The sequence below is a fragment of the Siniperca chuatsi genome, linkage group LG14 (genome assembly GCF_020085105.1).
Source record: "Siniperca chuatsi isolate FFG_IHB_CAS linkage group LG14, ASM2008510v1, whole genome shotgun sequence".
NCBI classification, from domain to species: domain Eukaryota; kingdom Metazoa; phylum Chordata; class Actinopteri; order Centrarchiformes; family Sinipercidae; genus Siniperca; species Siniperca chuatsi.
The window spans coordinates 28927771-28996871 of NC_058055.1; the positions used below are offsets into that span (position 1 = coordinate 28927771).

Sequence of the window (69101 nt, forward strand, 5' to 3'; positions counted from 1 at the left end):
AGTTCGCTTCACTGCTCAGGGCAGAGGGGAGGGAACAAGCAGCAGCCGCCACCGCTGAATGTGATAGGCTAAAGACACCTGTCAGTCACGGCAAACATTCACCCCACAAACACCCATTTGTAAGCCTGAACTCCTCGTCAGGGGATTAGAGACGACCCCTTCAGACTGACGGGGGAAGACGCTCAGAGCTTCAGGCCTCGCCCACCTGTGACGAACTGTAAAAGACTCAAGAAGCGTTCGGGACTGCTGCTGCAGCGCTGATCTGACCCCTTACTCATTCATGTGTCTGTGTTAGCTCATGTGTAACTGTTAGCTAACGCTCGCTAAACTGTTACTGTTGTCGCTGAACTGCTAGAAGTGCAGACGGTCTGCCCCACGCAGCTTTAAGTGATGAGATAAATATAACACATTAGTCAGATCTGACTGAGCCACTTCCAGGAAACTGTTGTTAATTCACAATATCACGCGTGTGTGTGTGTGTGTGTGTAGATAACAGGGATAACCATGTGTCATCCAGAGGCCCACCTGCCTTGTGTCCCCGCCCCCCCGTCTCCACCTTGTCTGCACCGTCGTCCCGGATGGTGAGTCTGTCCCAAACTCCTTTAAACATTTGTGAGCTGTTCACACTGCTGTTCTCTAACTGTGTGTGTGTGTGTGTGTGTGTGTGTCGGTGTACGTCGGTGTGTGTGTGTGTGTGTGTGTGTGTGTGTAGCCAGGAGAGTCCTCCTCCTCTAGAAGAGACCACTCCCCTCACAGCGGTGGACGACTACCAGGAAAACGTGAGTAAACAGCTGCTGTAACGTTCAAACCTTCTCCGAGCTCGTCTGTGATGTAACTCCTCGTTCAGGACGCCATGTTGACCCTGGTGACAGGACAGGACCTGGTCTGTAGCAGACAGCAGGACAGAGACTAAAGAGAGACTAAAGCCTCCTCAGGGGGGCGCCGGAGAGCTGAAGGGGAGGCAGCGATACTGCAGGAGGTGGATCTGAGTCAGAAACCTCCTCAGAGTCGTGACTCCGTCAGGTCTGAACTCTCAGACAGGAAACTCACATCGAGTCGTAGAAAAGGTTTCAGTCGTAGTCATTGTGACACAGCTGAGAAAGACTTCCTGATGGGAGCAGAAACGTCTTGATTCTGAAAACAGCGTCCAGACGACTACGACTGAAACCTTTTCTATGATAGAAAACACTCCTGGACGAATGAGGGACGACACCGTCTCACGTCGAGTCGTTCACTCGCACGTCCAGAGGACGTCATCGTCTCTGACGTCCGTCCAGAATAAACCTCATAAACCAGCTGAGACGCCAGAGAAGAAAGCGGCTGCAGAACCTGCCTGAGAATCCTGCTGTTTCTAAGTTTCCTTCAGTCTCACAGTGATCCAGAGACAGCTGTCTGTCCGTCCACGGGTCCACTGCAGACAGGAGCTGCTGACTGCTGGTTCGGCTGCTTTAATTCAGTTTGGTTTTATTTATACAGCACCAGCTCATAACAGAAGTTATCTCATTGCACTTTTCCTACAGAGCAGGTCTAGACCGAAGTCTTTTTAATTATTTACAGAGACCCAACAAATCCCACCGTTCAGGTCATGTGACTCTGACAGTGTTCTTGATTGGTCACTCTGTTGTTGTGTTCAGTTCCTCCGGGGCCGCCGCAGATCTTTCGTGGCACGAAACCGGGCAGAGATTCAGGATCCAACCAGTCCCCCATCAGAGGTAACCCTGAACCCAAGATGTTTCTCTTTTTAAAGAACAACTTAGGTTTTTTATGCTTTAACCCTTTAAGTCATGTTTAGTTTCCCTTTCTGCTGATCATTTTCCTCCATCGGTTTATAGATTGATTTATTTCCTTTGGTTTCACTTCATTTCTATGAAAAATAACCTACAGAGAAATAATTATAGTCAACATTGACATTATTTCTTCACCAAAGATTTTAAAAAAGCTTTGGTAACTTACACTTTTGGTGCATTCAGGGACCCTCTGATATCTGAGTTTCAGTCATTTTTTCCTTTTGATGCATAAATAAAGGATCAGCCACTGTAAAACAAAGGAGGAAGACGAACAGTTTGAAAGTTCATTTTCTTTTATTAGTCATCTTTATTTTTATTTTATCTGTTTTCTTCAGCTTCCCTAAAAAACACACAACCATAATATAATAAACAAACACATTTAAATTTAATTAAATGAAGTGTGACGGATTAGTCATCTATAACGAGTACCAATTTATTAATCTGAAGACTGATCACATTTAATTTTCTCTTCTTCACAGGACCTCACCGCAACACAGTGGACAGGGTGAGTTGTTTAAATAAACTTTATTTAACAGCAGCAGACAGAGCGAGTGACACTGAACTCATCAGATCATACAGAGCAGTTCTCAGCTGGATCCATACTGAAAATGATCCGATCTGTTTTTCCAGTAGTTCCTTCAGAAATTACATGCAAACTCGTTATATGAGCAACATAGAAAATTGAAAACAAAAGGAGACCACGAACAGTTAAAACTTCCTTGCAGCTTCTTTTGTTTTGATTTTATCTCTGTTTCTTGCAGCCGGCCACACAAGCGTGGAGGTAAGTGCACAAACACTCACACTGACACAGCGTCACTATTAGAGTTAGAGCGATAAATCGTCCAGGCCGTTACAGAGTCGGTCCACCAGAGAGCGCTGACAAGTTGATTTTCACACTGTATATCTGGCTCAGTATGTATCTTGGTCAAAATAAGAAAACAACAAACAAACATTTTATGTTTATGTTAAAAAATAAATACTAGCTGTTGTATTATTTTCACACTATATTAGTATCAACCTCAGAAATCCAGTATCAGTTGGGCTCAGACTCTGACACTGTGGGACCCCGACCCCCTTTCAAGAAACACTATACTTTTACCACCTTAACTATGTCTTAAACCTTGTGGATGCAGAATCTGCTCTCTCCTCGAAACGCCTCCAGTCTCTGTTTGTGGTGCAGGTCACGTTATCGTTAGCTAGCGCTTCTTTACAAATCGCACACTGAGACTGCAGACTGTTCGTCATATTTGGGGAAAAATAAGGGGGTACCACAAGGTTCTGTGCTGGGTTCTTTACTTTTGCACTTTACATAAACAATATTATTACTCCAACACAGACTTATAATATCAATGTTTATGCAGACGACACTGTCTTCTATGCATTTGGCTCCTCTTCAACTATATGATATTAAATATAGTCAGCTGTGCTTCATCTTTACCTCTGCGACTTCTGAGCGACACAGAGCGAGTTAGATGAACTCTAGAGTTCGAGACCTCGAGTGTAATATCAAGCAAGCGTGCAGGAGAAACTACGGTGGCTGCGAGACTCACGGAAAACGCTAAAGGCCCTGCTCTAGAGCCGGTGTTTGGTTTGTCCGTTCTGGGCTCCTGTAGAAACATGGCGGTGCAACATGGCGGCCTCCGTGGAAGGGGACCCGCTCCCTCTGTAGATATAAAGGCTGATTCTAAGGTAACGAAAACACAACGATTCTTATTTTCAGGCGAATAAACACTGATGAAAACATAGATTATAGATATTATATTCAATTTCTGCCGACAGCTGCTCCTAAAATGTTGCACACTGGAAGCTTTAAACACAGACTTGATAAGAATCTGAACCTATCCTTTAATTATCAATATGTGTGTTTTTGTGTGTTCAGGCCTCAGGCGGACGTCCCCGAACCTCCCACCTGGCCCAAACCTCCTATTCTTCTTCCGTCCTCCACCTCCATCAACAGGAGCAACTCCTCAGTCAAACCTCCCCCCAACAGGTCAGCACTCACAAATCATCAAATCATCTCAAATGATTCAGTTTTTCAGAAATATCTGACTTTTCATCCAATCAAATAATATATATTTATATTCATTCGTTTCCAGTGTTGTATATAATACATTTACTCGCGTACTGCACATCAGTTTTTTCATGCCACTTTCTACTTTTTACGACCGCTTTACTTTACAAATTCAGTTTTTACACACAAAATATACAAAATCTGATGTTTTGTTATAAATTAAACTCTTCCAACAGTTTATACAATACAGATGAAACCATTAATCCATTAATCAATTAGTCGATTGACAGAAAATTAATTGGCAGCTGTTTTATTAACTGTTATTAAAACTAATTTTCCTTTTCATGATTCGAGCTTCACACGTGATGATTTAGTTTAATAATATTATTAAACGACACGGTGAAGGCGTCGCTTTGGGCTCTGGGTCGTCGTGACGGCGTTTCTCACTTTTCCAAACCGATCGATCGATCGATCGATCGATGGATCGACGGAGAAAAGAATGGGCAGATGGATCCAGAATGAAAAGCATCATCAGCTGCAGTCCGATACAAACCGGTTCAACATGAGCTCCAGCTCCACCAGCTGCAGCAGCAACATCCTGCTTTACATTAATGCACGAGGAATAATAACCTGATGATAGAATATATAACAGCACAGCAGCCACAGGGACGCTGCACTGCTTTAATGCTTTAAGGGCTTTTTCCTGATCACACTCTCACACTTTCACTGCAGCAGAGGGTTTCAGAGCTTCCTGCAGCGCGGTCATCTTTTCATCATCATCGTTTAGATTTTTCTATTGTTTTGACACTATTCTTCATGATGAAACAGTTGTAAGATGATCAAACAGCTTATTGAAGTTATTTGATAATAATCAGATTTTTGTATGTGGTTTGGTTTTACAGGACTGATGTGAGGAGAGAGGTAAGTTGCTATTCTGTTTTACTGTGATGGTGAATTTGTCCAGAATGAGCTCTGATCCTTTTCTCCTCTTCTCCTCCGTCAGCAAACACACGATGAAGGTGAGATTTCTTTTCCTGTTTTTATTTTTCTCTCCCCTCTTTTCCACAAAATGGCCGACAAAAGGATATCCCAAAGTGTCAGCGTGAATCTTTAATTTCCTCTTCTCTCTTCCAGCTCCTAAACACAACACCTTCCCCCTCCACAATAAAAGTCTGCCCCCCCGCCCTGGACTCCCCGGGCCCCCCTCACGCCACGGAGACAGGTAAGAAAGAATAAGAGGAGTCTTCGTTGTAAACAAACACCGTATTGTGCTGATGTTCTGCATGCGTCCTGTCCTCGCGGTAACAGAGGCTCAAAACCTCCACAGGGTCAACCACTGCCAAATATATATAAATAAATATATATATAAAATGAATAATGTGTTTCTTTTGTTTGATTTTGAGCAGCCTGCCGCCCAGTGTTCCCTCTGCAGGATCTCTGCCTCACAAACTGCACTCTGGTAAGAAGACAGCGGCACAAACACAGCGTTAAAACAGCTTGGCATTTTAGGAAATATGATACATTTCAGGCTGAAAGTAAAGAGAGACTGCAGCCTCCTCAGGGGGGCGCCGGAGAGCTGAAGGGGAGGCAGCGATACTGCAGGAGGTGGATCTGAGTCAGAGACCTCCTCCTCCTCAGAGTCCTAACTCCGTCAGGTCTGAACTCTCAGACAGGAAACTGACGTCGAGTCGTTCAGCGCGACAGAGGCTCTCGCTCTCCTCATGGCTTTAATGCTTTCTGTCGTCTGATTGGCTCCCAAACAGGCCTAAACACACACACACACACACACACACACACACACACACACACACACACACACACACACACACACACAAGCCAGATGCAGAGTGCTTTCTTCTGTTAATGCACGGTTCCCTCTCACTGTCCCACTTTTAAATGTTGCACACTGCACCTTTAAGAGATTATACCACCACACAGGTCCCAGTGAGGACCCGGGGCCCCGGGGTCCCGGGGTCCCAGCGAGGACCCGGGGCCCCAGAGGACCCGGCAGTCTGCTGCCGGCCCTGTGAAAACACTAGAGGGCGCTCTTTGCTTAATTTGCAAATATAACAAACAAGACTCAAGTCATGAAATCAGTTTTTATTTACAACTGCTGAAGTTGTTACTATGGCAACATCACAGGTTTGTTTACATCATGTTTGGAAAGGTTCAGTCTTTTCAGCTGACACGGTGTGTGTGTGTGTGTGTGTGTGTGTGTGTGTGTGTGTGTGTGTGTGTGTGTGTGTGTGTGTGTGTGTGTGTCTGTGTGTGTGTGTGTGTGTGTGTGTGTGTGTGCAGCGCTGGCCGAACAGAGAGGCAGCGTGGTCGGGTCCGACAGACAGTCGTTTCGTCCTGCCCCCCCGACAGCAGCAAGCACACAGGTAACACAGCACACAGCCATGTTTGTCTTTCTATACTTGTGAGGACCCTCGTTGACGTAACACATTTCCTGAACCTTCAGACAGTCTGACAGTGCCGCGTTTCTTAGAAACCTTCAGAGACACAATCCGCCGCACGGCGTTCAGATTCCTCCCGCTGCTTCCCTCCCAGCGTCTGTACGTGGCCTCGTCCGCTTCCAGGCTCCATTTTAAGACTTGACTCAGAAGCTTTAAGGCCTTCAGACCACCTGTCTGAGCTGAAGCTGTCCAGGTGTGAGCCTTCTCCTCTGAAAACACGTGTGGTGCCTTTCCTGTGTTTCTGTGTGAGATTCATGTTTTTCTTTGCGTTTTGTCCCGATAAAGCAGCCGGTAACTGCTCTGTAAATAAACGTTATCATCATTCTTATTACAAACACTGCGGCAGTTCTTCCGTGTGAACAGCAGGTGGTGCTGTGGAGTCAGGTAGAATCAGAATCAGAAAGACTTTATTGATCCCCGAAGGGAAACTGTTTGTTACAGCAGCTCGCCTTTACGTCAGTGCACACAGGAGGAAGTACTAGCAAACAATATAATACACTATAAAACAGGTCAGACAATAAATTAAGTATCATGTCGGTATAAGTATAAGTAAGTAAAGACTAACATGGGAAAACTAATATTGCACAGGAGTATTAACACAGAATATTGCACAATATTTCAAGTATTGCAGAGATGTTAATGATCAATGTCCAGTTTAGTGACTTCGGGTCATACAGACTGACACTTAGAGGGAGGAGTTAAAGAGTCTGATGGCCACAGGCAGGAATGACTTCCTGTGGCGCTCTGTGGTGCATTGTGGGGGGATGAGTCTTCCGCTGAAGGCGCTCCTTTGCTTGACCAGCACGTCATGGAGCGGGTGGGAGACGCTGTCCAAGATGGCGTGTAGTTTACCCAGCATCCTCCTCTCTGACACCACCGCCAGAGAGTCCAGCTCCACCCCCACAATGCCACCGGCCTTACGGATCAGTTTGTTGAGTCTGTTGGCGTCCGCTGCCCTCAGCCTGCTGCCCTCAGCCTGCTGCCCTCAGCCTGCTGCCCTCAGCCTGCTGCCCCAGCATGCTGCCCTCAGCCTGCTGCCCCAGCATGCAACAGCATACAGGACAGCACCGGCCACCACAGACTCATAAAACATCCTCAGCATCGTCCGGCAGATGATGAAGGACCTCAGCCTCCTCAGGAAACAGAGGCGGCTCTGGCCCTTCCTGTAAACAGCCTGAGGTACAGGTGTAACGTGTGTGTGTGTGTGTGTGTGTGTGTGTGTGTGTGCAGGAGCTGGACCCTCGCTGGTATGTGGGCCGGGTGACCAGGGGTCAGGCGGAGGGATGTCTCAAACAAGTCTGCAAGGTAACACAAACGAAACACTTTGTTCCTTTATTTAACTTTTACTTTTCAGGCAAGAAATCTGAATATATTTTATTTGGCTGACTGTTTAGAGCAAGATCCTTTTCGCCGTTTAAAGTATAACCTTAAAAAATGGCAGCACTTGATAAACATATTTTTAGATTCAGAGGAGATCCTCGTCTCTGACGTCCGTCCAGAATAAACCTCCAGAAACCAGCTGAGACGCCAGAGAAGAAACCTGCAGAACCTGCCTGAGAATCCTGCTGTTTCTAAGTTTCAACCTCTGATCTAAATCGTCATATGTTCTACGCGACAGGAAACGAGTTCCTGCAGCTGTTGAATAAATGCAGAGCAGTAAAAAGTAGAAAACCTTCCTCTGAAACGTCGTGGAGCAGACGTATACAGCCTTTAGTGCCTGAATGAATGGACTCAGCTGCTGTCCACCGCCGTTAAAATGGTTGAAATGATCAGGAGCCTTTGTTCGGTGACGCCCACCCCTCATGTCTGTCTCTGTGTCTGTGTTGAGGACGGGGCGTACCTGGTGAGGGACAGCACCCGGCAGCTGGCCAACCAGCCCTTCACCCTGATGGTCTTCTACCAGGACAAAGTCTACAACATCCAGATCAGAGAGCAGAACCAGAACTTCCTGCTGGGAACTGGACTCAAAGTCCAGGAGGTAAAGACGAAGCTGCTGTGGAAAACTGTGGTGACTTTGTATTTGAAGAGAAAAGTTGGGGGTTTGACCGCTCCCTATGGCCCTCCCCTGAGCAGCGACTGTCCAATCACAGTTTAGCAGCAGTCGCTATAGTAACAGCAGGTGTGTCAGTGCGTGTACGTGCAGAGAGATGCTCAGAAACACAAGTCTCAGAAATGGATTCAACTGCGTGTTTGTCTGCTAACGTTAGCATAGCCTGCTAACTACAGTGGTAACGTGGTGTTGCTTCCAATGCCAAGAGTTAGCATAGCATTAGCTAACCGCATTAGTTTGTGCGGTCGCGTTAAAAAAACGAACACGTCCTCTGTGAGGAAGCCGGTCCCGGGTGCTAGCACAGTTTAGGCTAACGTTAGCGTCTCTGTCCGGACCTTTATTGGATTTAACACTTCTGCAACCGCAGCCAGCGTTATCTGAGAGGAACGTTCCCCAAACCCCCGGGTCGGTCCTCGAACGTGCCGCTGAAACAAACCGAAGATACGAACAGCGTGTTAGCTAGCAGCCAAACAGTGCTTTGTCAGGATGAAACAAGTCTGATCGGATAGTTTTCCTCATCGTGCCTCGTTATTTATGCTTATTATTGTTATTTACGCTCGGAAAGTTGGTGCATCGATGAAAGCTAAATGTGACAAAGTGCGACGGAAACAGACGTAGCGAACAAATCACGACGGACACGAAGCGCGTGACGTCCACTGAAGAGACGGAAAATGGCGGCAGACGAAAGTTTCCATCGTCTGAGCTTCTAACGGCGGCGTCTCGCTGCGTCCTCTTCTTCTGCGGCGCTTTATTGACATTTTCTTTTTCTGTGTGCGTGTGTGTGTGTGTGTGTGTGTGTGTGTGTGTGTGTGTGTGTGTGTGTGTGTGTGTGCGCAGTCTTTCCCGTCAGTGAGTGACATCATCTGCCATTACTCCCAGTCTCCTCTGCTCCTCATCGACGCCAAAAACCGCGACTCCAGCCAGCAGAACCAGTGTCTGCTCTCCGACCCGGCTGGATACTACATGACCAGACAGAACTGGTCCTGACCGGATGGACCGGACCGGACGAGTCAAACTAAACCCAGCAGGCAGGATTGAGAACCTCAGACCTGTTAACTGAAGACTTGTTCTGTGAAGGTGAAAAATGTCAGATTTTTGCATATGTCGCTTCATTTGCTGATTTTTGACCTTTTGTTTCTAGCTTGGCGCCGGCGCTCTGTTCTTGAGTTCGAAGGGTCGGAGACGAGAAACCTTCAGAGCTCCAAAACGTTTCTGAGTGCAGAAGGTTTTAAATTTGGATTTCTGTATGACGCTAGTTCCTGTACATGATGTTGGATAAACGCTGTGTGTCTGTATGTTCCACATTCAAACTATGTTGGTGTTTATGGCAAACGCTGTTCAGCCGAGCTGATTGTATTTAAAGCCTCCAGAGTTTCACTTCCTGCTGAACTTCTGTTCAGTCTGGGACATTTTTAATTCACTGTAAACGTGTCGGATTCAACTGGTTTGTGGCTCAGCTGTCCTCATTAAAACGCCTTGAAAACATCAGCGGGGTCCTGGTTTCTCTGAAGGAGCAGAAAGAAAGTATTTGAATCGGGACAGGTGTGTTGCTTCATTTCCTCTCAGACAGGTAATCACAGAGCTTCTGGCAGTACTTTAATATTTTTGGGAAATGTGTCAGCGTCGCTACTTCAGTATGAACGTTTCATTGATTCAGTCAAAAATGACTTATAATTGCTAACAGATGATTCTCTCTGCCACTACGAACAGTCTGCAGCCGCGCTAGCAGCTCTGTACTGAGACACAGCGCTGCTTTGAGCTAAATGCTAACACCTGCATGCTAACATGCTGATGTTTAGCAGGTATAATGTTCACCATGTTCACCTTCTTAGTTTAGCGTGTTAGCATGCTAACATTAGCTAGTCAGCAGTAAACACAGAGTGCAGCTGAGGCTGATGGGAGCGTCAGCAGCTCTGCAGGTGTTTGGTCAGAAACCAAAGTGTCGGACGCGTTAACATGTCGACCTGATGGTGGCGCTAGATGGAAAGTCAGAGGATCAGCAGAGTTATTACAGTTCATCCTGAGGGGAGCATGAACGATGAAGCACGTTTCATCCAACAAGTCTGTTTTTCTCCCAAGTAAAATCACAGTTAACGTGAATTACAGATGCACCTTGCTAACGAGGCTAGCTAGCTGATATCTTTTGGTCACAGGTTGCAAAAAACCAAGATGGCGATGGCCAAAGTGCCAAACTCGAGGCTTCAAAACGGAAGTCCACAAACCAGTGGGTGACGTCACGATGACTCAGCCACTTCTTTTGTACAGTCTATGGGACCATGAACATCTGGACAAAATGTTGTGCAAATCCCTTTAACAGCTGTTTGGTTCAGTCTGGACCAAAGTGACGGACGGACGGACGGACGGACGTCGTCCTCCCTACAGCCGTGTCGCTGGCGGGCTGAAACACGTACAGTCTGTCCTGACGGTGGCAACGGAGGGAAGGTCCCGTTGTTTCCTGATTTAACAGGTTCATCCCTTCGGCGGCCATTTTGGGACTCGGCTCAGGCTCAGCTGGACCACGCTGAGCCTTTAACATTAGCATGTTAACTACTGATGCTAACATATTAAAGCTTCGTATGTTGGCACGCTAACGTAAGCATTTTAACATGCTAACATTCAGTGTGTGCTTTACCTGTCGGTGGCGCTGTAATAAAAGGAAGAGGATCGCCAAAGTAATTTAGAGTAGTTTGAAACCCCCGACAGGAAGTCGAGGTGCGGCGGCGGAGCTGGAGGATAAGCGCTGTCTGTTTCACCGTCGAGGCTCAGCGTGAGTTCCTGGTTAATCCCTTCAGCTCATGTGATTAACTAAACACAACAGAGTCACTCGCGTGTTGGGGGCTCTGACGTGGGGGTTTGTGAAGACACCTGTTGATGCGGTTATTAATGTGATGTTACCTGCTGAATGCATTTAAATCCTTCAATCCCCCTCAACTGATCACCTTCAGCTGGACTCTGTTTGTCAGTTAAAGATATTCTGTTACACTGTGAACCCCCTTATAATCCCAGTCATCAGTCAGTTATAGTTCAGACTGTGTGTTGTTTTGTCTGCGTCGTCCTCGAAGGCACCGCGGGGCGAAGATTACTGCTGCCACCGCCAACTGTCATCACACACACACACTCACACACACACTCACTCACACACACACACACACACACACACACACACACACACACACACACACACACACACACACACACACACACACACACACACACACACACACACACACACACACACACACACACTCACAGGTGTGAATCACCTGAGGTTGGGAGAGAACAGATAACAAGTCTGTCGGCTTCAGTCCAGACTCACTGAGATGGAGATGTTGTTCTTCTGAGGGTTTTTGGGTTAAAGGTCAGACTCTGGCTCAGGTGTGTTTCCTTCCTGCACCGAGATGCAGAAGTCTCACCTGTAAAGCTGAACACAGGTGTCCCTCGCAGCGCTGCAGGAAGCACTCAGACCCTCTGCTGCAGTGAAAGCATTAAAGCAGTGCAGCGTCCCTGTGGCTGCTGTGCTGTTATATATTCTATCATCAGGTTATTATTCCTCGTGCATTAATGTAAAGCAGGATGTTGCTGCTGCAGCTGGTGGAGCTGGAGCTCATGTTGAACCGGTTTGTATCGGACTGCAGCTGATGATGCTTTTCATTCTGGATCCATCTGCGATTCTTTTCTCCGTCGATCCATCGATCCATCGATCGGTTTGGAAAACTGGTGAAAGCGGTGAGAAACGCCGTCACGACGACCCCAGAGCCCAAAGCGACGCCTTCAGCGTGTCGTGTCGTCGTGTCCGACCGACAGTCCGAAGCTCGGCGTTATTAACAAACATCACAGTTATTACAGTCGTTCAGAGGAAAAGCAGCAGATCTGCACATCTGAGCAGCTGCAGCCAGGAAGGGATTTACAGGAGAAACCATCAAAACCACAGATCTGCTCTCCAGAGATCACATGACCGTTGCTCTCGCGCCGCCTTTTATAACGTCTGCGTGAGATTCAGTTTTATTTCAGTTCTCATCATAAATATGTTGTTGCCATGAAACCAGACGACCAGTTAAGTTTATACTCGCCGAGCTGCTAAAAACAACAAATCATGTTGTTCCGTCATGAAGCTGCACGTGTCTGCGTTACGCTTCGATTAGCATTGATTAGCATTGATTAGCATTGATCATGTGACTGCAGTGATCATGTGACTGCAGAACAATAGTTTTGGGCGACGCCTCGAGTCTGAAACATGAAGGTAAAGGATACACACACGTTTTCACTGTTTTATTTCAAACCAAAGCTTCAGTTTGCATCAGCAACAACAAACAACTCAATCTGCCAACAGGCAACCCGAAATAAAAGAGCCGGTCAGAGCTGTTCTCTACAGACACGTCTGTTAGCCCGTCTGTTAGCCGTCTGTTAGCCATCTGTTAGCCCGTCTGTTAGCCCGTCTGTTAGCCCGTCTGTTAGCCCGTCTGTTAGCCCGTCTGTTAGCCGTCTGTTAGCCCGTCTGTTAGCCCGTCTGTTAGCCATCTGTTAGCCCGTCTGTTAGCCGTCTGTTAGCCCGTCTGTTAGCCGTCTGTTAGCCCGTCTGTTAGTCCGTCTGTTAGCCATCTGTTAGCCCGTCTGTTAGCCCGTCTGTTAGCCATCTGTTAGCCCGTCTGTTAGCCCGTCTGTTAGCCCGTCCTGTTAGCCCGCTGTGAGCCCGTGTTAGCTGTTAGCCCGTCTGTTAGCCCGTCTGTTAGCCATCTGTTAGCCCGTCTGTTAGCCGTCTGTTAGCCTGCCGTCTGTTAGCCCGCCTGTTAGTCCGTGTTAGCCCGCAGTCCGTCTGTTAGTCCGTCCTGTTAGCCCGCCTGTTAGCCCGTCTGTTAGCCTGAATCTGGTTCACATGCAGTCAGACTGTCCCGTCAGAGCAGCCGAACCAGCAGTCAGCAGCTCCTGTCTGCAGTGGACCCGTGGACGGACAGACAGCTGTCTCTGGATCACTGTGAGACTGAAGGAAACTTAGAAACAGCAGGATTCTCAGGCAGGTTCTGCAGCCGCTTTCTTTCTCTGGCGTCTCAGCTGGTTTCTGGAGGTTTATTCTGGACGGACGTCAGAGACGATGACGTCCTCTGGACGTGTGAGTCGTGCTGAACGATCCTCCCCCGTGATGTTGAGCCAGTCTGAATGAGGTTTATGATTAAATAACTATAAATGTTTGTTCTGTCCAACACCTTCATGCTGTGGAGCCTGCAGGGGGCGCCACTGTTTTCCCCTCAGTGTTTCTAAAGACTCAGCAGACGACACGCTGTAACGTCTGAAACTGTAAAAAGAGGCTCAATCAATCATTTGTCAAGCTGAGTGTGTGTGTGTGTGTGTGTGTGTGTCTGTGTGTGTCTGTGTGTGTGTGTGTGTGTGTGTGTGTGTGTCTGTCTGTCTGTGTGTGTGTGTGTGTCTGTCTGTGTCTGTGTGTGTGTGTGTGTGTGTGTGTGTGTGTGTGTGTGTGTGTGTGTGTGTGTGTGTGTGTGTGTGTGTCTGTGTGTGGTGACATGCCTCAGCATTAAACCCTCCGGCTCCAATCTGCCTGAGGGGTCTGTGTGTGTGTGAATTCAACCTACTCTTGACATTCAAATCAACCCCCCATCACACACACACACACACACACACAAATCACACACACAGAGACACACAGAGACACATACACACACACAGAGACACACACACACACACAGACACACACACAGAGACACACAGAGACACACACACACACACACACACACACACACACACACACACAGAGAGACACAGAGACACACACACACACACACACACACACACACACACACAGAGACACACAGAGACACACACACAGAGACACACACACACACACAGACACACACAGAGACACACACACACACACAGAGACACACAGAGACACACACACACACACAGAGACACACACACACACACACACACACACACACACACAGAGACACACAGAGACACACACACACACACACAGAGAGACACACACACACACACACACACACACACACTCACAGAGACAGACACACACACAGACACACACACACACAGAGTCACACACACACACACACACACACACACAGAGACACGCACACACACACACACTCACACACTTATGCATGCGAATGCATAAGTGTGTGAGTGTGTGTGTGTGTGTGTGTGTGTAACACAGCACAGTAGCCAATCAGCTCTCGCGGGGGCGGGGCAGCAGAGTATAAGTTCCTCAGGTGAGCAGCTGCAGGTGTACAGAGCAGGACAGGTGCACACACACACTGAGGACAAGAGGACGCCGCCGCAGACGAGTGTTTACACGCATGTAGAGACAGAAAGGAAAGAGAGACAGAGTTTCCAACATGGCGTCCTTCGTCCCGGAGCAGAGTCTGTCCCCCCCCCTGTGTGGACGCTCTCTCCCCCAGCAGGAGCTTCCGTCTCTGGGCGTCGACCCGTGTGAGTCCAGCCTGTACAGCCCTCCCGCTCCTCCTGAGCCCAGCCCGTCTGCGTCTCCGTGGCTCCCGCCGTCCGACGCCCGCAGCGCCCCCCTCCTCTGCTTCGGCGTCCCGGACCTGGGCCCCGTGTCTGCGGCGGCAGGAGGCCCCCCAGCCTTCGGAGGCTTCTTCCCCCATCTCTACAGCCTCCAGAGGCCCCTGCTCCCCGGCAGCCCCTGGTTCTCCCTGTCCGCCCCGGACGACGTGCTGCGCTCGGTCCGCCCGCCGTACTCCTACTCCGCCCTCATCGCCATGGCGATACAGAGCGCGCCCGAGCAGCGGCTGACGCTCAGCCAGATCTACCAGTACGTCTCCGACAACTTCCCCTTCTACGGCCGCAACAAGGCCGGCTGGCAGAACTCCATCCGCCACAACCTGTCGCTCAACGACTGTTTCCGGAAGGTTCCGCGTGACGAGAGCGACCCAGGTGAGTTCACACGCCACTTCATCTTCTTTTACCACACGGCCACTGACTTCAGTTCTATTCTATGAACGATTAGGAAATAGGTTTCGATTGGCTGAAAAGTTTTTACAGTGTTTCTGTAACAAGCAGGAAGAACCGGCTGTTTCTTGATTCTGAAAAATTTAGTGTTTTTCAAAGGGAGTTCAGTGCTGTTTGTTTCTGGACCTTTAAAGCTCCTGAATTCTGTTTTTCTTTCATGTTGTGATGAAAAGAGAAGATAAATGCTTCTTTCCTTTACCCTCCTCCTCCTCCTCCTCCTCTTCCTCCTCCTCTTCCTCTCCCACCTCCTCCTCCTCCTCCTCTTCCTCCTCCTCTTCCTCTCCCACCTCCTCCTCCTCCTCCTCCCTGCAGGTAAAGGGAACTACTGGACTCTGGACCCAAACTGTGAGAAGATGTTCGACAACGGAAACTTTCGCCGCAAGAGAAAGAGGAAGAGTGAGAATACGACCACTGGAAAGAAAGCTTCCTCCTCTTCCTCTGACTCCTCCTCCTCGTCAGAGCCCAGCCCTAAAATTCCCAGCATACACTGCAGCGGCGGAGACAGCGCTGCTTTCTCAGATGCTCCCCCCGGCCTCAGCGGCTTCCTGCGTCACCTTCAGGAGTCCCTCCTCCTTCCTCCTCCTCCTCACGCTGACTCCCCCTCGCTGTACATGCAGGTACCGGACCACAGCTCCCCCCCCCCTCCTGCTCCGGGATACGTCTCCTCTTACTCGCCCGGCGCCGTGGTGCCTCACTGGGACGCCTGCAGCTCCTCTCCTCCCCTCGACTCCTCCCTCCATCACTCCTCCCCTCCTCCTCCTCCTCTCTTCCCCTCCTCTCAGTTGACTCCCCCACACTTCACCTCCCTCGCCGCCCCCCAGGCCGGTTCGCCGCCGCTCTACGTCGACCTGCAGACGGCGTCCTGTCTTCTGCCGGAGCTCCAGGAGGCCCAGCAGCTGCAGCAGCTTCAGGCCCAGTGTGAGCCTCTCTTCTATGGGGGCTTCGCTGACGCTCTGCCCCTCGACTCTCTGGTTCTCCAGCAGTGACGTCATGTTTACACTGAGAACTGATGCTGAATCCTAACGTTTGTAAAGCCTCTCCAGGTGGATGTTGGGTTGAATTCAAACCAGCCCGAGCGCACTGAGCTCGCTGTAAAGAGCGCGTGAATGTTTGTATTTATCTTTTTTATATTTTCTTAAAGTTAAAAAAAGGGGGTGAATGTTTTTTAAAGTGTAAATATGAGTTGCGTGTTTGTGTTTGTAATAAAAAAAAACCCAAAACAAAGTGACTGAATCAATCGTTTCCTCCATTTTCACACATGAACTCATCAAATGTCCCGAACAAACTGAGTTCAGTTCATTTACTTGAAAAAGTAACAAAACGTAAAAAACCCAAATGGGATTAAAAAGAAATCTCGCTAAAAACAACTCAACTTAAACCAAAATTAACTAAATTAGATTTCATCAAAGAAACAAAAACAACTACAAAATAATTATAAAACATACTTTCAGAAAATAAAGAAGAAAATTTAAAATGTAAAAGTTTTAAAATGACAAAGAAGAAGAATAAAGAAAGAAGTAAATAAACGAATCAAAGAATGAAACATTTCGACGGAATCGGACAGAAAATTAATTATATGAATAAATTAGCAAGAGGGTCTAACTGCAGACCGCACACCTTCAGGTCTGAGAGCCAATGGGAGGAGAGTACAGTCCCCATACCTGAGGCGTGTCACTTCCTGCCACTAAAGTATAAAAACATGCTGCTACTTTCACGGTTAATTTGACTCCTTTAGTCTCAGAATGAGACGCAGCTGCAGCTGTTTTTCACCACCGTCTGCAGTGAATGTTTACTTTGGGTTCATCTGTAGTTAGTGGAATAATAAAAACACCATTAAAATAAATAATTATATTTGTTTCTATTCAGAGAAATAGGTTTAAAACAAAACCTGAAATCTGAACGATCCAAGAGTTACTGGGCAGGTATGACTTTATCTTCAGTCTGTTATGAAGAGGTTGTAGCTAACATTAGCATGTTAACATTAGCATGTTAACATTAGCATGTTAACATTAAGGTGTGGAAAAAAGCAGTGTGATCCAGATTAATGCTAATATTAAAAGTCAGCTAATAAAGATTAGCGTGTTGTGTTTGTTAATGAAGTAACCGTTACGTTTTTATCCTGAGCAGGAAGGAGTTAAAAAGTACTGGACAATCTGTTTTTTTAATTTGATGTAAACATTTAGAAGCCAGTAAGAAAGTAGAAACACATAATTCACTATAGTCAAACACTGACACTAACAACACAAGAGAGATTAACACAGCTAACGGCAACGTTAGCTTCTCCAACAAGCTAAATTCACTGCACTTTATAGAACAACCAGGTTGTGTATTTGGTCATTTAGCTGAATGTTGATTTTCAGTATAATACAGTAAAGAAACGCAGTAGAGTCCAGTAAAGAAACGCAGTAGAAAAGTAAAGAAACGCAGTAGAGTTTAGTAAAGAAATGCAATAGAGAGCAGCAAAGAAACGCAGTAGAACAATAAAGAAACGCAGTAGAGTTCAGTAGAGAAATGCAGTAGAGCGCAGTAAAGAATCGCAGTAGAGCGCAGTAAAGAAACGCAGTAGAGTCCAGAACAGAAACGCAGTAGAGCAGTAAAGGAACGCAGTAGAGTCCAGTAAAGAAACGCAGTAGAGCAGTAAAGAAACGCAGTAGAGCAGTAAAGAAACGCAGTAGAGCGCAGTAAAGAAACGCATTACAGCAGTAAAGAAACGCAGTACAGCAGTAAAGAAACGCAGTAGAGCGCAGTAAAGAAAAGCAGTAGAACAGTAAAGAAACGCAGTAGAGTCCAGTAAAGAAACGCAGTAGAGCAGTAAAGAAACGCATTACAGCAGTAAAGAAACGCAGTACAGCAGTAAAGAAACGCAGTAGAGCGCAGTAAAGAAAAGCAGTAGAACAGTAAAGAAACGCAGTAGAGCAGTAAAGAAACGCAGTAGAGCAGTAAAGAAACGCAGTAGAGCGCAGTAAAGAAACGCAGTAGAGTCCAGTAAAGAAACGCAGTGGAGCAGTAAAGAAACGCAGTAGAGCAGTAAAGAAACGCAGTAGAGTTCAGTAAAGAAACGCAGTGGAGCAGTAAAGAAACGCAGTAGAGCAGTAAAGAAACGCAGTAGAGCAGTAAAGAAACGCAGTAGAGTTCAGTAAAGAAACGCAGTAGAGCAGTAAAGAAACGCAGTAGAGTTCAGTAAAGAAACGCAGAACAGTAAAGAGCGCGTGGAGCAGTAAAGAAACGCAGTAGAGCGCAGTAAAGAAACGCAGTAGAGTTCAGTAAAGAAACGCAGAACAGTAAAGAAACGCAGTAGAGTCCAGTAAAGAAACGGAGTAGAGTCCAGTAAAGAAACGCAGTAGAGTCCAGTAAAGAAACGCAGTAGAGTTCAGTAAAGAAACGCAGTAGAGTCCAGTAAAGAAACGCAGTAGAGTCCAGTAAAGAAACGCAGTACAGCAGTAAAGAAACGCAGTAGAGCGCAGTAAAGAAAAGCAGTAGAACAGTAAAGAAACGCAGTAGAGTCCAGTAAAGAAACGCAGTAGAGCAGTAAAGAAACGCAGTAGAGTTCAGTAAAGAAAAGCAGTAGAACAGTAAAGAACTCAGCAGAGCGCAGTAAAGAAACGCAGTAGAGTCCAGTAAAGAAGCGCAGCAGAGCGCAGTAAAGAAACGCAGTAGAGTCCAGTAAAGAAACGCAGTTGAGCAGTAAAGAAGCGCAGCAGAGCGCAGTAAAGAAACGCAGTAGAGTCCAGTAAAGAAATGCAGTAGAGCGCAGTAAAGAAAAGCAGTAGAACAGTAAAGAAACGCAGTAGAGTCCAGTAAAGAAACGCAGTAGAGCAGTAAAGAAACGCAGTAGAGTTCAGTAAAGAAACGCAGTAGAGTCCAGTAAAGAAACGCAGTACAGCAGTAAAGAAACGCAGTAGAGCGCAGTAAAGAAAAGCAGTAGAACAGTAAAGAACTCAGCAGAGCGCAGTAAAGAAACGCAGTAGAGTCCAGTAAAGAAGCGCAGCAGAGCGCAGTAAAGAAACACAGTAGAGTCCAGTAAAGAAACGCAGTTGAGCAGTAAAGAAACGCAGTAGAGCAGTAAAGAAACGCAGTAGAGTTCAGTAGAGAAACGCAGTAGAGCGCAGTAAAGAAACGCAGTAGAGTTCAGTAAAGAAACGCAGAACAGTAAAGAAACGCAGTAGAGTCCAGTAAAGAAACGGAGTAGAGTCCAGTAAAGAAACGCAGTAGAGTTCAGTAAAGAAACGCAGTAGAGTCCAGTAAAGAAACGCAGTAGAGTCCAGTAAAGAAACGCAGTACAGCAGTAAAGAAACGCAGTAGAGTCCAGTAAAGAAGCGCAGCAGAGCGCAGTAAAGAAACGCAGTAGAGTCCAGTAAAGAAACGCAGTTGAGCAGTAAAGAAACGCAGTAGAGCAGTAAAGAAACGCAGTAGAGCTCAGTAGAGAAACGCAGTAGAGCGCAGTAAAGAAACGCAGTAGAGCGCAGTAAAGAAACGCAGTAGAGTTCAGTAAAGAAACGCAGAACAGTAAAGAACTCAGCAGAGCGCAGTAAAGAAACGCAGTAGAGTCCAGTAAAGAAGCGCAGCAGAGCGCAGTAAAGAAACACAGTAGAGTCCAGTAAAGAAACGCAGTTGAGCAGTAAAGAAACGCAGTAGAGCAGTAAAGAAACGCAGTAGAGTTCAGTAGAGAAACGCAGTAGAGCGCAGTAAAGAAACGCAGTAGAGTTCAGTAAAGAAACGCAGAACAGTAAAGAAACGCAGTAGAGTCCAGTAAAGAAACGGAGTAGAGTCCAGTAAAGAAACGCAGTAGAGTTCAGTAAAGAAACGCAGTAGAGTCCAGTAAAGAAACGCAGTAGAGTCCAGTAAAGAAACGCAGTACAGCAGTAAAGAAACGCAGTAGAGTCCAGTAAAGAAGCGCAGCAGAGCGCAGTAAAGAAACGCAGTAGAGTCCAGTAAAGAAACGCAGTTGAGCAGTAAAGAAACGCAGTAGAGCAGTAAAGAAACGCAGTAGAGCTCAGTAGAGAAACGCAGTAGAGCGCAGTAAAGAAACGCAGTAGAGCGCAGTAAAGAAACGCAGTAGAGTTCAGTAAAGAAACGCAGTAGAGTCCAGTAAAGAAACGGAGTAGAGTCCAGTAAAGAAACGCAGTAGAGTCCAGTAAAGAAACGCAGTAGAGTTCAGTAAAGAAACGCAGTAGAGTCCAGTAAAGAAACGCAGTAGAGTCCAGTAAAGAAACGCAGTACAGCAGTAAAGAAACGCAGTAGAGCGCAGTAAAGAAAAGCAGTAGAACAGTAAAGAAACGCAGTAGAGTCCAGTAAAGAAACGCAGTAGAGCAGTAAAGAAACGCAGTAGAGTTCAGTAAAGAAACGCAGTAGAGCGCAGTAAAGAAAAGCAGTAGAACAGTAAAGAACTCAGCAGAGCGCAGTAAAGAAACGCAGTAGAGTCCAGTAAAGAAGCGCAGCAGAGCGCAGTAAAGAAACGCAGTAGAGTCCAGTAAAGAAACGCAGTTGAGCAGTAAAGAAGCGCAGCAGAGCGCGCAGTAAAGAAACGCAGTAGAGTCCAGTAAAGAAATGCAGTAGAGCGCAGTAAAGAAAAGCAGTAGAACAGTAAAGAAACGCAGTAGAGTCCAGTAAAGAAACGCAGTAGAGCAGTAAAGAAACGCAGTAGAGTTCAGTAAAGAAACGCAGTAGAGTCCAGTAAAGAAACGCAGTACAGCAGTAAAGAAACGCAGTAGAGCGCAGTAAAGAAAAGCAGTAGAACAGTAAAGAACTCAGCAGCAGAGCGCAGTAAAGAAACGCAGTAGAGTCCAGTAAAGAAAGCGCAGCAGAGCGCAGTAAAGAAACACAGTAGAGTCCAGTAAAGAAACGCAGTTGAGCAGTAAAGAAACGCAGTAGAGCAGTAAAGAAACGCAGTAGAGTTCAGTAGAGAAACGCAGTAGAGCGCAGTAAAGAAACGCAGTAGAGTTCAGTAAAGAAACGCAGAACAGTAAAGAAACGCAGTAGAGTCCAGTAAAGAAACGGAGTAGAGTCCAGTAAAGAAAAGCGCAGTAGAGTTCAGTAAAGAAACGCAGTAGAGTCCAGTAAAGAAACGCAGTAGAGTCCAGTAAAGAAACGCAGTACAGCAGTAAAGAAACGCAGTAGAGTCCAGTAAAGAAGCGCAGCAGAGCGCAGTAAAGAAACGCAGTAGAGTCCAGTAAAGAAACGCAGTTGAGCAGTAAAGAAACGCAGTAGAGCAGTAAAGAAACGCAGTAGAGCTCAGTAGAGAAACGCAGTAGAGCGCAGTAAAGAAACGCAGTAGATCGCAGTAAAGAAACGCAGTAGAGTTCAGTAAAGAAACGCAGTAGAGTCCAGTAAAGAAACGCAGTAGAGTCCAGTAAAGAAACGCAGTAGAGTCCAGTAAAGAAATGCAGTAGAACAGTAAAGAAACGCAGTAGAGTCCAGTAAAGAAACGCAGTAGAGTCCAGTAAAGAAACGCAGTAGAGCAGTAAAGAAACGCAGTAGAGTCCAGTAAAGAAATGCAGTAGAACAGTAAAGAAACGCAGTAGAGCAGTAAAGAAACGCAGTAAAGCAGTAAAGAAATGCAGTAGAGTCCAGTAAAGAAACGCAGTAGAGCAGTAAAGAAATGCAGTAGAGTTTAGTAAAGAAACGCAGTAGAGCAGTAAAGAAACGCAGTAGAGTCCAGTAAAGAAACGCAGTAGAACAGTAAAGAAACGCAGTAGAGCAGTAAAGAAATGCAGTAGAGTTTAGTAAAGAAACGCAGTAAAGCAGTAAAGAAACGCAGTAGAGTCCAGTAAAGAAACGCAGTAGAGCAGTAAAGAAACGCAGTAGAGTCCAGTAAAGAAACGCAGTAGAGCAGTAAAGAAACGCAGTAGAGTTTAGTAAAGAAACGCAGTAGAGTTTAGTAAAGAAACGCAGTAGAGCAGTAAAGAAACGCAGTAGAGCGCAGTAAAGAAACGCAGTAGAGCAGTAAAGAAACGCAGTAGAGTCCAGTAAAGAAACGCAGTAGAACAGTAAAGAAACGCAGTAGAGCAGTAAAGAAACGCAGTAGAGCAGTAAAGGAACGCAGTAGAGTCCAGTAAAGAAACGCAGTAGAACAGTAAAGAAACGCAGTAGAACAGTAAAGAAACGCAGTAGAACAGTAAAGAAACGCAGTAGAGTCCAGTAAAGAAACGCAGTAGAGCAGTAAAGAAACGCAGTAGAGTCCAGTAAAGAAACGCAGTAGAGTCCAGTAAAGAAACGCAGTAGAGCAGTAAAGAAACGCAGTAGAGTCCAGTAAAGAAACGCAGTAGAGTCCAGTAAAGAAACGCAGTAGAGCAGTAAAGAAACGCAGTAGAGTCCAGTAAAGAAACGCAGTAGAGTCCAGTAAAGAAACGCAGTAGAGTCCAGTAAAGAAACACAGTAGAACAGTAAAGAAACGCAGTAGAGCAGTAAAGAAACGCAGTAGAGTCCAGTAAAGAAACGCAGTAGAGTCCAGTAAAGAAACGCAGTAGAGTTTAGTAAAGAAACGCAGTAGAGTCCAGTAAAGAAACGCAGTAGAGTCCAGTAAAGAAACGCAGTAGAACAGTAAAGAAACGCAGTAGAGCAGTAAAGAAACGCAGTAGAGCGCACTGACTGGCGTCAGAGATCGTCCTCTTGTTCTCGGGAGTTCGAACTCCACAGCAGAAGTTTGAACTCTTCCCTCGTTCCCACGGAGATGATCGACCGGCCGGCGAGGGATGATGACATCAGCACCTTCAAACAAACAAACAAACAGTCGCGCTGTTTGGGAATCTGCTGAGTCATGTGATGCACAGGTAGGAAAGCCCGACCCGTTTGACTTTCAGCGACTCAGCAGTTTCCTGCGCAGGACGAGTCGGCAGATTTCAGCTCCAATAGTTTCAGTCAGCAGATCCCGCGGGCGGACTGCCAGGCAGCGCTCAGATTTCCCACAGACAGCGAAGTCACGGCAGGTAAGCTGGTCTGTGGGAAAGAAGCTCCGCGGTCACCTGACCTCAGGTCAGCTCAGCTGCGAGAACCGTATTTAGTTTTTCATCGATGAATCGGTGACGTCAGCAGACTGTTTCCTCGCCGTTAAGAACGAGAATAAGATAAAAGTCAGCGATTACAGCGTTTCATGGTTTGAATGTTAAAATCATATTTTATTATTTTACATGTAGATTTGTTTTTATTGCAGAATATTAATGTTTTCCACTCGACAACAGCGTGTGCTGAAATACAAATCACATCGCAGTTTAAGGACCAATCACACGGCAGCGATCACAGTGAGTGTGTGTGTGTGTGTGAGTGTGTGTGTGTGTGTGTGTGTGTGTGTGTGTGTGTGTGTGTGTGTGTGTGTGTGTGTGTGTGTGTGACTGTGTGTGTGTGTGTGTGTGTGTGTGTGTGTGTGTGTGTGTGTGTGTGTGTGTGTGTGTGTGTGTGTGTGTGTGTGTGTGTGTGTGAGTGTGTGTGTGTGTGTGTGTGTGTGTGTGTGTGTGTGTGTCTCCAGCCGTGTGTTTACTCATCATGTCGTCCATTGATGTGTATGACAGTAAACACCCTGACTGATACCATCAGCTGATCAATACTGCTGAAAGACATCTGATAGTCAAACTGTTTACACACAGCGTGTGTGTGTGTGTGTGTGTGTGTGTGTGTGTGTGTGTGTGTGTGTGTGTGTGCATGTGTGTGTGTGATTAATGGATGACGTCAACAGCAGTGTAAGTGTGCCGTTTGTTTACACTCCACACGTCCTCAGACAGCTCCGCCCTCAGGACACACACACACACACACACACACACACACACACACACAACAACATGGCGAACCGTGTGTGTGTGTGTGTGTGTGTGTGTGTCATCACAGACAGCTGAAACTGATGATGTGTATTGTCACAATAAACACAGAAACACTGAGGAGTGTGTGTGTGTGTGTGTGTGTGTGTGTGTGTGTCTCTGTGTGTGTGTGTGTGTGTGTGTGTGTGTGTGTGTGTGTGTGTGTGTGTGTGTGTGTGTGTGTGTGTGTGTGTCTCTGTGTGTGTGTGTGTGTGTGTGTGTGTGTGTGTGTGTGTGTGTGTGTGTGTGTGTGTGTCTGTGTGTGTGTGTGTGTGTGTGTGTGTGTGTGTGTGTGTGTGTGTGTGTGTGTGTGTGTGTGTGTGTGTGTGTGTGTGTGTGTGTGTGTGTGTGTGTGTGTGTGTGTGTGTGTGTGTGTGTGTGTGTGTGTGTGTGTGTGTGTGTGTGTGTGTGTGTGTGTGTGTGTCTGTGTGTGTGTGTGTGTGTGTGTGTGTGTGTGTGTGTGTGTGTGTGTGTGTGTGTGTGTGTGTGTGTGTGTGTGTGTGTGTGTGTGTGTGTGTGTGTGTGTGTGTGTGTGTGTGTCTCTGTGTGTGTGTGTGTGTGTGTGTGTGTGTGTGTGTGACTGTGTGTGTGTGTGTGTGTGTGTGTGTGTGTGTGACTGTGTGTGTGTGTGTGTGACTGTGTGTGTGTGTGTGTCTGTGTGTGTGTGTGTGTGTGTGTGTGTGTGTGTGTGTGAAATGGTTCCAGTTTGTTTTGGTCGGCGTTTCGAGCGAGGTCATGTGACCTGGAATAAAATGTAAAACTGAAACAGACTTCATGCTAAATGAATATTCTGTTCACCTTCATCACATAAAGTGTATCATCATCATCGTCGTCACCCCTGTCAGGTGACCTGTCAGGTGACCTGTCAGGTGTGACATCACCTGCTCGCTCTCCTCCCGCTGAATGAAGAGACGGTTAAATCATAACGAAGCTGTGTCGACAGGTCGAGGGTCAAAATAGTTCCGATTTATCTTCTGGAGATGAATCGATCAATCGATCAATCGATCAATCGATCAATCGATTAACATCGTATTCGTATCAGCCCTCACATGAACACATGAAGCGTCATGTTTCCATCGTCTGAGCTTTTAACGGCGTCGTCTCGCTGCGTTAACGGCAGCGGCTGGAGGACCACCTCCACCAGCCAATCAGCTCGCGTTCTGGCAGCAGCAGCGAATCACGTTTCTTCTTCACGAGTTTCAGTTAAAATCTGAGCTTCATCATCTGGATGAAACTTGACTTCTGTTTAGACAAATATTCTTTACCTCAAAAACTCCGTATTTACCAGATTATACCAAAACGCTATGAACAGCACACACACACACACACACACACGCACACACACACACACACACTCACACACACACACACACAGGTGAGAAAAAGTCCAGTCGTTAGGATCTGATAGTGTCAGGTCACAACATGCGAGCCTGTTTACTGTCACATGCCTCATCAATGGGCGACACGGACAGAATCATCGCTTGGCGTCCCGGACAGCGGAGGAAGAAGTCCTCACATCTGTACTGCAGTAAAAGTAGAATCAGCTAAAGTTACTTAAAGTCGTCCCTGTGCAGTAAAACGCTTCCTGTCAGTGTTTTATTATATCTGATGTTTCTGGATTCATATTCCTGCTGCATTCATGTGTGTGTTGCATTTTACTGCTGCAGGTGTTTCAGGTCGAGCTCATTTTAACTGCTTTATATCCTGTTGGGTAGTTTAACCTGCAGCAATGCATCATGGTCTATAAGGTCAGCACGTGCTGTCCTGTGGTTTGTAACATTTATAACAAAAGTTGAAAACAACTAAAACTCAAAGGCTGAATTGAGATCTGCACGTTTAGTTGGTTGAAGGCAGAATTAAACAGAAACAGGCTGTAAACAACACTGACACATAAGCAGCTGATGCTAACATGTTAGCATGTTAGCTAACAGCTGGTTGTTCCCGCCTCCAGCAGCGACAGAGTCACGTGACGCTTCCTCAGGAGGCGTGTCAGAGTCACATGACGCTTCATCAGGAGGCGTGTCAGAGTCACGTGACGCTTCCTCAGGAGGCGTGTCAGAGTCACGTGACGCTTCATCAGGAGGCGTGTCAGAGTCACGTGACGCTTCCTCAGGAGGCGTGTCAGAGTCACGTGGCGCCGTCAGAATCACGTGGCGCTTCCTCAGGAGGCGTGTCAGAGTCACATGATGCTTCCTCAGGAGGCGTGTCAGAGTCACGTGGCGCTTCTCAGGAGGCGTGTCAGAGTCACATGACGCCGTCTCCAGAGTCACATGACGCCGCCAGGAGGCGTGTCAGAGTCACGTGGCGCCGTCCAGGAGGCGTGTCTGTGTCTCCTGATGGACGTCAGTCCGGTCTTCTCTCTGTCAGCTCTGTGTTTGGTCTCCAGCAGCTGCTGAGGGAAACATCTGGCTCTTCAGCAGCTAGATGCTCCGCTACGTTCAGCAGCTGCTGAGGGAAACATCTGGCTCTTTAGCAGCTAGATGCTCCGCTACGTTCAGCAGCTGCTCTCTGACTGCGTCTGTCAGCTGTTTGCTGCTCAGCAGGAAGCGTTCAGAGGCGTTATCAGAAACACTGAGACTGAACCAGACAGGAAATGTGCCGCAAAAACCAAAACTAGCAGCTAAAAGAGGCTAAAAAGCTTCGAGGAGCTGGTGATAACTCTCTGTGGGTTTGTTGCTGTGAGTGACCTCTGTCATACATAAGTCATGTGATCCATTGTTGATGTAAAAATATTGTTTGTAGCCGCTTTAATGCATCTTAAGAGCCGAATTTCAGGTTTTCAAGTCAGTACTTTAAGTTCCGACTGATTATTAAAAGCTCGTTGGAAGCTTCACATTCTTTTCAATAAGAGTGACACTGAATAAATTATAACTCTGTTGTCTGATTGGACTAAAGAGTTTATCAGCATGCGGTCCAGGTGTAGCGCTGCGTCAGTGCAGGACAGTTTGTTATTATTATTGCCATGGTTACCACCATAACTGCCACAGCGTGCGATTACATCTGTGTGTGTTGCAGTGGTCCTGTCTCAGCACGTCTCCCACCGGTCGGGCCGCCCCCATCACAGCTTCATCCACTTTCCCTCCAACTCAAAACAACACAACAGCTTCTGCGGCTTTTTTACCTCATTAATAAATATGTCAGGAATCGAACCGTGACCTGCACCGACTCTGTCTGCTTTCCAAAGTGTTTTTCTGATCTTCTCATTACAGCTGAGTAGATTTAAAAGCGACCGTCCAGCCAGCAGCTCTGCAGGGAGGGGGCTCCTGCAGTTTAAATCCCGTCCTCGTGGTTTAAAGTTTAGCTTTTTTCCTTCTGCTGCATTTTATCAGCTCAGTGTGAAATTTGTCAAAATGCTCTTGCTAATCTGATAGATGCTAACATGCTAACAGCAACGTATCGGCCTGTTTGGGAACCAATCAGACGACAGAAAGCATTAAAACCATCAGAAGAGCGAGACCTGGTCACAGCTCTTCAGATGGTCTGCTGTGATGTCAGCTGCAGGTCGGTGCTGCTGTTCTCTACAGACATGTCTGTATCTGTTAGCCCGTCTGTTAGCTCGTCTGTTAGCCTGTATGTTAGCCCGTCTGTTAGCACGTCTGTGAGCCCGTCTGTGAGCCCGAATGTTAGCCTGAATGTTAGCCCGTCTGTTAGCCCGTCTGTGAGCCTGTATGTTAGCCCGTCTGTTAGCCCATCTGTTAGCCCGTATGTTAGCCCGTCTGTTAGCCCGTATGTTAGCCCGTCTGTTAGCCCGTCTGTTAGCCCGTCTGTTAGCCCGTCTGTGAGCCTGTATGTTAGCCTGAATGTTAGCCCGTCTGTTAGCCCGTCTGTGAGCCTGTATGTTAGTCCGTCTGTTAGCCCATCTGTTAGCCCGTATGTTAGCCCGTCTGTTAGCCCGTATGTTAGCCCGTCTGTTAGCCCGTCTGTTAGCCCGTCTGTGTTCACATGCAGTCAGACTGTCCCATCAGAGCAGCCGAACCAGCAGTCAGCAGCTCCTGTCTGCAGTGGACCCGTGGACGGACAGACAGCTGTCTCTGGATCACTGTGAGACTGAAGGAAACTTAGAAACAGCAGGATTCTCAGGCAGGTTCTGCAGCCGCTTTCTTCTCTGGCGTCTCAGCTGGTTTCTGGAGGTTTATTCTGGACGGACGTCAGAGACGATGACGTCCTCTGGAAGTGTGAGTCGCGCTGAACGACTCGATGTGAGTTTCCTGTCTGAGAGTTCAGACCTGACGGAGTTAGGACTCTGAGGAGGTTTCTGACTCAGATCCACCTCCTGCAGTATCGCTGCCTCCCCTTCAGCTCTCCGGCACCCCCCCTGAGGAGGCTTTAGTCTCTGTCCTGCTGCCTGGCTGTTACAGACCAGGTCCTGTCCTGTCACCAGGGTCAACATGGCGTCCTGAACGAGGAGTTAATGTTGCTCTATAGAAATATCACCTGACTTCCTCCTTTGATCCCGTCGTTATGACGACGGCCACTAAAGTTCCTAAATATTGACTCAGCAATAATCAAGAATTTACATATAAAAGCATGTGCGTGTTGTGAATACAGTCATATAAGTCAGTCTTATCTGACTGCTCTGTGTTTGTTCAGACCAGGTCCTGCTGGACCAGCAGGTTTCAGTCTGTACAGTGATGTCATACCAACTGCTGCGCTACATTTGTAGTTTCTGCAGTAATTCGAACGGCCTGATCATTTATATCCAATAGTTATTAATAACATTTTACAGGCAGCAAACCTGAACAGCGACATGTTGAATGTCAGAACGACGACGTGACGCGCGGCGCTCTGTAATAATGCGAGACACGAGCGTACAGATGCACCTTCAACCCGCATTAAATGAACAATCTCCACATTTTAAAACAAAGCTTCAGCTACCGGATCGGTTTCATGATCAAGAGCTAGAACCAGCTCACACGTCAGACCGTAAATTAGCTACTTTGCAGATTCAGATTAATAATAATAAAATAAACTAAATAAGTTCCGATGTTTTATTATGGATCACTTGGTGAAAAGCACAAAAAACAATCAGCTGCAACTTTAAACTGATGTGCACATTAATGCAGCAATAATTATAATCCAATAACATCATTCTGCATGTTCGTACTTTAAGTGTACTTGCTAATACTGATACTTTAATACTTTAATGCAGGACTTTCAATAGTAACAGATTTACTCTGATCTAAAGATCTGAGTACCTCTCCGTGTAGCAGTAAAGATGATAAAAATGTTGGTCACAGAAGTTTAAACTTTATTAACTGATGGCTCGTAGTGGTTTTAGCGGTTCGGCTCAGACGGCGTTCCTCAGAGGAGTCTTGCTCAAGGGCACGTCAGCGGGCGGCACTGACAGAGCTGCTGGCAGAGCGCTGCGGTGTGTGCGGTCGACACGTTAACCGCCAGGCTGGCGGCTGGCTGCCTCACATTTGCATAACGTGTCACACACACACACACACACACACACACACACACACACACACACACACACACACACACACACAGGCCTGCAGCAGAAAACACACCTGAGACAGAAAAGACCATTAAACTTTAAAACAAGTGGGAAGTATTTCACCTGCGTCAAATACAAATCAGCTTCAACACATTTCCAAACCTGCTGAGAGATAAAACACACATTTCTAGAAACGTCCTTTAGAGAAGAGAAGCTGAAATCTCTCGTCACCGGCTGAAGGGTGTTTCGGGTTGTAAATACCTTTAACGTGTGTTTTTAAGGTGCGGATGCTGTTAGAGGTGAGCTGGGGGTCGGCTCGTCATGCTGGTATCCTGACAGCTTTAATGAAGACGGCCCGTATGTTTCCCGTCACGTCCGTTAAAGTGAAACCACATCTGACCAAGTTTAACCCCCAACAATCACAGTCTGAGACGTCTGTGTTTGTCCCCTCAGGTGAGACCATCGCGACAGCTCACCTGCAGTTTTTGTTCTACTCAGATGAGACACAGAGAAACTCACCTGTTAATGTGGTTTTATAATAAAATCAGATTGTGTTGAGTTTACAGACACACCACTTAAATGCCTGAAAACACCGCAAGGTCTCCTAGAACCTCTTGAATGACCCCTCATAGCACCTCAAGGACATCTGCCACTCCCTGAAACCCACCAACAGTAATGCTGAAAACCCCTTAGACTGCCAGAACCAGAACAAAAATCCTGGAACCCCCTAAAAGAATCCTTTAACCTTGTCAAGGACCCCCGCATCCCCTTTAAAGACACCTAAAACCACAGAGAACTGCTAGAACATCGATCAGGGACCCATAGAACCATTTCAAGGGCCTCTGCAATATCGACCAGGACTGCTACAACTTTTTGAAAAGCTTTTTCAAAAAACCTTTCTGAACCCACTGCCCCTGAAACTCTCCCGAAACACTGCTCGAACCACCCCAAGAAATCCTGGAACCTCCTTAAAGAAGCCTTATACAGCATCAATGACCCCCAAATGACAGCCGAAACCATCCCAGTCCCATAGAGCCTCTCCAGAGACCCACAGAACCCTTACAAGACCTGGAACATCCTAAAACTAAACTCCCCCTTTAAAGACCCCTGACCCCATCTAGAACCTCTAAAACCTCTTCAGAACCCTTTCTGTGATCTCTACAGCTTATTCGCTGTTTGGAACCACCTCAAGCTCTCACAGAACCTCATTAAGGACCCCCTTGACTACCTCAAGGTCCCCTAGAACATCGTCAAGAACCCTTTGGACCTTATGACTGACCTCTGATGTCTTCGCAAGGACATTTGAAGCTCCCTGAAACTCCCTCTAATAACTCTGAAACCACCTCAAGCTCTTGTAGAACCTCGTCAAGGACCCTAAAGAAACCCTAAAAGGTCTCACTCAAGGAAGTCTAACACCTTCTGACAATCTAACAATCCTTCAAGGAAAGTATATCAAATTAAGGAACACTGAATAATGTGAACCCTGATCGTAGAACCCCTCAAAATGATCCAAAATGTCCTGAAACCTCCTCCTGGACTTTCTCCCCTGTAACTTTCCTGTCTCTCTCCCTGTCTGTCAGTCAGTAGTGGAAACTTTCTGTTGCCTCGGTGTTGACAGGAGTTTACGAACATCACAGTGGAGCTTATGACGACGAGTCTGAACAGGACCGACAGGAGGAATCTACGATCGGGAGGAAAAACTCCTCTTTCTTCCTCTTTGCCCTCCGGCTGAAGGATTCCTGCTCAACATTTCACTACACCTGCTCTGACAGTTCATCACATGTAGATCAGACAGACTTAGTATCAAGACATCAGTGTACCCCCGGACTTCTTCAGTGACCCCTCTTCCACCCACAAACCTGAGCCATTCAGAGGGGTATCTGTGGGTGCAAACATGAAGCGTGGGCAGAAACGCCTTGAGTTTAAATAAAGATTTTGTTTTCATTTCATTTTGTTACCTCTGGAACCCCTTAAGGACTGCTGAAACCACCCCAGACTCCTGGAACCACCTCTAAAACCTCCTTAGGTGTCCCTGGGACTCCTCAAGGAACCTTCAAGTAAAACTGAGCCCCTCTCAAGAAGCCCTTAAACATCTTTAAGCGCCCCTGAAACCCTTTCAAGAAAATTTGAATCCTCTTTAAGAAGTCCTGGAAAGTCTCAAGAGGCTTTGGTATCCACTTAAGGACTAAGTGGACTAAGGAGTAATGAAACCCCCTCTGGCTCCTGGAACCAGCTTAATGACTTCTAGAAGACCCCCACAGGACTCTATAACCCCTTTAAAGATCCCTGAAACCACCTAGGTGTCCCCTAGAACCACTTCAAGAACTCCTGGAAGACCCCCTATAGAACTCTGAAACCAGAACCTGCCTCAAGAAGCCCTTAAACATCTTTAAGGCCCCTTTCCATCCCTGAGTCCCCATTCAGTACTAACGGAGGAGCATTCAGATCCTTCACGCTAGTAAAAGTAGCGACACTATACAAATACTCTGTTACAGGTAAACGTTCTGCGTTCAAACGTTAAAGTAAAGAAGTCTTATCCGCAAAATATAATGAACGTATCAAAAGTTAAAGTACTGTATCTCTTTCAGAGATTATAATGTTATATATTAGATTATTATGACTGATTATAGCCGTATTTCGGTGAATCTGAACTTCTTTATAAACTGGTTCTTTTCTCTTACAATTCATCACATTTTAGAAACTTTATATGTAAAATCTTCAATCTGCAGCAACTCACGCTGTAAATGTAGTACAATATTTCCCTCTGAAATGTATTTACTTAATATTACGTGTTTGTCTTTTACACGGCGGAGGCTTTCCTCTAAGACTCTGCGGCCGGTCTGTGTCGATCTGGATTCAGACTCTCCGGCTTCATCAGCGTGAAGTTCGGGTGCAGCTGAGTCCCGAGCGACTGTCGGCGTCTGACTGAGGAACATTTACTAACTCTTCTGTTTTCATGCCGACACGACGTCACGCGCTGCTGTCGACGCGTGAGTTACGGTGTGAAAGGCTCCGGCGCTGAGGTGTAGTTAAGTCCGGCTGCAGGTCTGTGGGTTTGTTGGCTGCAGCGCATCAGAAATGAAGAAAATCCCTGTTGTGGATCCTGCGTCAGGATCATGATGCAGCAGCTTCTCACAAAATGTAATTAACTTCATCAGTTCTGTCCAACAAAATATATTAAATGAAATATATTAAATAAAACGCAAATAGAGGATATTTCCATTGTTGCCCATATTTAATGATTAATGAACGCTTGGGGAAGTCAGACGCCCGTCTGAGAAGCGTCCTCCGGCCGTGGGACTGCTTTGGTGTCAGATGTGTGACTTCAGGAAGTCGGGAATCCCAAAAGCCTCCTGGGAACAAGTCCGACTGTCCGACTGAAGAACATCAGGGAGTAAAAGAGCGTTTTGGTTGATGGTGTCTTTGTATTCTGCACCGCACGCCGCTGCCACCGTGTGGCTGAAACAGCGAACAGCAGCAGCACGTTTCCAGAATATGTTCTTATAAATCACGTTATTCCTCCAGAATATGAAGATATAAACTCCTGAACGCAAACCAGTGAGGAAACGTTAATATTTTCACTCAACACACTTCGATCAGTTGTGTTTATTATCGATTACCCTGAAAGAACTGCTCTGCTTTAAGTTTTAAACCAAAGTAAATATTTATTCATTTTTTTATTGGAAACTTTATTCTTCATATTAGATGTTTGCCTGTAAACACATGTCACATGTTCAGCTGGTTACGTTAGCTTAGCATTTCTTTTTAAAGTAACCACCTGATCACCTGGGATATTATTGATTAACAGATCTGTAAATGAATCATTTCCACATTTTAAACTGAGTTCTCCACCGTGTGCAGCGTTTCCCTGCTCCAATCACACGGTTTTCACTTTAAACCGAAGGTAAACTTTGCTGCACGTTAGTCCTTCAGTGTCGTCAGGTTTATAGATCAGCGGGATTTCACTGAAACATTAAGCAGCTGATCAGGATTCAGAGACATGATTTGACAAGTTAAACAGGAGGATTCACTGGACGCGACGGCGAAGGTTAAAGAGCGAGAGACGCTTCAGACAGTCGAGTCAGGTCACATTTCTTTTAGCTTAATTTAAAAAACAAACAAAAACACAAGAGTCAAAGTCAGAATTTGTAAAACATAACAAAACATTTATAAAGAAACTTGATCATCAGTCACTTTTACATGGAATTAAAACAAAAACAGCCGAAACACAGAAATCCATCAGCGGTCCAAAACTCAAACGCCGTCGAGTCGAGAGAAAAACAAACAAAAGAAATCACAGAACAAAAACTTTTTCTGCAAAATGATCAAACTGGCAGATTTCTGACGTCTTAAAGGGCCGGCGTGGAGGATTCAGTGGCATCTAGCGGTGAATCTGCAGACGTGAACCTCTCGCCTCGCCCTCGCCTCCGCGGACGAGAAACTGTTCAACACTCGTGAAAAGACACTTATCAATAATCCGTTCCATCTCAGATCCTCCGCATGTTCCACGCTGGAGCTTTAAATACTTAAACTGAACATCTATCGCTCCGTTCGCCTGCACGGTTTATTTTGCTGAAATGTTATTAACAGATTATTCATTTCTGCATTTGGTTGAAAAAATAGATGAATGTGTTGTTTGAAGAGGAAGTGAAACGTCTCTGTTCATTTGAACGTTCGTGGATTAACAGAAACCGACATTTATTAAAACCCTTTGGTTCCCCGTCTTCTCCGGAGCCAGATGGTCCAGGACAGGTTTAGCCTAGCTTAGCACAAACACTGGAAGCGGGGGGGAAACTGCTAGCTCAGCTCCACCTCTGACCGATCAGCTGTTTTCGTTGGAGCCGCTGACGAGAAACAAGTGGATTTCCTAAAATGCCGCTCACTGATTGGCCGAGGCCTCAGAGCGGTTTGGGCAGGCCGGACACCTCCTCCACACACTCGTCGTAGGCGTCCTGGTACTCCTGGTGAGGTTTGATCAGGATCACGCAGGTCGGCCTCTTGGAGCCCGCGGACGAACCCAGATCCTGCAACGGGACAAGGAAACGAAAAGTCACACTCGTCCTGCCGAGTCCCAACGCAGTCACATGACCTCGTTCTAACGCAGTCACATGACCTCGTACTAACGCAGTCACATGACCTCGTACTAATCCCAAACATGGCCGCCCAGAATGAAACCTCCAGAAACAGGACCGGAGCTGCTTTCATGGTTTGTTTATCCTCCGTCTCACCTTAATAAGCTGCACTTCACAGTTCATGCACTATTACGTATATTTATATTGTATTATTATTATTATTATTATTACACCGTACATACTTATCGTCAACCGGTAAATCCACTTTGTACTTATCTATCTGACCTGTATTACAGTGTATTATATGTTTTGCTCAGTGAGCAGCTGTAATGAGTTTCCCCTCGGGATCAATAACTCACAGTAAATGCATATGGTAAAGAAAAGGTCTGCGGTACTTGAGTATTTACATTTTATTTTTACATTTCAGAGGCAAATATCCCTCTGACTCCACTACATTAACAACTATAGTTACTTTACATACAGAACGTATTAGTTTATAAAATCTGATGATTTGTTATAGATTAAACTACTCAGCAGTTATTAAAGCAGCTCTGTCTCATCCAGCTACAAGATTAAATGCTGTCTGTGAAACAGCGTTTATTACGTCCACCAACCTTAAACCAAGTCAGCCCTGTAACAAATCCTCCCTTCATGAAGGTTATAATGTTCAGGTTTTGTTCAAACTATACTGAATTATACTGAGTTGTGTTTATAATGTTTACTTTATATCAGTGAGGGACTAAATATACTTGAAATATTGTGCAATATTCTCTGTTTTCAGTTTAAAATTCCCCGTTTGTTGATATTTATTCATACTTCTATCACTGCTGTGCAACATCCACCGTCTCATTATAATCTTCATGCACTATTACTTATATTATTACACCATACATACTTACGTATACCTGTAAATCCACTTTGTACTGAATCTATCTGACCTGTATTATATTATTGGCTCAGTGCTTCTCTTCCTGTGTGCCTGACTGTAACGAAGAGTTTCCCCTCAGGATCAATAAAGTGACTCTGACAGTCAGATAAAACTAATATTTAACATGTTTCATAAAACGGGACCTCGAACAGGTGCAGCTCGCCTCACATGTAACACGAGGAGGCCAACTTATCCTGGGAACAGCGATACGTGGCGGAGCCGCCGCACGCTCGCAGCCGTTCCGGGGGCCCGGGGCCGCCACGCTGAGGGCCGGGCCGCCGGAGCGTCGTGCCGGTTTGGTCTCACTCACCATCTTGGACGGGATGTAGGCGTACGGCAGGTCTCTGTCCTCGCACATGACCGGCAGGTGACAGTAGACGTCGATGGGCAGCGTGTCGCCGGCCAACACGACGATCCTGCAGAGACACGAGAATCAATACACATCGCAGCTCGACGGCTACACCTACGTCATTTCTGTTCCGTTATCACAGGTTCGATTCCATCAGCTGCTTCCCAGCTATTGTCTTTAACTATAACAGACACGGTGAGGACATGGCCGACGCACCCCTTCTCCCCTTTGTTGATGAACTTCTGGACTTCTTTCACTCCTCGCCGGATGTTCTTCACTTTGGCAGCTGAAAGACAGAAACGAGCATGAACACACCGAACCAGACTTCAGCCAAAAATCAGTCATTTTTACGGCAACACACACACTTTGATGCTGAATTGAGCAAAGTGATTCCGACCTGAGCAGGAATCACAAACCTGTTGTTCCTGAAGCTTTAACGCGGACTGATAAAACATGTTACTTTTTATTGATTACTCCCTGCTGCCTGCACGAGGCGCCAATCCATTCAAACAATTCCTGACAGCACGAGGAGGCTTCCCCTAACTCTGAACAGATATTTTCATGATGGGATGTTTGCCGAATTAATCACAAGAGTCCACCGATTCGTACAAGATATAAATGCACGAGCTACTCCGTCCGTAAAGTCCGCTGACACAAGAAAGCGTTAAAACCGTTTGATTGTTAACCCAGTTCGGCATTATTTTCCTAAAAAACGTTAGAAACGCGGCACACGAGAGCTTTAAAATCTGTACATGTTCAGTGCAGTTCGGCACCCTCGACACAAAAACAGCAGAACCGGGAGGAACCCGGCAGAGCTCGGTTCGGCCGGTGTGTTTTTACCCTTTTTGACGCATTTGTAGAGCTTCTTGCTGAGCTTTTTGGAGGCCAGCGGCTGAGCGATCGGGTTCACGTTGGCGATCAGCTCCTGGTAAGACTTCTCGTTCCCGGCGGCGGCGGCGGCGGCGGCCTCCTCTCCGTCCGCGGAAACCTTCTCCTTCTTCGTCTTCGTCATTTCTGATCGAACTAAATGATCGAGATGATCGATGATGGCCCGGTCCGTTGTTCTCTGATCTGATTTCAGCGTGCAGCCTGTGGGGAGAGCGCACGTGCTTGTTTCTTCCTCCGTCCGTCCGGCGGAGCAGCGCCCCCAGCGGGCCGGAGGAGCAGCGCCCCCAGCGGGCCGGAGGAGCAGCGCCCCCCAGCGGGCCGGAGGGCGGCGGCAGCTCGGCCTGTCAGAGCTCCGCTGCCTCCCTGTGACTTGTTCCCTCTGTGTGGTGTCGTCTTCTGCCCACCCAGATGTATTTTTAATTCCTCATGATGTATGTTCTCACCTCCGTACCAGGATGCAGGGTTACTTGTGCTTCCTAGAGTCTCCAAAAGTAGACCGGGAGCCAGAGCCTTCAGGTATCAAGCTCCTCTCCTGTGGAACCAGGTCCCAGTTTGGGTTCGGGAGGCAGACTCCATCTCCACATTTAAGACTTTCCTCTTTGATAAAGCTTATAGTTAGGGCTGGCTCGGGTGAGTCCTGAACCATCCCTTAGTTATGCTGCTTTAGGCCTAGACTGCTGGGAGACTTCCCATGATGCACCTCTTTCCTCTCTCCTCCTCTCCCTCTCTGTCTGTATGCATTTTTATCCCATTACTGCATGTTACTAACTCGACATCTTCTCTCTCCCGTAGTTCTGTGCTTTCTCGCTCTCTCTCTCTCTCTACTTCTGTCGCTTTCAGCAGGTATTTCTGCCTCCGGAGCTGCAGAGTCTGGATCTGAGGTTGTGGGCCACCTGCTGCCCCCTGCAGAGTCTGGATCTGTGGTTGTGGGCCACCTGCTGCCCCGTGTTCCTGGCAGAGTCTGGATCTGTGGTTGTGGGCCACCTGCTGCCCCCTGTGTTCCTGCAGAGTCTGGATCTGTGGTTGTGGGCCACCTGCTGCCCCCTGTGTTCCTGCAGAGTCTGGATCTGTGGTTGTGGGCCACCACCTGCCCCCCGTGTTCCTGCAGAGTCTGGATCTGTGGTTGTGGGCCACCTGCTGCCCCCTGTTCCTGTGTTCCTGCAGAGTCTGGATCTGTGGTTGTGGGCCACCTGCTGCCCCCGTGCCCTGGATCGTGTTCCTGCAGAGTCTGGATCTGTGGTTGTGGGCCACCTGCTGCCCCCGCAGAGTCTGGATCTCCACCTGCTCGACAGCTGCTGCTACAGCTGTTATTGGATCTGTGGTTGTGGGCCACCTGCTCCCCCGTGTTACTGATACTGTCATTATTCTTCCTAAAGCTGTCATTCCTGTTATTACTAATTTATTAATATTAATGTTACCACTACAGTTACAATACTTTACATTACAAAACCTCTCTCTCTCTGATGGCCGCCCCCCCTGAGTCTGGTTGTGCTCGAGGTTTCTGCCTCTTAAAGGAAGTTTTTCCTTGCCGCTGTGGCCAAATGCTCGCTCATGGTGGGATTTGTTGGGTCTCTGTAAATAATATAAAGAGTTCGGTCTGGACCTGCTCTGTAGGAAAAGTGCAATGAGATAACTTCTGTTATGAACTGGCGCTGTATAAATAAAGTTGAATTGAAATTAAATTTTTCCTCCTTTCATTTTGCAAAAGCAAATTGAGGTTTTGTGGGAAGAAACTGATGAAACAAAGAATTTGGAAAATGTAATAAAACGAAATAAAAATGAGTAAAACAATGTGAAAGCAAATAAATAAGTAACTGCTTTATACACAGTTAGCTAGTTTTAATATAAGTGTTTATTAACAACTATAACTCCCCCTGCAGACACAAGTGGAGGCTGCTGTATAAACACATAATGAATGATAATAATAATAATAATAATAATAATAATGATAATAATAATAATAATGATAAAAGTCTGCATAGGTTTATAATTGTTGACAAATACTTCACATTAATAAACACTTCAAAATATCAGCTTACAGCTACCTTACAGTGTGTTAAATGTTTATATACGGCTTATAAACGCTAAACAGGGTGTTGAAGTGTCACAGAGCTGTAAATATGTACTGTAATCCTGAGTGAACACTCACAGAACACAAAGTCTGTGCAGTTAAAAGACTCAGCCACTAGATGGAGACAAACAGCGAGCTCTGGGTTCAGGTTCGATACCATGATTTAATTCTCATAATCTTAAATGACTCACGAAGACGAAAGTGAGCCAGTTCACAAGTCGTTCACACCAAGTAGAAACAGAGACGTGGAGAATACAAACTCCCAGCAGAGCGACGAGCTTCAGTACACAACAGCATTAGAGCTGAATTAAATAAGTTCAGCAGCAGAACAGAAAGCAGTACAATCATGTTTCAAAAGTTATATCAGGGTTTTATTAAATACACAGCGGACGGTTACATCATTTCTGTAAAGTTGGAGAAACAAAATGAGCAGAGCAGTAAAGTGGACAGAAATGTTCTCACTGCGACGTCTCGGACGTTTCCTGATTCTCTCTGAACGCAGAACGACGGAGTCATCTGATCCGGTCTTTTCCCTCAGTTTGTTGAAAGGCTCAAAATACTACATTACCCATGAGCCTCAGAGGCCACGGCTCCATCCAGCGCTGTGACATCAGAGTTCTGGAATGTTCAGAACGCTTCCAAAGAGTTCTACAGAGCTCTCGCGACACGTTCACGTCATCGCAAGATTCTAAACGGCTGTGGGCCGTGTGCACAAACACTGCACATGCTCAGTATAACTCTGTCTCCATTACACTTAGGTTTCGTCATCTCGAACAACTGTCTCTGGCTCACGTGCGACGTCCATGTTGGTCTTCTTTATTATTTAGCACCAACTTGGAGAAATCTTTGTTTGGCAGACTTTAGAGTGTAAATAGTGTTCATGTCAACATCCAAGTCACATTTACGACAAACTTGCTCTGATATATCTGAAAGTGCCGAAAACCAAACCAACACGGACGCCTCACGTCAGCCAAAGGCCGTCGTTCGCTGGTTCCTGAAGTGTTCCTGAGTTCTCGTTTCAGTTTTTCTTTAAACGCTATCAGAAACACGCGACCGGATGATGTAACGGTCCGACAGGTTTGTGATATGGCCGCCAGGTTTAATTCATTTGTCTGTTTCCCTTCCTTCATTTAGGCGGACGAGTCTAAACACTACAATACCCACGTTGAAATCAGTACAACCATCAGACACATTTTTCAAAGGTTATATACGCATGAACGGCCGCCGTTACCATGGAGAAGAGGCCAGTCAGCGGCGCGAGTCAAAGCGCTAGCAAATTCAAAACGCGTGTTTTACAGGTGAGAACAAAACACGTCGCCATAGTTACTGAACTTCACCCACAATTGATCCAGAATTCAAAAGTGAACTGATTTAAGCTGCAGGTTGTGTTTTTAGTTTTCTCATCACCGTCATCTTTAGCTTCCACCCGCCGTTAGCGGCACGCGTAACCGAACGTAAAGCTCTGCGATTGGACGTTTCTTGCCGGAATGCACCCTGGGAGTTGTAGTTAAGTTTTTATGCACACAAGCCTGTGCCTTCGACTTTTTGTCAAAGACCCAGATATCTAACGGAGTTCTTTGTACTGATGATTTAACTGCGAGAGTGGTGTAAATGAAAATAGCTCCTCCCACTTCGCAGCTGCAGTAAACCGACGGTTAAATGAGTGAACGGACATGATGTCAACGCTTTAACACGACCAACAACATAACATGAACATTAGCAAGGCCTAACATGGGAACCTTTCCATCTCTACCATCCATCATGTATGATGTCATTGCGGCATTAGCCACATGGCATCAGGCTCTGAAGCGCTCTGATTGTAGGCTTCTTACAGCAATGCTCTCTGGGATTTGTAGTTTTCTTTTGGCAACAGTTGGAAACAGTCTGTCAGCTTTTTCTTGTAGACTTTTTTAAATGAAGCAGAATGTTTTCAGTTCAGCGTCCGCACGTCCTCCACACTGCCCCTTTAAGAAGTCGCCCTGGTGGCAGTCTGGGGGACTGAATGCCTCCTAGATGGAGGTGGCGAGTTCATGTTTTTTGTCAAGAGCTAGTCATCTTCCAGTCTCCCGGGTCAGCAGGTCAGTGGGCGGAGCTTCAGGGCTCAGGGGCAGTACTCGTACTCGCCTCCATCGCCGCCTCCGTCTATCTGGTAGATGTTTTCCACCGCTGAACCTCGACTATGGAGCTGCAGAGTGGACGAAGTCGGACCGAACCGGACCGAACTGCTGACCTGCTGCTGAGGGCTGAAAAACAGAGACAGAATCAACACATTTCTATTCATCTTTTAATTGATTCATTAGTGTATTATTGTAGGGAAATTAGGACAATGTTTGGAGAAAGGACGCATAGTGAGTACAAACTTATTCATTAGAACAAGCCCTTGTGGATCTCCAGAGGAATTTCCTCGACAGCACTGCTAAAATCTTTAAACTCTTCAGAGAGATCCATTTAAACCCAAGTTAATCTGAATTTTTATTGGAAACTCTCCATATTTGCTCAATTGCACACACATTCAGCCGACCTGACGGTGACTTTGGTAAAATCAATCAATCAATCAAACTTTATTTCTACAGCACCTTCCAACAACCGAAACTGAACCAAAGTGCTGCACAACATTAAAAACAAGATAAATAATAATAATAATAATAACAAATAGTAATAAAAGTACAAACAGCTCAGCAGAGCACATTACAACATTAAGATAAAGAGAAGTGTCGCAGGGCCGCTAAGTGTTAAAGCTCTTCTGAATCAGTGGGTTTTAAGTAAAAGACAGTTATAGTACCAGTGAATGGGAATTAATTGAAAGTGCACCAGCTGAACACTTCCTCGTCTATGTTTCCCAACACAGTACAGATTCCAGGAACCTTCAAATGAACTTAGTTACGTATCAGTTAATACGTTCTGAATTTTATTCTTTTATCTATTCAATTCGGTTCAATTTTATTTCTATAAAATATATCTCTGTTTTTATGTTTTTCATTTGCCATCCTTCTGGGCGGGTGAGGCTTGTGTCTTAACGTTGCGGTTCAGGTTAACCGAGGTATTTGAGATCACGTGATCCTCCACTTCAGATGTTGACATTTCCATCCGAACATATTCAGCGAGCGCTTTGAATGTCAGAGAGGAAACCACAGAGATTTGTTTGCTTTCATATCTAATTCTGAGTTTCTGTTTCTGGTAAAAGAAAACCTGCTGGAGACTTCCAGCTTCAACATTTCAGACTTTTCAGGAACATTCAGGTTTTAATCACGTTTTAAGGTTATTAAACGCTGGAGGGGTTTAGGCTGAGGGCTGACTCAGGTCCCATTCTTTGTGCCCAAATAACTAATGACACAGTTAGTGACACATAACAACAAAGTGACGTCTAAGGAAAATCTCCAGTTGCATTTAGCAGCTTTGTCACTAACAGTACAGGACCTTTAAGAGGACAGGACATTTTATTCATCATACTCCTGTCAAAATCAGGAAAACGTTAAAAGATTCAGTTTGAGTCCAGGAAGCTCTGCTGGACCACTCTGACTTCAGTTAGACAGAAATATGGCATGTGGTTTGTGGTTTTGGGTTTTATCACTTGAGTTTCAGTTTGAACACCCCAGCTCCACTGAACCATGTGAAGATGATGCAGGGATGAAGATGACGATAACGCAGTGATGATGCAGAGCGTGTCGACCGTTTGCGGGGCAGGATTCCCGACCCTGAGGTAAAGCTGCCGACTCACGAAGTCTCTGCTGAGTCATGATTTGGCAACAGAAAGAGGCATCTGCAGTTTCTTCCAACGACTTTTTATTCACCACAACCTCCCACTCTCATGACTCCACGCCGCTGTGCATCGTTTTGAGACGAAATTCGGAAAAAGTTCATCAACAAAACTAAAAAGTTAAAATCTGTCACATCACAAAACTTACATTTTGAGTCGCCTCCATCTTCTCGCTGCAGAGACACAAAAACACCAGAAACAACAAGATTAATGAGAAGTTCCTCTTTACTGAAGGGGAACCACATAACCACATTATTTTTAATTCCAGACAGACAGACGTTCAGACTTTGGGTGCTCTGCTTCAGCCAAGCTGAAACAGAAACGATCCGTTATACCTGAACGCCGTCCATCTGTTTGTGTTTTCAAACAGCCAGAAGAAAAAGAAGTTCCTTAAACCATATTGATTATTCATTTCCTTTCCTCTAAATGTAGCATCCGTCTGAACTCACCTCTGTGATGTGATGGAAATGTGGTAGAAAACTCGTTCACAATAAAGAATGCTAATTGCATCTCATAAAAACGAGATCTAATACTGTTAAGAAAACGACCTCATAATTACGAGATCTTTATCTGATTATTGCGACATTTGTATCTTATAATTATGAGAAAACCTTTCTGAAGAATTAGAGATCTTTACGGCCTTCTTTCACCTGCGTAACTTTGCAAAAATCAGGCACATCCTGTCTCAAAATGATGCTGAAAAACTAGTCCCTGCATTTGTTACTTCCAGGCTGGACTACTGCAGTTCCTTATTATCAGGCTGCCTGAATAAGTCCCTTAAGACTCTCCAGTTGATCCAGATCGCTGCGGCACGTGTACTGACAAGAACCAGGAAAAGAGATCATATTTCTCCAATATTAGCTTCTCTGCACTGGCTCCCTGTAAAATCCAGAACAGAGTTTAAAATCCTTCTCCTCACCTACAAAGCTCTTAATGTTCAGGCACCATCGTATCTTAAAGATCTCATAATACCTTATTACCCGACTAGAGCACTGCGCTCCCAGGATGCAGGGTTACTGGTGGTTCTTAGAGTCTCCAAAAGTAGACCGGGAGCCAGAGCCTTCAGGTATCAAGCATGTCTTTCTTCATCTTTCTCTGCCTTCATTTACTATCATATCTTTACTGTCGACTCGGTAATAAATTCAATTCAATTCAACTTTACTTATACAGCGCCGGTTCATAACAGAAGTTATCTCAGTGCACTTTTCCTACAGAGCAGGTCCAGACCAAACTCTTTATAATATTATTTACAGAGACCCAACAAATCCCACCACGAGGAAGCACTTGGCCACAGCGGCAAGGAAAAACTTCCTTTAAGAGGCAGAAACCTCAAGCAGAACCAGACTCAGGGGGGGCAGCCATCAGAGAGGGAGAGAGGTCTGTGTGAAACTGCATCAACAAAAAATCCGTAAAACGAAACTTGAATTTTGACTTTGGTGACGTCAGTTTCCAGCTACCCAGTCACGCCTCTGCTTCAGTTTCCCACCATTGAGTCTGGTTCTGCTCGAGGTTTCTGCCTCTTAAAGGAAGTTTTTTCTTGCCGCTGTGGCCAAGTGCTTCCTCATGGTGGGAAATGTTGCGTCTTTAATATTACAGAGTTCGGTCTAGACCTGCGCTGTAGGAAAAGTGCAGGGAGATAACTTCTGTTATGAACCGGCGCTATATGAATAAAGTTGAATTGATATGATATTGATATGTAAAGATATGATAGTAAATGAAGGCAGAGAAAGATGAAGAAAGACATGCAGAAAACGTTTCTAGCTGGACGCAAACCGGAGACGTTGTGTTTCATGGTTGGCGCCTAAGACCGCCGGGGACAAAGAGAGGCCAGAACTTCCAGGTTCGACTTAATGTCGTTGTTTATTTGAAATGTATGTATTTCAGCCCACAGACCACCGCGGGCTAAACGTCACGGCTCGACAGAAGAGGCGAGTCCATGTTTGTCAGCTGAGTCTGCGGTTAGTTCAGTCACAACAGTCTGTGTCACAAACGCCTCCATCATGGCCGCCTGACCACGGGTTCCTCTCTGGGTTAAAGGAGAACGTTTGTCTGAAGTCAGCTAAAACTAAAGAGCAGCATTTCTTTAAACTTCCCTCTGAGTTGTTGTGGGTGTGTTGACATCAGCCATGGGAACAATGTTTGTTTGTCCGTTTGACTTACCGATAATGACGACTCCGCCGGCTGTGACCAAAGCCACCAACCCGAACAGAACACACACCAGAACCAAAGTCATACTTCTGGTCTCCTGCTGATGTAAAATACACAAAACACACTTACTGTAACTTCTTTACATCAACATCGTGACGTCAAAGTGTTTTTTGTGTCTGAGAGCAGAGCAGCGATACCACAGCGACTGTGCTTAGTCTTCATTTTTCAGAACAGGATAAAACTGTTCTTGTCAACAGTAAAATGAGTTAGTTATTTAGTTAGTTAGAGTTATTCTGCATCTCTCTCACCTCGGCCTCGACGCCGTTGAAGGAGGAAGTCAGCTGAGTCTCTGTGGAGGTCATCTGACCTGCAGGACGAGGAAACGAAAGCTGTTTTGAGTGCAGCTGTGTCAGCAGCATGATGTCATGCTGAAGGAAAAGGTTTAGAAACACATCTGATCTGGAGTCGGGATCAAACCAAACACTTGGACCGACAGCGAGAGTTCTACCTGCTCCTCCGTCGTCCACTACGTGACGGTGCTGAGTTGTACCTGCTGTGTCACCGGCTGTTGTCTGCGCTGCAGGCGTCGCTGTGTTTGTTGTTGTTGATGTGTTCGTCTGTGGAGCTGAAACAGAAATCAGTGCAACATTAACAGGTATCGTGTATTTCAGAAGCTCTGTTTGTTATGTTTGCTTCACATCCCGACAGAAATCAATGAATCCAATGATCTGAGAAAAGAGAAAACAATCCGGTATCTTTGGCTGTCGCAGGCCTGTACTAAGGCCCACCTGCCAGCCCTCCTGTCCACCTGCCCTCCTGTCCACCTGCCCACCTGCCCTCCTGCCCTCCTGTCCACCTGCCCTCCTGTCCACCTGCCCTCCTGTCCACCTGCCAGCCCTCCTGTCCACCTGCCCTCCTGTCCACCTGTCCACCTGTCCACCTGCCCACCTGCCCTCCTGTCCACCTGCCCTCCTGTCCACCTGCCCACCTGCCCTCCTGTCCACCTGCCCTCCTGTCCACCTGCCCACCTGCCCTCCTGTCCACCTGCCCACCTGTCCACCTGCCCACCTGCCCTCCTGTCCACCTGCCCTCCTGCCACCTGCCCACCTGCCCTCCTGTCCACCTGCCCTCCTGTCCACCTGTCCACCTGCCCACCTGCCCTCCTGTCCACCTGCCCACCTGCCCTCCTGTCCACCTGCCCTCCTGTCCACCTGTCCACCTGTCCACACATCCAACACACATCCAACACACATCTAACACACATCCAACACACATCCAACAGACATCTAACAAACATCTAACAAACATCCAACACACATCCAACACACATCCAACACACATCCAACACACATCCAACACACATCTAACAAACATCCAACACACATCCAACACACATCCAACACACATCTAACAAACATCCAAAACACATCCAACACACATCAACACATCCAACAAACATCCAACACACATCTAACAAACATCAACACACATCCAACACACATCTAACACACATCCAACACACATCTAACAAACATCCAACACACATCCAACACACATCTAACAAACATCCAACACACATCCAACAAACATCCAACACACATCCAACACACATCCAACAAACATCCAACACACATCCAACACACATCCAACACACATCCAACACACATCTAACAAACATCCAACACACATCCAACACACATCCAACACACATCTAACAAACATCCAACACACATCCAACACACATCTAACAGACATCCAACACACATCCAACAGACATCCAACACACATCCAACAAACATCCAACAAACATCCGACACACATCCAACAGACATCCAACACACATCTAACAAACATCCAACACACATCTAACAAACATCCAACACACATCCAACAGACATCCAACACACATCCAACAAACATCCGACACACATCCAACACACATCTAACAGACATCCAACACACATCCAACACACATCCAACACACATCCAACACACATCCAACAGACATCCAACACACATCTAACAAACATCTAACAAACATCTAACACACATCTAACAAACATCCGACACACATCCAACACACATCTAACAGACATCCAACACACATCTAGCAAACATCCAACACACATCGAAAAAACATCCAACACACATCCAACACACATCTAACAAACATCCAACACACATCCAACACACATCTAACAGACATCCAACACACATCCAACAGACATCCAACACACATCCAACAAACATCCAACACACATCCAACAAACATCCGACACACATCCAACACACATCCAACACACATCTAACACACATCCAACAGACATCCAACACACATCTAACAAACATCCAACACACATCCAACAAACATCCAACACACATCCAACACACATCCAACACACATCCAACACACATCTAACAAACATCCAACACACATCCAACACACATCCAACACACATCTAACAAACATCCAACACACATCCAACACACATCTAACAGACATCCAACACACATCCAACAGACATCCAACACACATCCAACAAACATCCAACACACATCCAACAGACATCCAACACACATCTAACAAACATCCAACACACATCTAACAAACATCCAACACACATCTAACAAACATCCAACACACATCTAACAAACATCCAACACACATCCAACAGACATCCAACACACATCCAACAAACATCCGACACACATCCAACACACATCTAACAGACATCCAACACACATCTAACAAACATCCAACACACGTCGAAAAAACATCCAACACACATCCAACACACATCTAACAAACATCCAACACACATCCAACACACATCTAACAGACATCCAACACACATCCAACAGACATCCAACACACATCCAACAAACATCCAACACACATCCAACAAACATCCGACACACATCCAACACACATCCAACACACATCTAACACACATCCAACAGACATCCAACACACATCTAACAAACATCCAACACACATCCAACAAACATCCAACACACATCCAACACACATCCAACACACATCCAACACACATCTAACAAACATCCAACACACATCCAACACACATCCAACACACATCTAACAAACATCCAACACACATCCAACACACATCTAACAGACATCCAACACACATCCAACAGACATCCAACACACATCCAACAAACATCCAACACACATCTAACAAACATCCAACACACATCCAACACACATCTAACAGACATCCAACACACATCCAACAGACATCCAACACACATCCAACAAACATCCAACACACATCCAACAGACATCCAACACACATCTAACAAACATCCAACACAGATCTAACAAACATCCAACACACATCTAACAAACATCCAACACACATCTAACAAACATCCAACACACATCCAACAGACATCCAACACACATCCAACAAACATCCGACACACATCCAACACACATCTAACAGACATCCAACACACATCCAACACACATCCAACACACATCTAACAGACATCCAACACACATCTAACAAACATCTAACAAACATCTAACACACATCCAACAAACATCCGACACACATCCAACACACATCTAACAGACATCCAACACACATCTAACAAACATCCAACAAACATCCAACACACATCCAACACACATCCAACAAACATCCAACACACATCCAACACACATCCAACACACATCCAGCTTTACAGTTTTCTGACGGTCACCGTGAAACAGCCGGGGAGAGTCTAATACTCAGTGTGTTAAGTCTGCACAGTGTCCTGCATGTGACTGTCCTTGTATAACACCTTTCTAGTCATCCGAGGAGCAACACTACATGTCACATTCACACACTGATGGCAGGCGCTAACTGCTAACTAACTGATCAGTCACACACCATCAGTCTGTGGTTCGTGTTCAGAGAAGTTTGCGGCTGTTAACAGGTTCAAAATGCTTCACAGGTTCTGACAGGAACAGAACAGAACACTGCGTGGACAGAACGTGGTTCCTGTCGGAGCCTGTGGAGCAGTTTGAACCTGTTCTCAGTTGATCCTCAGTTTGTTCTCAGTGCACTTTGACTAAAATGAGACAGCGGTCTGCAGAAAACCCAACAGCAGCTCCCTCAGACCCGATGCGTGACAGTCACAGTGAATGAGACGCAATGTGTCCGTAAACGCTGGACCGCTCGGTGTTGGACCTCATAAGCTTCATCACTCTGAGGCATCCTCTTCCTCCTGAGCGTCTAACATGTTGTCCTCTGAAGAACGGACACTTTCAGTTTGCTTCCTGTCTGTCAGATGTGTTTTCTGTGAGTTCAGGACCTGAGAGGGGCGGCAGTTAAAGACTACGATCCCTGCTGAGACTCTGCCAGTCTCTTAATGAAAAACATGAGTGAAAACTTCAGACTTAAAAAAGAGTGTCTCACCTCTCTCAATGGACACATCGAAGACATGTTTGTCATCATTGAACCACCCGGGTACCTCCACCCTGCACCCGTACCGTCCAGCGTCTGTCTCTGTGAGGTTCAGTATCGTCAGAGAAACATCACCTGCATCCAGTCGTCCCAGTAGCTGATACCTGCTGGAAGCTCTGGTTTCTTCTTTCACTCGATGTCCGTCGGTGGAGACGAGCAGGTTCCTGCAGCCTGACAGTGGAATTTCTCCTCGACCCCAACAGACGAACATCGCTCCGTGTTTGCTGATGTCATATTTACAGGGCAGAGTGACGCTCTGACCTGTTTGACCAACGACTCTGCTGCTGACACGTTCACTGACTGCGGAGACACAAAGAAAGACGACCGCTCAGTTCAGGCCAAACACAGCAGCAGCAGTCTGCCTGTTGCCTCTGTCTTCTTGCTCTTATATAATACTTATACTTGTTATTGTGTGTTGCAGCTGCCCACCTGCTGCAGCTGTTCCAGATGTTACTTTGAGAAAAAGCTCTTCGGTCGTATGTCACAGCTGAATCTGATGCTTTTATTGACTTTGACGGATGACGTTCCCTAGTACATCACTAACTCTAACTAACAGTAATATTAAAATGACGACTGCTGCAGGTGAAGAGTCAAAACAATCTGTCACAAATAAATCACATAAACATAACTAACTGTTCTTTTCCTCAACTCCTCTTCATCTGTAAAACACTTCACACACAAGTCAGTGGATCCAAAGTGGTTTACAGCAGAGAGGGAAAACCAACAGAAAGACAGAAGACAATAAAGATAATAAGAATAAAAACACATACAGAGGCTTCACAAGACAAACGGAGTGAGAGAGAGTTTTAAGCTTTTAACTTTCACGTGAAGGCAGTGATCCAGATGTAAAGTTGATATAAACGGATGCTGGAGAGTAAAGAGCAGCGTACCTGTGAGGAGAGCGAGCAGCAGAACGATCGGCATGATGAGGCGAGTCACACTGAGACACTGTCATCACACTCACACCACATTTAAACACACCAGGGCCACGCTGCACACTGTAAAAAATCCTCCCCTGCTGCTCGACACCAACAAAAACCCCCGTTTGGTTTGAGGAAATAAAGAAACTTTAAAGACATTTTCTAACAAAACGATGTTTATGCAAATCAGCACAAACTGCTCGCTCACGCTTTCTGTACGGTCAGCTGTCAGAAACCCTTCAGGAGGAAGTGGAGACTTCGACTTAAGAGACGAAGAATCAGAACTTTGTCTCTTTATTTTGATGAGATATTGTGTCAGAAATTGGACCTCATAACCATATTAAAAAGTATTATCACCATAGCAACCACCTAATACAGAATGGTAACTACCTAGCAAAACCCTAGCAACCATCTAGTAGTGCCTTAGCAACTACAAACAGCTCTCCGATCACCACCGAGCCTTCGAAATGACGTGAATCACTTTGCTTATTTGAGTATTTTGGGTCCGTACCGTTTGGCGATGTTTCCTCACTCACTCGCCGCAACCAATCCGAACTTTACAGTCCGTGACGCCTTCTTTACGAACGTTTCTCTGTTTGTAGCTACATTTCAGCATCGTAGCGTCTTTAACATCGTTATCCATCCCGTCATCGTCCCGTCCATTTACGCTGATGAATCCAAATTCTTTACGGAGTTATTATTTTGTATTAAAAATCTCGTGAGAATCTCGTAATTAGGACCAATTAACTCAAAAGTATGAGTTTATGTTTTGATGCTGTGACTGAGCCTAAACTACGCTGAGCCCATTGATAAATCAGTATCAATCAATTAAGACCTACTGTATCTGTATGTTTTCATATGAACGTTTCAGGAATGAATACTGTGCTTTGGGCTTGACTTTATGACTCACATTATGACATTTTACAAATATGAGAAGGAAGTCCCTTCAGAGCAGCTGCCAGTGTCAACATGTGGGGCAGATGGTTGATAGAGCGCGGTCAGCACTTCCTGTTAGTGGCATTTGTTATTGGCTGCTTCCTGTATCTGAAGCAGACTCTGAGTTTCCGCTCAACATGGCCGACAGCTGAGCACCACACTGCAGGAAATATCTGCAGCTCGGACTGACAGAATATCTATGAATTTATAACAAATACTTTACTCACTTTAAAAGTAAATTATTAAAATAGCCGTGTATATGTTTGTTTGTATGTTTCCTTGAAAATGTGCTTTAACTGAACTAAACTTTAATCATTTGTTCAAGGTCTTCTCATGACTTGTTATACTGTAAAACCAAACGTTCAATAAAGGAAACAAACTTTGATCAAACTTGTATATTTGTAATAACTTCATAATAAAAGATTTCACTAAATTTCTGCAGGATGGTTTTACAGTGTAGGGAGTCCTGTCACCGCAGGTTGCAATACCATTTCTAGCCACAGCATGTAAGTCTATGGGCTCGTGGCACTGTTTCCATGTATTGTACGTGTGTAGGCCTGCAGTGTGTAAAAATGTCTTAACTTAAAAACTAAATAAAATGAGGACATTTGTGACTATATGACAATAAATGCAGCCATTCACTATAAACTCCAGTGGATATCAAACATAGTCAAACAGAAATACAGTAAATATTTAATGTAGTCTGATCCTATTTCAGTTTTATGTCCACTGACTTTCAACTTCTACAGAAAAAAATGTAAATTTGTAGAAATCATTTGATTCCCTGATAAATTACCAAATTGTATTTATTAATCTAACTATCTATGTATGTATTCATTCTTTTATTTATCAAGAAAAATATCTGTGTATTTATTTTAGCATGTATTTCCATATTTATTCATTGATGATAAGTCATTTTTAGCTTCCCTGTGAACTCAGAACAACTCTGACTTTCAGCAACAAAAAAAAAGATTAATAAGATACATAAAAAGCTGCAGCTGCACCATTCAGCGCCTGCAGGTGGCGCAGCTCGGCGCCTGCAGGTGGCGCAGCTCAGCGCCTGCAGGTGGCGCAGCCCGGAGCCGCAGTTGTTTGCAGAAGCACGACAGTGTTTTTCTATGTAAAGCAGTGAAGTGATTCTCTGGCTGCAGTGACCTCCGCAGCCTCTAGAGGGCGCCAGCAGACTGTTATATTTGCCTCACCGCTGTACCAACGAGCAGCGCCTCATCCCGCTGGCTGCAGTACCGCTTTTGTCCACAACACTGCAGTCTACGGCCCCGTGGCGCTGTTCCTGTGGTGAGGAGTCTGTTGTTAATCAACAGCTGGAGCAGGGGAGACTTGCAGACCGCATCAGGTTTTTACTTGTGAACAAAACATTTTCCATCTCGGTGAAAATGTCTGACGACGTGAAAAGCAGATGAGTTCCTAAATACATGTGTGAAGAAGAAATTAGAGTTAAATGTGGGTTAATTAACCTCTTCTGATCTTTAATAAACTCAGAGGGAAAATAAAACGTGTGTTTCTCCACATCAAAGAGACACATCATCAGCTCCATGAACAATAAAACATGTTCAACTCGACCTTTTATCAGACAGCACACTGGTATTAAAGGTGCTATTCTGCGGCCACGGCGCCCCCTGCTGGCCAGAGAGCGGAACTGCACCAACACGTGAAGAGGATCAATGCTCCTGATTTACAGAATATTCACACGGCACTTACTGGATCATATTTCAGGGAAAATCTTAAAAATCATGAATCAAAGTTTTTAAAATCCTCCCTAAATGTGTTTGTTTCAAATGAATTATCAGTCAGTCAGAAAATAAAACACATTACATCAGTACTGCGAAGTACAACGAGAAGTCTCTGCAACATGTTTATTTAATAGTTTACTGGCATTTAATTCCCATGCTTTGTGTTCAAGCTCCACCAGCGTCTAGTCGCTCTACATTTGGTTGATTCAGAAGAAGAATCTGGAGGACAATAGGGGGAATAAGAGCAGGAATGCTGCAGCACCTTCAGCTTTAAGCTACTTTAAAATGGCCGCAAGGCAATTAAATCTGTCACGCTAACAACAGAAATACATGCGAACTGATCAGCGAGCAAACACATAAAAAACAAGAGCTGTAATAAATACCGACAGGCAGACGTCACGTCATTAACTCACTCAGCTGGGCACCAAACTACAGCAAGAAAACTGCTACTTTATCATCGGCAAACATTACACGGAACAGCAAGGAAACGTTTTCGTACTTTTTAGTAGCCGACTCTTTCTGTCCACGTGCTGCAGCTGCACTCACCTGAGGCACCTGAACAATCTCACAGTCCAACCACAGGGGCGCTACAGGCTTCTCACACTAATGCATGGGAACGACTGGCAGCTACGTCCAAACAAACCCAATTTGAAAACATATGAGGCAGATTATTACAAGCTGTGTACATAAAACCCCAGACTGTTAATTGGAAATCTGAAGCTTTATTATCGGACGGTACAAATGTTTCAGCTTCTATTGGCTGAGAAGATGCGAACATGTATGTAATTAAGATGTTAAGATAATGACTTTGAGCTTGTTTGGTCAATGTGTTTTGTTTTCTTGTTCTCTTTGTTGTTGTTAGGATTGTGTGTTTCTGTTTTATTGATAGTTGTGAAATGTATATGATGAGGATCGATGGAGCAAAATAACAGCTTTTACAGGAGGACGATGACGCCATCGACTACAGTCAGTCGGTCGTGCAGAGAAACGGGGGTTTCCCAGCAGACAGTTGTGCTCAGTACAGACTGTCTGTCGCTACACAGAGCTGTCCTCCTGCTCCTCTGATTGGTTCAGCCTCCTGTCAGTCTCTGATCTCTGTTTATACAGCCAAACTCCTGCAGACACAAAACAAAACACCTGTTATTACTTCAGTGTCAGTCTCCATTATCTGCCTCTGACAGTCTCCTTTTAGCTTACAGACGTAATGTTTCTGTTTCAACACGAGTCCACCTGCAGTCCTCACACCTGGGACAGGTCTGAGAGCCAATGGGAAGAGAGTAGCGTCCCCAGATGTGGGTCAAATTTTATTTTACCAGATTTGAAAACTGTCACATTTTTCTGCTGAAGAGGCTAATGCTAATGTCATGTCAGGTAAAGAACGAGCTGAATATTCGTTTGAGAAGCTAACACTGATGTTAGCCTGCTAACACTGATGTCAGCCCATTGGAGAAGCTAACATTGACGTTATCCTGCTAACATTGATGTCAGCCTGTTGGAGAAGCTAACACTGACGTCAGCCTGCTAACATTGATGTTAGCCTGTTGGAGAAGCTAACACTGACGATAGCCTGCTAACACTGATGTTAGCCCGTTGGAGAAGCTAACATTGATGTCAACCTGCTAACATTGATGTCAGCCTGTTGGAGAAGCTAACATTGATGTTAGCCTGCTAACATTGATGTCAGCCTGTTGGAGAAGCTAACACTGACATTAGCCTGCTAACATTGATGTTAGCCTGTTGGAGAAGCTAACACTGACGATAGCCTGTTAACACTGATGTTAGCCTGTTGGAGAAGCTAACACTGACGTTAGCCTGCTAACACTGATGTCATCCCGTTGGAGAAGAAATACTGTTTGTATTGTTCATTTTTAATCCATAAAGGTTTTATATTTGTAAAACGTTCCCAGAGTCTAGAAAAGAGATTTGTGTGAAGATGTTTTAGTCTAAAGTCTGTGGGCTAGCAGGAGAAACACTACTGAGCATGAGCAGTGGGCCGCACGAGAAAGCAAACCAGGAAGCCAGAAAACTCTTTTGGTGAGAAAGTTTCACTCAAGGAGTTTTGGGTCCGATATCAGCTTTGTCGCCTATGTCCCACAGTTACCTGCAGTTTAATAAACTGTACATTGAGCTCAGAGGGTAAAATGTTTGAGGTGTGCATGTGTATGATTTGAACAGACACCTGGCAGCCAATCAGAGAGCAGGATAGTGTGTGTGTGTACTGACTGTAAGCAGCAGTCAGCAGCAGTACAGGTATGAAGGTGATGAAGGACACTCGCACTGTGTTTCCAATGAAGCTCTGCAGACTGTTGACCTGCTGCTGCTGGACGGATGACTGTCAACACAAACACACAGATTTTAGGACATTTTAACTTGTCTGTTGCCATGGTAACCACAACTCAATGACAAGGGACACGCAGGTTTAAAAATGTATGATCACAAAAAACATTTAAACAAACAGCAGCAGCTCCTAAAACACATGAAAGTCTTTGGTTTTAAACTGTTTATATGACTGATATCGACGTCCAAACTCTTTCTTCTATGGTTGAAATGACATCTTCCTTAAAGTCCTACTTTAATCTCTGTTTTCTAATCTTTTCTAATCTTGTCTTGTTATTTAAGTCATAACATTTATATTCTTAACATTTGTTTTATATTATCTAGTGAGAAACGACCAATAAGCCGTTTAGGCTTTTTTCCTCTCAGTGCACATTAATGTTCATCGTTAGCCGAATCTATAAACTGAAGGTTTTAACACTTTCCTGTGTTACCATTACTAATAAAGATAATAACAATAATGTTGTCCCTGTAGACTGTCTTTGTTACCTGAACCAGCGCCACCATTGGCCCCGTGGTGTCGTCCCCTGTGACATCACTTCCTCTCTCTGTCACCTGTCCCGTGTCACCTGTCAGACAGATGAAAGAGTCTCAAAACAAAATGCTGCAGTTTCTACAGAGCTGAAAGCTGACGCCTACTGAGAAACTCAACGTGCTCGATACATTTAGAGGTCGGGGTTACCGAGGCAACACGACCTCCGGCACTCGTCTCTGCGTGTGAGCGTCACCCCGAAGGTCCGTCCTGTACGTACCTGTCGCGTGTGGTGCGTTCAGGTTCTCGGCATCCTGGGAACTGGTTTCTGTTGCTGAAGAGTCAGAGACCACAGAGCGGGCTGCAGGAGGACAGACAGAAGAAAAGTTCAAACTGTTCTGCTTCCCTTTCGTCCACATCACTGAACACAACTCTGGGTTTTTCTGGTCATCGTGACGCTAAAACAACCAAAGACAAAAATGCGCCGAAGTCCCAGCTGCGGCTCTGGTTCGGACTGATGAGCGAAAGTTTCTGGACGTACGGTTGATGACGATGAGGAGAACGGTGAATGTTTGGTCGTTGAACAGGCCGGGCAGCTGAACTCTGCAGTGATAGAAACCAGAGTCTGACGGTCGAGAGTTAACGATGGACAGAGAGGAGGAGGACACTGAGTACCTGCAGAGGAGAGGAGATACGCAGTCAGACCTTCAGTGCATTGAACTCTGATTGTTATTTGTATGTTATTTGATTGATTGATTCTAACCTGTGCGAGTAAACACAACTCAAGGGCCCTGCACCCCCCCCCAGTTTGTTATGGCTCTAAGTACTACAGTACCCATGAGCCTCAGCGGCCGGCACTATGGAGCTGACTCCACTCTTAGTCATGAATATGAGTTGCATGTGTCAGACTTTGAACACCTGAACAGCCTCTCACCTGTGTGACCTCCTGTATGTGATCTGATCTCCGGCGGCGTTGATCACAGTGTTGTGGCAGCTGAACAGTGACGGCCGTCCTCTCCCCCAGCACACCTCCACTCCTCCCCGACTCACCGCCTCCGAACGACACGGCAGCGTCACCTTCCTCCCGGCCACCACCGTCTCCGTGGTGACCGCCGACACACGGGCTGGCGCTGACACAAACACAAACACTTGTCTGTTAAAATTCAACTCTGATGCCGGCGAAGTCTCTAAGTCCAGACCTGCTTGTCAGATCCAAAGGTTCAGACATCTGTTCCTCCGCTGCAGTTCCGCTAACGGCCACCAGATGCTGCTGCGATCCAACGCTGACTGTGTTGAAGTGAATGAGAAAACCTCCAACTTCTCTCTACACATACAAAGTCAGTTTTTACACAACAAGTTCAGCTCTCAGCAGATTCACTGAGCTTCTTCTACCATCAGACCGAATAACTGTTCTGTCAGGGAGGTATCGATTGATTGACAGGTGCCCCAGCCAATCACATTAAGCCGTTACTTACTCGTCATTTCAGCTCCACCCGATGGCAGCGACTAAAACTGTAGGACTCAACTTCATCCATCACTTTTTGGCATAAAATAACAGCTGCGACGAACTGAACATCATAATCTGTTGAACATTAAAGGAGTAGTCTGAGTCCTCGTGTTCTCCAGTACAGAGGTAAGTCCAGGACGTGTTTAGCCTAGCTTAGCACAAAGACTGGGAGCAGGGGGAAAGTGTTAGCCGAGCTCCATCAAAAGGGAAAAAGTCCACCTCCCAACAACTCCAATCTGTTCTTAATGCTTCAGAGCTGCCATCTCTTGTCTCAACCTGTCGCACGTTACTGGCTCCACAGATGTGTCGTGCAAAGCTTCATAATAACGCAGTAGCAGCCGCGGCAATGCGTCAAAACGGGTCGGATCATTTAAATGATCTTGTTGCTCTGAACGTTAACACTGATGTTGTGTTTGGGCTCCTCCTCAAATTAGCCTGTTTAGGATTTCTGTTACTGTTTGTTCATGTTCGGCTCAATCTGCCTCCCAACGTCAGAAACATCACCTTCATCACATGTGCAAGGTCAGTTTCATGCATACTGGGTTGCAATAAAGTCAGAAAAGGGGGAAAAAGTATTTAAAGGAAAAAGTGATTTTGCAGATATTGTCATTAGTTTTCCACGTGTCGCCGTGTGGTCTGTGTGACCGCAAACAACGAGGAAGTAAAGCAACAAAACACAAAGAGTCAAAGAGAGCCGGTTTGAGATTCATCCAGTGATTCCTTTTTACATCCAAAGCTGACAGAAAGCATCCAACATCTGTTTCAGACACGCTGAGAGATAAACACAACTGGGTGTGTTTTAAAGTTTAACATGCTCGTCTGTTTAATCTCGGCATGGAAAACATAATCTGGATGCTCACTTGCTGGATCTTATCATCATAGTATAATCATAGATAGTAAATATCATATTCACATATGCACCCGGACAACAGACGCCCGTCTTTTAATTCATTTCTGCTCCAAAATGGTAACTTTTCATTTAGACCAAAGATTAACAGAAAAACAAACAACAATACAAATGTTCTCACACTCAGCGTCCAGTTTATTAGGAACACCAAGCTCCAACTAATCCAACAGTGGTGTAAGAAATCCTCCTTTATGAAGGTTTAATGTTCAGTTTGTGTTCAGATGTAGTCCAGCAGGTCTCTCGTATTGTACCAGGTAAACTCAGACAGCTAGAGACAGCGAGCGGACGGCGAGCTTCAGGTTCAGACTCACCTGTGACGACACAGACGGAGACGAAGCTGTGAAGAAGGAGCGACAGCATGTTGTTGTGTTTCCTGCGGACAGACGGACAGACAGAAGGAGAGGAAGAGTCAGACAGACGACTCGCTGACGCTACTTCTCTTTTCCGTTCGTCCTGATGTTGCCAAACAGACCCGAAGTCAGAAAAACTATTTTTAAAGCCAGTTAAGACAGACGTTCAACACAGCAGGTTCCAAGTAAAAGTCCTGCAGTCAAACGTGCGCTGGAGTAAATGTACTTAGTTACTTTCCAGCGCTGAGAAACAGAAACATGTTGTTGTGTTTCACATCATTTTACTTTGACGTTTTATTTTCTTATTTGAGGGTTTTGCTGCTGGGATTTCGTAGTAATTTTAAGTGAATTCATGAATTTTTGACAAAACATTAACCAACCTTATCCACCTTGACGTGAATATATTTAAGAGGACGTGACATCATGAATTAACATCAGGACGTCTCACTGCTGCTTTACGCCTCGAATGGATTTTTAAGAAACAAATTCATTCTGAAATAAAGTTTTAGGTTCATGTTTTTTTTTTTAAATGCCTGTTCTCCCCAGAAAGTTAGTGAGCTAACTGCTAATATGCTAGCATTATCCAACGCCAAAAACCTGTCATGCTAGCTAGCTTTTTGCAAGCTAGCTAGCTCGACTCACCTGGACTTACCTGATGTTTGTTGATGGCACAGTTGGTTGACGGCGCGAATCCACGTTGAGGCGAAGCGTACGCGAGCGAGCGAGCAACGGATTTTAGTTTTAGTTTCGGTTTCTGAGTTTGTTTTTGTTTGAGGTTTTTTTGTTTTGTTTGTTTTTGACCACACACACAGACACACACACACGGTTTTGTCACATACCTTTAGTGGGATTCGAACCCACGCTGTCGCTCAACGCTTCGAGGCGACGTCTGTCCCCGCTGGACCATCTTCAGGGTGATGAACAGCCGGACGCAGAGAGAGGAGGAAGACCACGCTGAAGGAGGACTCTGCAGAAACTTCACCTCCATCAACCTGCAGAGAAACAAACTTTACAAACCTGAAACTTCTCCACGAACCGGCTTCAGACTGAAACACTGAAGAGAAGCCATGACGCAGAGTCGCACTCGGTGTTTGCTCTCCTGAGTCTGGGTGCAAGTCATCTGATCTCTGAAAGCTCAGCTGGTAAATGAGCGGCTTGTAATTCGTAGGTCGTGGGTTCGATTCCTGTCTGTTGTTCTTCGTCTGAAGTTTAGTGAAACCCGTCGGAGCCGGTTTCATCTTCCAGTTCGATGCGATTCTTTCTAAAAGCTTCAGAGGAATCGTGTTTTGCTCCGGATTCATGAAACTTGATTTAGAAAATACTTGAAACAACTTGCTTCACCAGGGAAAGTCTTTTCTTTGTTCTTGTGCAGCGACCTGCTTTATTCTTTTCTTGTTGAAGCTACAGACGCCTACTGAAGCTCCACAGTTAGAAAATAAACGTGAAGAAGTTAACGCGGACAAAGCTGAGCCGTGAAAGAAGTTCCTGTAGCCCAGCAGGTGAAGCAGGTAGCCTGTTGATCGCAGGGGCGCGGGTTCGATCCCTGGCTCTTCCACTTCACGTGAACAAAACACTGAGCCCCATGTTTCTCCCGCAGGATTTTATCCCCAGATGTGGAGGCAGCTCAGCTTCTGGCAGCAGGCGTCGTTTAAAGGTTACCAGCTGCTCCTCAGTTCCCTCCTTCTTAGCTCATTGGTTGACTTTCGCTCCAAGAAGAAGAAAGTTCACTTCCTGTCTGGTCTGGAGAAGCTGCTCAGGTGGATGTGGAAGAAAGAATAAAGTCCACGTGGTCTCCACAGGTGAGTCCAGGTGTTGCAGGGTGCTGGCAGCTCGTCTGGTGGACAACATGGAGACATGCAGCTGTAAACAGGAGACGGAGGAGGTTTAGTTCTACTTTATTCACATTCAGTGAGTGACTTTTAAAGTCTCCTGTTTGGCCTCTCAGCAGCGATCAGGTGTGGTTTGTGTCTAGAGGTCAGCTGCAGTCAGCGTCCTGCAGGTTTAAAGGTAACTCAGTAATCAATACAGGAGGTTGAGTGGCGGTCTAATAACCAGCAGGTTGCTGGTTCGAGCCCTGACTCCTCCAGAGAAAGTGTCACTGAGCAAGATGCTGATATAAATGCAGTTTTAGCAAAAAGACGAAGTCTTTGTGACGCCATTGTCACCCACACAGGAAGCTGGCTGGTTTTATTTTTAACCACTCGGTGACTCATCTTCTGATCAGAGACAAACTTTGAGTCACACACACACACACACACACTTTTCTGTTTCCCTTTTATTAAATCTAACAATGATTCATAGTTTTATCCTGTTTTCATCTTCTGTTGAACTCTTTAAGTGTTTTTAATGTCTTTATTTTGCCCGCGTTGCTTCGTGTTTCATGTAAAGCCTTGCAGGATATCTACATATATATATATATAAGTAAGACGGTAAGTGAGGGTAACCCGAAAACGACCGAAGAACAGAGCCCAGCGTACTTGGCGGGAGTTTAGTCTCTTTGCGGTCTGAATTCTTATGATCCGTCCACACGACGAATGGTTGTTCAGCTCCCTCCAACCAGTGCCGCCATTCCTCCAGGGCCAACTTGACGGCCAGAAGCTCTCTATTGCTGACATCGTAGTTTCGTTCGGCTGGGGAGAGTCGCTGAGAGAAGAAGGAGCACGGGTGGAGCTTCTGATCCGTGGGGGAATGCTGAAAGAGGACCGCTCCGACGCCGACGTCCCGAAGCGTCCACCTCTGTGGGGTCTGGTTGGATGAGGATCGGGGCCGAGGTAAAGAGGGCCTTCAATTGGGTCCAGGCCGCCTCAGCCTCCGGGTCTCAAATGAAGGGGATCTTGGGAGAGGTGAGCTTGGTCAGAGGGGCTGCCACCCGACTATAGTCTTGGATGAACCGCCGGTAGAAATTGGCGAATCCTAAGAAGCGCTGCAGTTGTTTCCGGGTGGTGGGCATTGGCCAATCTGCAACCGCTTGCGTCTTGGTCGGGTCGGTCCTCATCTGACCGCCCTCAATGATGTAACCGAGTAAGCTTACTGAGCTGACATGGAATTCGCATTTCTCTACACTTATCTTACTTGTCGTTGAGGCCGTTACGAAAGTAGCGTACAGATGTACGGGGACGATCTGGCATCGGTAGAGTGGAAGTGCCTGGTATATAAACGGTGGAGACTGATGAAGATGGGAGTCAGGTGTGCCGGTGATCAGCAGCGGGCAGGAGACCAGGAAGCCAGAACACAGACAACAGACAGGGAACAGCCAGGAGACATAAGGAAGGGCAGAAACACAGGATTACACGAGGATCAGGGAGGCATGGTGGCTAACCATGACACTGAGACGGTAAACAGACCGCATAATGAGCGCCTGGTTGTACTTCAGCGAGTAACAGAGGAGCGCACTGCCCTCTGCTGGGCAGGTCTGCTACCTGCACTTCATTAGATCCAGTGGAACCAGGTCTTTACCCTCCTTCTGCATTTTGGGAATCTAGCAGCTGGAGGACCAATGGGAGCGCAGAGCAGTATCACACACAACACTTCGGACACTCTAGCGCCGCCTCCATGTTTGTCTCTCTCTCGCCTCCTCCTCGCCTCCTCTTCTCTCTCCAGGGGTCAGTCAGTTGTTCTTGGCCTCTCCTCCTCTCCTCCGCCTCTCCTCCTCCTCCTCCTCCTCCTCCTCTCCTCTCCTCCTCCTCTCCTCCTCTTCTCCTCCAGGGGTCAGAGGTCAGTTGTTCTTGGCCTCTCGTCGTCTCTTATATGATTTTGTGCCACATTCCTGTCTAATCACATTCCTTCTGCTGGAAATATAAAAACATCATGTATTTACACAACATATTAAATATCTAATCATAGAGATCTCGAGCTCCCATCATGCATCTTGTTTCCCGCTCTTCTGATGGTAGAAACTCTAATAACCACATTTTCCTCATGAAACATGTTTATATAAAATTTCACTTATTATTTGATGTATCAGTACAGAACTGGAGTCAGTGCATGGTTAGCTTAGCTTAGCATAAAGACTGGAAACAGGGGGAAACAGCTAGCCTGGCTCACCTCTAAAGCTCACTGACGAACACGTTCTGTGTGTGTGAGTGTGTGTGTGTGTGTGTGTGTGTGTGTTGTGTAATGTGTAACAGGTCAAACTCTGACTGTCTGAACACTCAGCTGTAAACTGTGACATGATCGACAACAACAACAGGAGGAACAAACCTCCTGCTGGGAGGAGCAGGAGGAGCAGGAGGAGCAGAAAAACCTCCTATGAGCTGCTCAAAGGCCCCACAGCCTGCAACAGAGAGTGAGTGTGTGTGTGTGTGTGTGTGTGTGTGTGTGTGTGTGTGTGTGTGTGTGTGTGTGTGTGTGTGTGTGTGTGTGTGTGTGTGTGTGTGTGTGTGTGTGAGAGAGGAGGAGGTGTTAATGATGCTACAGATTTTAACTGTGCTATGGTGTTTGTATTTGGCTGTTGTGTGTGTGTGTGGTAAATGAGTGTGTGTGTGTGTGTGTGTGTGTGTGTGCTGTGTGAGCAGGAGGCGGACTGCTGCAGTGTGTGTGTGTGTGTGTGTGTGTGTGTGTGTGTGTGTGTGTGTGTGTGTGTGTGTGTGTGAGTGTGTGTTGGTGTGTGTGTGTGTGTGTGTGTGTGTGTGTGAGTGTGTGTGTGAGTGTGTGTGTGTGTGTGTGTGTGTGTGGTTGGCTCTTGGCTCTTCGTCCCTTCATTAGTCTTTTGTCTGCTGCCTTCGAGGACCATCGTACCAGTGGTTTATTTCAGGTTTCAGCTCATTAAATCCTGAAATCTATAATCACTCTGATTGATTTCCTGTCTGACATCCGCTGCAGAGAAAGTCCCGTCACAGTCGACCATCGCCGCCCTTCATTGGTTTGTGTTTTAGATGAACAGTGTCGTTGTGAGGCGTTCAGGTACAGTCCTGAACATGCAGATTTCAGTGTTGAAGAGACGACACGCAGCAGGGAAGAGCAGCATGAAGCAGGCAACATGGCCGATGCCGCAGCGTCCGTCTGTCCTGTGAGCAGCGACTATCGACCGCTGCGATCGATTCCTCTGCGCAGCCTTCGGTGTGTTTGGCTGCATGTGGTGAAAACCAGCAGAGCCAGTTTCATTTATATCATACAAGTAAAATCAATGTGCCTCGGATTAAAACAGCACCGAGTTACACGTGCAGACGAATAAAACCGGTGACTAAAATCATTCATGCAAGAAAATAATAAAGTTGTCAGTTTACTTTTGAATGTGGACACGGTTGGCGGATCAGGCGCTCACTTTGTTCCAGAAATTAGGAGCCAAGACCCGGATCTTATTCTGGACGGGAGTCAGAAATATGGAATGGTGGCAGTTTCTGCAGGCGGCGTGGAGGAGGAGGAGGCAGACGTCCTGTCGTCACGTGGAGGTTTGTTGCAGCAGTAAAACACACACACGACTACCAGGATGAAGATCTGCGTTCGATCTGTGTGACTCACATTATAAGAGGAGGAGGACTGAGGACGTTGTCCTCCGTCTCTTACAGCGCGTCAGAAAACTCACTGTGGACTGGAGGAATTATTACACCAACAACTACGTCAGTGTACGTTCGACATGTGGAGGAGGAAGCATTTAGGTTCTTTACTACTTTAAAAGTAGAAATACCACTCCGAGTCGTACATTCACGATGTCTTTTAAGTAGAAGTAACAAAGTATTACCAGCAAAATGTGCTTAAAGTATTAAAGTAAAACTACGTGTTGGGCAGAAAGGTCCCTTCCAGATATATTATTATAAATCGTATTATTGCTTTGACATGTAAGCAGTGTTTTCATGTTACAGCTGGTGGAGGTGGAGCACATTTCACCTACTTCACACACTGTTAATTGATAACTGATAATTTAATCTACAACAATATCATATTTTATAAACTGATCACAAGTTTTGTTTGTAAAATCTGAATCTGCAAAGTAACTAAAGTAGCGCAGTAAAAAGTACAATATTTCCCTCTGAGACGCGGTGGAGTAGACGTTCAAGTAGCATAAAATGGAAATACTCAAGCAAAGTACAAGTACATCAAAAGTGTACTTAAAGGTCCGGCGTGGAGGCTTTAGCGGCCTCTAGTGGTGAAACTGCAGTTTGCAGCCATGTGAACGCCGCTCGCCTCGCCCTCCCCTTCCAGGCGTGGAGGAGAAACTACGGTGGCCGCAAAACTCCCGAAAAACGCTAAAGGCCCTCTCTAGAGCCGGTGTTTGGTTTGTCCGTTCTGGGCTCCTGTAGAAACATGGCGGCGCAACATGGCGGCCTCCGTGGAAGGGGACCCGCTCCCTCTGTAGATATAAAGGCTGATTCTAAGGTAACGAAAACACAACGGTTCTTATTTTCAGGTGATTAAACACTAATGAAAACATAGATTATAGATATTATATTCCATGTTACACACTGGGCCTTTACGTACAGTCCTTGAGTAAATGTACTTAGTTACTGTCCACCGACGGTTCTGACCTTAGTATTTCTAAAACCTTGGCCCTGAACAGAAGTCAGCTGGACTGTGAAAGCTTTGAGGTTCTTCAGGACAACTCGAATATTTCCATTTGAGCACATTAAGGTGAAGCAGGTCGCATTAAAACCAAACATTCGAATCAGCTGGTTGAGTTTGGTCTCAACTAATGGACGACTTCAGACTATTTGTGGATTAAACAGCTCTGTCCACACGTCCTCCTGTCCTTTAAAAGGATCCAGTTATCTGATCTCCTCTCCGACTCGTAAACAGCTCTAAGTGCTCACCGAAAGATGAATCCTGAGCAGCAGAGACGCAGCCCTGAAGCACGCCGAGCATTAAGGAGGTTCGAGTCTTTTACTTTAGTTTGTTTGTTTTGGTTCGTTTTGGCAGAAACCACTAAAAGTCCTCAGATCTCTGAAAACGTCTCCGTCCAGTTTAAATCTGAAGCACAAAAACTCAACTGGCTTTTTTCCCGCAGCTTCACCAGCGGGTGGAGTTGGTGGTTGTGGGTTTGGAGTTTCTCTAAACAAACCATCCACTGATGAAGACTGTGAGATGCTTCTGAAAGTTAAAAAAAACAAGCTAGTAAGTGGATCTTGAGTTAAGGTTTGTTTTCTGCTTGTTTTGGTTTGACTGTGTGACGATCTCTTTTCTTATTTCCCCACTCGTCTGTTTTTAGTTTCATTATATATATAATTTACCAGAATACCACCTGATTTTTGTTTTGCCTGAGAGGAAACACTCAGGGCAGAATATTCCCACCTCACTGCTGTTCATAAAGGTCCTGGCAGGTGTAGCTTCACCCACCCTCCGCCCGTGTGCCCGCCTTATATGTTACACCTGCAGGTGAAGCCGTAAAGGCCTCAGTCCCTCCTGAGGACGCTCTTCGCTTGTTCACATGAGAAGGTACAGAAATAGCTGCAAAAGATCTGAGGAGTTCAAACGCGCCTCCTCTTCACACCTCCCACCATCTGAAACTGATATTATGAAATGGATCAATGAAAAATACCGTTATCATTTCTGTATTTTTACATTGAACGCTTTGATAGTTTGCTGCAGCTGAAGGTGAAACATAATGGAGCTGTCAGGTGTCTGCTGTGTCCGATGGGAACCTGAAGGCATCACGCAGTACACAGAGTGTGTTGTTTGTGTGTGTGTGTTGTTTGTGTGTGTGTGTGTGTGTGTGTGTGTGTGGTCCAGAGCTCATTTCGGCCCCGGGGCCCCCTGGTGGGTTAACCCAACCGTGACTGAGAATAAAAACTGACCACTGATCAGATCCATTTCATACAGTTGGAATGAACGTCTCCATGTGCTTCACTTCAGTCCCGTTGCCATAGAAACGGCTGATATGAAAGCTATCCTCTGTCTTCTCCTCCTCCACCTCCACCTCCTCCTCCTCCTCTTCTCTCCACCCGTCCGTCCTCCATCTCCTCGTCCATCTATTAAACCTCCGTGTCAGATCCACTCCAGCACACATTAGCGCCAGGCTAACACCAGTCAATGGCTCTAATGCACTGTAGGCCTGCTGATGCTAATTATACGATGCTAATGAGGACAGACTGAGTGAGTGTGGACGGGTGGCAGCGAACAGCATTAACACTGAGTGCTTACATATAGGGCAGCGTCCCGCTAACAGGCCTGAAGCTGTTCAGCATGAGGCTAATTAACACGATGCCAATGTGCGGCCGAAGCGCTCGACAGCACTCGAGCCGCTCGGAGTGTCTGCAGTGACGTCGATACAGAGATTTACACCGTTCGTATAAAAGACGGCCACTTCTCTGACTGAATTATTAACATCTATTAACATCTATTAACATTTCATTTTTCTGAACAAGCTCTAAATGTTACAAAAAACTGCTGTGAGGTTTTTATTTTCGGAGAGTTTGACTTTTTATTCTGCAGCAGCTTCTTCAAACTCTCAGGTAGAGACGGCGTTTTGAGGGTTAAGACTTGGCTTTAGGGTACAGGTTAGAATTTGGTTAAAGTTAGGGTGAGGGTAAGGGAAAGCACTGTGTCAATGACTGTACCACGATAATATACCACTGTGAGAGAAGTCTGTAATCGAGCCCATCGTGCCAAACAGAGTCGAAAGCTTTCTTGAAGTCACTAAAACAAGCGAAGATCTTATTATTTCCTGTTTGGCGTCCATGTTTGTTAATTACAGTGTGAAGGGCGTGCACACGGTCGGTGTTTTGGGAAGAAGTTAATTAGGTTTTTACTCAGGATGGAGTCTTCAAGGAAGTCTAGTTTTCTTTTATTCAGAATACGACAGAACAGTTTACCTGCTGACAGACGCCTCGGTGGTTCCAGGCTCTGATTGGCCCCCCCTCTGATGAACGGGGGAACGAGCCCTTTGCACCAGAAGAGCTTGTTGCTGCGTTGAGCTGAAGTTGTTCCACATGTCCCAGAACTGATTAATGGCGTTTTCAATATCTTCAGGTTTCATGTGGGTATAATTTAGTTTGTTTTCTTCTTATTGTACGTTTATATCTGTTGAAAATGTCGTTGTACCTGATGCGTAAGGCTCGGTTCTTTGGTTGTCGATGTTTTTCATTTGCTATTTTTCTCAAGTCTTTTCTGAAGGTTTTGGATTCTTCATCAAACCATTTGTCGCTTCCGTTTTTGTTTTATAAGGTTAGCTTTATCAGCTGCCTTATGAAATATCATACTGATATCATCAGTGGCCTTTACACCACCTCTGGTTGGGACGTATTGATTTTGGTTATATGACATGTCAGTCATCAGATCAGGTGATGGATTCGTCTCCACTGTCTGGGGCCCATCTGTAAGTTTAATTTATTCAGCTTCCTGGTTCCCTGTTCGTGTCACTCCTTTGACCTGAGAGTGTAAAGAACACATTTACTTGGTTGTGGTCTGAAAGGGGGGGTTTCTGTCTGACAGTGAAAGCACTGATAGTGGAGGGTCCATGTCACTGCACAGTCTGCTACACTGGACCCAGGAGCTGAGGAGTAGGTGAGTCCCCTAAAGAGTCCCCTCTGAACCTACCGTTAACTACATACAGGCCCAATGCCCGACAGTTGCACTGCCTCCCTGCCGCTTCGGTTTATTTCAGAGTCCAGGTTGCTCTGACGGGTGACGGTTGGTGTGGTAAACAGGGAGACTGCCATCGACGACATCAGGTTCGATTCCTGTTCGTCCGTTCAGATCTCCGGTTCGGAGCAGGTTTCCCTGGGCCTGGAAACAGCTGATTTCTGAGTGGAGAGTTTCAGAAATGTCTTCTTCAGAATAAGGAGAATCTGCTGTGGGTATGTGAACAGCACAGAGAGAGGGGCTTTGATGTAACCTTAACCAAATTTAACTGGTGAGCTCTGACGGCTCCTTTATACCGCACCAAGACCCCCTCGATGTTCTGCCCTCGCGTATGTTTTCTGACAGTCAGTCAGTTGTTTAGATTTAAAAAATATATCTAAACATGATTTTCCTCTTCTGTCCTTGTCGATTAATGTGGTTACGACTTATTTAGAGCTCTTTCTGAAGATTATTTGAAGGTAATTTTGCAAAATCTGCCCCTTGTTCAGGTCCAAGTTGTCTTCAGGAGCTCATCTTCTGGCTTCTGGTCTCTCTCTGTCTCCCTGTCGTCCATCGCCGTGAGTTTTCGTCTTCCTCTCTGCGGTTTGAACGCCGCCTGCAGTCTTTTGGTTTGTTCTCTGCAGCAGCTCTCAGCGTGTTGCTCAGCAGGTTCTGTTTCTGGCTGGAAATCAGCTCTCTACAGAAAGCACTTCCTGTCGGGCTGTAAACAGAGAAACGCTGGCAGAAGTCAGGATTCATGCTGTTACGTAAAAGGAGCACACCGCCTGCAGAAATACTCCGTTACAAGGAAAAGTCGCGTATTTAAAATTTGACCTAAGCAAAGGTACAAAAGCATTAACATCAAAATATCCTTCAAGTACTAAAAATACACATTATGCAGAATAATATATATTATTAGTGGATTATAATTATTGATGCATTAATGTGCTCATCTCTTTAATGTTGCAGCTGCTGAAGGTGGAGTTTATTTTAATGACTTTATATACAGCTGCGTAGTTTAATAATACGTCATCGTTTACAGTAATGATCTGAATCTGCAAAGTAACTAAAGTCAAATAAATGTAGTGAAGTCAAAGGTTCGACGTGTCCCTGAGACGTAGGGGAGTAGAAGCAGAGAGTAGCAGAAAATATAATTATTAAAGCACAAATACGTCCAAACTGTAGTTAAGCACAGCACTTGAGTACGTGGCG

The 69101-nt window shown here is 45.8% G+C and overlaps 5 protein-coding genes across 13 annotated transcripts in view; 2 read left to right on the forward strand and 3 right to left on the reverse strand.

Annotated features, from left to right (window-relative positions):
* Positions 1-9789, forward strand: part of lcp2a (lymphocyte cytosolic protein 2a) — a 20261-nt gene extending 10472 nt beyond the window's left edge. For 2 of the 3 annotated variants that reach the window (XM_044222639.1, XM_044222638.1), the window contains exons 9-22: positions 490-581; positions 713-779; positions 1635-1712; positions 2267-2292; positions 2549-2568; positions 3667-3777; positions 4701-4719; positions 4802-4817; positions 4933-5020; positions 5205-5257; positions 6097-6179; positions 7485-7559; positions 8083-8232; positions 9142-9789. In XM_044222639.1, coding sequence (XP_044078574.1) covers positions 490-581; positions 713-779; positions 1635-1712; positions 2267-2292; positions 2549-2568; positions 3667-3777; positions 4701-4719; positions 4802-4817; positions 4933-5020; positions 5205-5257; positions 6097-6179; positions 7485-7559; positions 8083-8232; positions 9142-9291 — 1028 coding nt within the window. In that variant the 3' untranslated portion in view covers positions 9292-9789. The remainder of the gene's footprint in view (positions 1-489; positions 582-712; positions 780-1634; positions 1713-2266; positions 2293-2548; positions 2569-3666; positions 3778-4700; positions 4720-4801; positions 4818-4932; positions 5021-5204; positions 5258-6096; positions 6180-7484; positions 7560-8082; positions 8233-9141) is intronic. The other variant, XM_044222640.1, reaches the window with a different exon arrangement.
* Positions 9790-14434: 4645 nt separating this feature from the next.
* Positions 14435-16778, forward strand: foxi3a (forkhead box I3a). Its single transcript, XM_044223456.1, has 2 exons — positions 14435-15228; positions 15616-16778. The coding sequence occupies exons 1-2, from the start codon at positions 14670-14672 to the stop codon at positions 16287-16289; spliced, it is 1233 nt and encodes a 410-aa protein (XP_044079391.1). The 5' UTR covers positions 14435-14669; the 3' UTR covers positions 16290-16778.
* A 16893-nt stretch (positions 16779-33671) lies between these two features.
* nhp2 (NHP2 ribonucleoprotein homolog (yeast)) lies at positions 33672-37025 on the reverse strand. Its single transcript, XM_044223168.1, has 4 exons — positions 36722-37025; positions 36098-36167; positions 35843-35948; positions 33672-34556 (listed from the first exon to the last, which is right to left on the reverse strand). Exons 1-4 carry the CDS (start codon positions 36891-36893, stop codon positions 34431-34433), a joined length of 474 nt encoding a protein of 157 aa, XP_044079103.1. The 5' UTR covers positions 36894-37025; the 3' UTR covers positions 33672-34430.
* A 1958-nt stretch (positions 37026-38983) lies between these two features.
* Positions 38984-50998, reverse strand: LOC122888642 (T-cell immunoglobulin and mucin domain-containing protein 4-like). 7 transcript variants are annotated; one of them, XM_044223329.1, is made up of 7 exons: positions 50111-50404; positions 49173-49520; positions 45296-45370; positions 45054-45112; positions 44758-44842; positions 42746-42770; positions 38984-41083 (listed from the first exon to the last, which is right to left on the reverse strand). In XM_044223329.1, the coding sequence occupies exons 1-7, from the start codon at positions 50142-50144 to the stop codon at positions 40942-40944; spliced, it is 768 nt and encodes a 255-aa protein (XP_044079264.1). In that variant the 5' UTR covers positions 50145-50404; the 3' UTR covers positions 38984-40941. The 7 variants fall into 7 exon arrangements, with proteins under 7 accessions (XP_044079264.1, XP_044079262.1, XP_044079263.1 ...); XM_044223327.1 differs by having other exon boundaries at positions 45254-45370; XM_044223328.1 differs by having other exon boundaries at positions 44758-44845; positions 50111-50402.
* A 2531-nt stretch (positions 50999-53529) lies between these two features.
* On the reverse strand, positions 53530-60513 carry LOC122888723 (hepatitis A virus cellular receptor 1-like). Its single transcript, XM_044223490.1, has 8 exons — positions 59237-60513; positions 58359-58420; positions 56568-56763; positions 56175-56308; positions 55914-55994; positions 55651-55730; positions 55051-55159; positions 53530-53942 (listed from the first exon to the last, which is right to left on the reverse strand). The coding sequence occupies exons 2-8, from the start codon at positions 58405-58407 to the stop codon at positions 53863-53865; spliced, it is 729 nt and encodes a 242-aa protein (XP_044079425.1). The 5' UTR covers positions 58408-58420; positions 59237-60513; the 3' UTR covers positions 53530-53862.
* Between the last annotated feature and the right edge of the window lie 8588 nt (positions 60514-69101).

Coding starts and splice junctions, on each gene's coding strand:
- foxi3a (XM_044223456.1), top strand. CDS start 14,670: ATGGCGTCCTTCGTCCCGGAGCAGAGTCTGTCCCCCCCCCTGTGTGGA. Junction 15,229..15,615: donor GCGTGACGAGAGCGACCCAG/GTGAGTTCACAC, acceptor TCCTCCCTGCAG/GTAAAGGGAACTACTGGACT.
- nhp2 (XM_044223168.1), bottom strand. CDS start 36,893: ATGACGAAGACGAAGAAGGAGAAGGTTTCCGCGGACGGAGAGGAGGCC. Junction 35,949..36,097: donor ATCAACAAAGGGGAGAAGGG/GTGCGTCGGCCA, acceptor GTGTCTCTGCAG/GATCGTCGTGTTGGCCGGCG. Junction 34,557..35,842: donor CCTACATCCCGTCCAAGATG/GTGAGTGAGACC, acceptor GTCCCGTTGCAG/GATCTGGGTTCGTCCGCGGG.
- LOC122888642 (XM_044223322.1), bottom strand. CDS start 50,144: ATGCCGATCGTTCTGCTGCTCGCTCTCCTCACAG. Junction 45,371..49,172: donor CGATGTGTCCATTGAGAGAG/GTGAGACACTCT, acceptor TTTCTGTTTCAG/CTCCACAGACGAACACATCA. Junction 44,843..45,053: donor TCAACGGCGTCGAGGCCGAG/GTGAGAGAGATG, acceptor TTACATCAGCAG/GAGACCAGAAGTATGACTTT.
- LOC122888723 (XM_044223490.1), bottom strand. CDS start 58,407: ATGCTGTCGCTCCTTCTTCACAGCTTCGTCTCCGTCTGTGTCGTCACA. Junction 56,764..58,358: donor CTCCGTCTGTGTCGTCACAG/GTGAGTCTGAAC, acceptor TGTTTGTGTCAG/CGCCAGCCCGTGTGTCGGCG. Junction 55,731..55,913: donor GAACGCACCACACGCGACAG/GTACGTACAGGA, acceptor TCTGTCTGACAG/GTGACACGGGACAGGTGACA.